This window comes from Triticum aestivum, chromosome 5A (assembly GCF_018294505.1).
Source record: "Triticum aestivum cultivar Chinese Spring chromosome 5A, IWGSC CS RefSeq v2.1, whole genome shotgun sequence".
Taxonomy (NCBI): Eukaryota; Viridiplantae; Streptophyta; class Magnoliopsida; order Poales; family Poaceae; genus Triticum; species Triticum aestivum.
In genome coordinates this window covers 537485803-537557891 of record NC_057806.1, presented here as the reverse complement: position 1 = coordinate 537557891, position 72089 = coordinate 537485803, and the positions used below count along the sequence as shown (strand labels likewise).

General features: G+C 43.3%; 5 protein-coding genes, 1 long non-coding RNA gene and 2 pseudogenes across 6 annotated transcripts; 2 read left to right on the top strand and 6 right to left on the bottom strand.

Moving 5' to 3' along the window:
• The first annotated feature begins 8501 nt into the window (after positions 1-8501).
• On the top strand, positions 8502-9229 carry LOC123107548 (probable E3 ubiquitin-protein ligase ATL44). The gene has a single exon (XM_044529522.1). It carries the CDS (start codon positions 8540-8542, stop codon positions 9164-9166), a length of 627 nt encoding a protein of 208 aa, XP_044385457.1. The 5' UTR covers positions 8502-8539; the 3' UTR covers positions 9167-9229.
• A 7206-nt stretch (positions 9230-16435) lies between these two features.
• Positions 16436-17698, top strand: LOC123107547 (putative RING-H2 finger protein ATL69). The gene has a single exon (XM_044529521.1). It carries the CDS (start codon positions 16534-16536, stop codon positions 17179-17181), a length of 648 nt encoding a protein of 215 aa, XP_044385456.1. The 5' UTR covers positions 16436-16533; the 3' UTR covers positions 17182-17698.
• Positions 17699-26690: 8992 nt separating this feature from the next.
• Positions 26691-34078, bottom strand: LOC123104591 (protein DETOXIFICATION 40-like; annotated as a pseudogene).
• A 5005-nt stretch (positions 34079-39083) lies between these two features.
• On the bottom strand, positions 39084-41269 carry LOC123101504 (protein DETOXIFICATION 40-like; annotated as a pseudogene).
• A 789-nt stretch (positions 41270-42058) lies between these two features.
• Positions 42059-43645, bottom strand: LOC123104590 (putative F-box protein At1g47790). Its single transcript, XM_044526464.1, has 2 exons — positions 43592-43645; positions 42059-43499 (listed from the first exon to the last, which is right to left on the bottom strand). Exon 2 carries the CDS (start codon positions 43488-43490, stop codon positions 42225-42227), a length of 1266 nt encoding a protein of 421 aa, XP_044382399.1. The 5' UTR covers positions 43491-43499; positions 43592-43645; the 3' UTR covers positions 42059-42224.
• Positions 43646-47708: 4063 nt separating this feature from the next.
• On the bottom strand, positions 47709-49388 carry LOC123107546 (uncharacterized). Its single transcript, XR_006451695.1, has 2 exons — positions 49293-49388; positions 47709-49207 (listed from the first exon to the last, which is right to left on the bottom strand). It is a non-coding gene; the product is annotated as an uncharacterized lncRNA (long non-coding RNA).
• A 4035-nt stretch (positions 49389-53423) lies between these two features.
• On the bottom strand, positions 53424-54917 carry LOC123107545 (F-box/kelch-repeat protein At3g23880-like). Its single transcript, XM_044529519.1, has 2 exons — positions 54823-54917; positions 53424-54726 (listed from the first exon to the last, which is right to left on the bottom strand). The coding sequence occupies exon 2, from the start codon at positions 54722-54724 to the stop codon at positions 53600-53602; it is 1125 nt and encodes a 374-aa protein (XP_044385454.1). The 5' UTR covers positions 54725-54726; positions 54823-54917; the 3' UTR covers positions 53424-53599.
• A 3460-nt stretch (positions 54918-58377) lies between these two features.
• Positions 58378-60256, bottom strand: LOC123107544 (F-box/kelch-repeat protein At3g23880). Its single transcript, XM_044529518.1, has 2 exons — positions 60115-60256; positions 58378-60018 (listed from the first exon to the last, which is right to left on the bottom strand). Exon 2 carries the CDS (start codon positions 60014-60016, stop codon positions 58766-58768), a length of 1251 nt encoding a protein of 416 aa, XP_044385453.1. The 5' UTR covers positions 60017-60018; positions 60115-60256; the 3' UTR covers positions 58378-58765.
• Between the last annotated feature and the right edge of the window lie 11833 nt (positions 60257-72089).

Genomic DNA, 72089 nt, shown 5'->3' with positions numbered 1-72089 from the left:
ACCACACCTGGAAACTTAGTATCTGTAGCAAAGTGTTTAGTAGCACAGTAATATGATAGTGGTGGTAGCAGCAACAAAAGTAAAGACAGCAAAAGTAATGTTTTTGGTATTTTGTAGTGATTGTAACAGTAGCAGCGGGAAAGTAAATAAGCGTAAACCAGTATATGGAAAACTCGTAGCACCGGATCAGTGATGGATAATTATGCCGGATGTGGTTCATCATGTAACAGTCATAACATAGGGTGACACAGAACTAGCTCCAATTCATCAAATGTAATGTAGGCATGTATTCCATATATAGTCGTACGTGCTTATGGAAAAGAACTTGCATGACATCTTTTGTCCTACCCTCCCGTGGCAGCGGGGTCCTATCAGAAACTAAGGGATATTAAGGCCTCCTTTTAATAGAGAACCGGAACAAAGCATTAGCACATAGTGAATACATGAACTTCTCAAACTATGGTCATCACCGGGAGTGGTCCCGATTATTGTCACTTCGGGGTTGCCGGATCATAACACATAGTAGGTGACTATAGACTTCCAAGATAGGATCAAGAACTCACATATGTTCATGAAAACATAATAGGTTCAGATCTGAAATCATCGCACTCGGGCCCTAGTGACAAGCATTAAGCATAGCAAAGTCATAGCAACATCAATCTCAGAACATAGTGGATACTAGGGATCAAACCCTAACAAAACTAACTCGATTACATGATAAATCTCATCCAACCCATCACCGTCCAGCAAGCCTACGATGGAATTACTCACGCACGGCGGTGAGCATCATGAAATTGGTGATGGAGGATGGTTGATGATGATGACGGCGACGAATCCCCCTCTCCAGAGCCCCGAACGGACTCCAGATCAGCCCTCCCGAGAGGTTTTAGGGCTTGGTGGCGGCTCCGTATCGTAAAACGTGATGATTTCTTCTCTTTGATTTTTTTCTCTCCGAAAGCACATATATAGAGTTGGAGTTGGCGTCGGAGGGCATCCAGGGGGCCCACGAGGTAGGGGGCGCGCCCTAGAGGGGGGCACCCCCCACCCTCGTGGACAGGGTGTGGGCCCCCTGGTCTTCATCTTTGGCGAGGATTTTTTATTATTTTTTCTAAGATGTTCCGTGGAGTTTCAGGTCATTCCAAGAATATTTGTTTTCCGCACATAAAACAACATCATGGCAATTCTGCTGAAAACAGCGTCAGTCCGGGTTAGTTCCATTCAAATCATACAAGTTAGAGTCCAAAACAAGGGTAAAAGTGTTTGGAAAAGTAGATACGATGGAGACGTATCAATGGCCACACGGGTGGTGGTCGCTGGCGGTTAGCAGTGCTAGGATGCGTCAGAGGGGTGGGCGTGTCGGGGTACATCACTTGCCCAATCTTGTATTGGCTGACGGTGGCGGCGTCCATGGACACCATATCCTTCACTAAGGCTCTGTGGCGGTGCCATTACTCCTTCGAGTTGCTCTGGGTGAAAACTCGATCTTTGGGATCGGATGGTGGCGGCTATCAATGGTCGTTCCCTTCTAGGAGGCACCATCTTGGAGTCCTTGTCCCGTCGTTTTCCATCTCACCTCTCCTCGGAGGCTTGGAGGTCTCCGTTGGCTCCAAGCGGTTCATCCTCGCGCATGTGTAGTGGCTTGGTAGTCGTTGGGGTGGTATAGCGGTGTTCGGCACCTTTGTATCTTGCCTTGGATGTGTGTGTTGTGTGTGGTGGTGGTGTGAGTTTGTATCATGTAGCTTGTGGATCGTTTCTTTATGTATAAAGTGGGGCGAAAGCCTTTTTGGATAATAGAGAATGAGCATATGTAAACAACATAGGTAAGTGCAAGGTATTTCGGACATCACTTTGCTCCTTAAGTCATCCACATTCAGATCACCATGAATTAAATACTATATAGAGAATTGTTGGGTTTTTTCGAAAGGAGGATAACCCCCGGCCTCCGCATCAGGACGATGCATGCAGCCATATATTATTAAAAGTGCAAAATCCAGCAGCCGAACACCATCGACCCGGAAATAAATTGAAAAACAAACCTTGAGGTCGTATACCTTGCGACAGTATCTCCCCCAAATAGCCACTAATCCCTATGATACAAGACACAACATAAACGAAAATACACAACTCACAGGCTACGCCTTCAAGAAGTTGGTAGCATCATAAAGTTTCCCAGCTTGTTCGGCATACTGATAAAGTTCAGTTCGCCATTTCTTAAGCTATGCAATGTTCGAAGATGGCAATACCAATAACTTGTTGGTAAGCATAACTATAATAAGAAACATGAATTGCAAGTGGGCATAATTGAGCAACTGTCAAAAATTTAGTGGGAGACTCACATATAGCTAGAACAAAGTTGAGAAGTGTAATTCGGCTCAATTTCTTTAGTGCAGCCAGGTAAAAAGCATTTGACACCGACACCGTGCAAATATTTCAAATGAGAACGGACAATCAAATAGCAACACTTCTATGCCATGCTCTGTTTCATACAAAAAATGGAAAGCAACTTCATGAACATATTGAATTTAAAACAATACTAATGTGCTTTGTTTGTTTCAGTTGCTTGTATTTTGAATTTTTGATAAACACAGCACAGAAGTTTGCATCTAGTTCCACCATCCTACATAAATACAAAGTGTATGTGTTACAAAAATGAAATTCTCTTTAGTTTAATATGCAAGTTAAAGAACTAAATATGTGGAAGCTTAGTTCTTCACCTGACTTGATTCCAGCGAACCTGCCATGTTCGTGATTGCCTACAATAGCGCAGAGGTGAAGCGCGCCACACTAGCTGTTGTTGCTTCGCCACTGCCTCCTGCGATCGTCACCTCCAAAGGGGCTCCTTGGCAAGGCTTTATGCGAGTCTAATCCTGATATTTGTATTACATTCAATGTTTCTAGACTGCATATAAATTTTTGAAAAGGGGCGCTTTATTACTTAAAAGGTTTAAACATTACACCCGGCCTCTGCATAACTAAGATGCACACAGCCAACAAAGTCCTCACACCAAGTCAAAATAAAAGAATAAGGTGATATACAAGGAAAATGAAATCTGTATAACGCCTAAACTGAAGGTGGACCAACCTACCACCCAGCGATAGCAGTTTACCTTTAACTGCTAAGTCTTTTTTGTAGTCTCTCCTCGACTTATTTCCATTCAGTATTTGTGAGTCTCTGACAATGTATCGGTATCCCCAAATAAGTGATCGGAAAGTAGCCCAACCTGCATCCAAATAGGTCAGCATACAGGTGGGCTCCGTCTTGAGCGTGGCCAAAACAAAACAATTCACTTTTATGGGAATTGATCTTAAGCCCTGAGAGTTGCTCGAATGCTGATAAAATTAATTTCAAATTTCTTGCTTTCTTGAGGTTATGATCCATAAAAAGAATTGTATCATCGGCATATTGAAGGATGGAGAGACCACCATCAACTAGATGATTCACCACCCCATCAATTTGGCCATCAACCTTGACACGCTCAATCATGACCACTAGCATATCTGCCACTATATTGAATAGCATGGGCAGTGCTGGGTCACCTTGTCGCAATCCTTTCTTCATTTGGAAATAGTTGCCAATGTCATCATTGACTTTAATGGCAACACTACCTCCAGTCACGAAGCTATGGATCATTGCACGCCACTCTGCAGAAAATCCTTTTATTCTGAGAGTCTGTTGAAGAAAAGACCACTTGACTTTGTCATAAGCTTTCTCAAAGTCGATTTTAAGAACTACCCCATTCAGTTTTTTCCGATGCAGTTTGTGGACTGTTTCATGAAGGACAACAACCCCATCTAGGATGTTTCTGTCTTGCATGAAAGCAGTTTGAGAAAGATAAACCACATGTTCAACAACCAAATGTAGCCTAATCGTCGCAACCTTAGTAAAGATTTTAAAACTGACATTAAGGAGGCAGATTGGCCGATACTGTTGTATCCTTCCAGCCTCATTAACCTTAGGTAATAAAATAATTTCACTGAAGTTTAAGAGAAACAACTCTAGTTGGCCCACGTGAAGGCAACCAAACAAGAGTAGGAGATCATGTTTGATGACATCCCAAAAGTTCTGGTAGAACTCAGCGGGGAAACCATCTGGACCCGGTGCCTCGTTGTGCTCCATTAGTAAAACCGCCTTTCTAACTTCCTCCTCAGAAAATGGAGTTGTTAGCAGGCTATTTTCCGCATCAGAAACTTGCGGATGTCATCTATTCGAGACTCATCCATCGAGAAGTTTCCTTCCTTAGGGGTTCCGGATAGATTTTTGCAATAATTAGTCATATAAGACTTAAGTTGCTCATGCCCTTCAATCGTGCCCTCCTCCTAATGTAGGGAATGATATGTTTCGTTCGGTGTCTGCCATTGGCGACTGCCATGTAAATAAAAGGTACAGAGGGGATCCCCCAAAATTAAGACTGATTTATCCTACAACGTTGGCCAAATCCAATGAATCATTGGAGTAGTTCGTGTCATGCATCTACTCTCTGTTCCTTCTTAGGCTGTAAAGAAGAAGAAGAATCGAATTGACTAGGGGGGATTTTTTGTACGGGTGGAGCGCTTGATCGTTGAATTTGCAAGAGCAGTTGAATCAGAGAGAGAGAGAGAGAGAGAGAGAGAGAGAGAGAGAGAGAGAGAGAGAGAGAGATGACACTCGTGAGGACTCAATCCTTGTCGACCGGAGGCGGCGACGGTCCTGCACCAAATCTGCAGTGGGTTGAGGTGCACCATCCGGTGATGATTGGGTGGTGGTTTACCGCTCCACACCGCCCTGTCTGCATGGCAAGATAAATAGGTTAGTGGGAATGAGCTATTTAGTTATTACAGATAAGTCCAAATTAGGCGTCAATCAAATTATTTTGTGATGCTCAATCAAACGATCTTCTAGTACTTTGTAAGTTCAAGACCTAAATAACGGAATGAAAACAGTCGTGAGATCCGCTTCTGGACCACCTACACAAGGAAAAAGAGAGAGTCCAATTCCACATGTCAATACTGGCAACAAGAAAATTTCTAGTAAAAGAAAAATCCAATGACTTTATAAGTTGCTAGGGTTCAAGTGAGTCATCCCCACGGAAGCAGTCTTAAATCGAGAAAGTGTCTTTGTCCATCAAAACATGTATTTGCTTTCCAACGACTATTCGTTCAGAAATTTCTAGAGCTTAGTCTCCTGACACCTATTTTGTTCGCCGATGTTTGCCATGTGAAAAATGGTAGGATTAGGTGCATGCATGCATATCGCAAGTGTCAACAAGCGAAGGTATTTTTTTCCATAAGGTAAACTCATTGGATTTATTCATTTGGTGAAAAAACCTATGGTGTTTTATTCTAGAAACCAAACAAGACCTATGAAAATATGCGGTAGAATCCTCAATATCCGATGAAATTCTTTTTGTTAAAAGATACTAGAGAGAAAGGCTCGATCAAATCTTTGAAAGCAGCAAAAGGAGAAAAATTTCGAAGCATGAATCTATCATGTGTAGAACAATTTGATTGAAAAACAAGGTTTTGTTGAAATGCTAATGGTGGTTTGTGCTTGAGGTCACAATTGGTATAACTAGCAAATCTCAGAAAGAGTAAATAGTATATACCTGATACCGGGAAGCGAAGCATGCTACTATACATGATTAAGAAGACCAGTGCAAACAAACAGTTGAAGATCAGGTTTATTCATTCGAAGAATCAGGTTGCAGATGGCTTCACTGAAGCATTGCCTACTAGAAGCTTTGAAGAGTTTCGGCGTAATCTCAGCTAGTAGCGTTGTGATTAAGGGGGAGTGTTGAATATCTTGTGTATCAAGTATAGGGAGCAGATAGAATATCTTTTCTTTTTAAGTTTTGTTTCATTTCTATCCATATCACCCTTGTAATTCTATTCGGCTGGCTATCTCCACCGAACCCTCCTGTAAACCTACGATTGCTACATCAGTCGCCACATTAGTAAATACCAGCGGGCTCTTGTGTATGAGGGTCTCACGCTTCATACAACTACCAATCCGACATTTGATTTGACCCATGATTGATGTTTGATCTCCTAGTATTTAATAAGTTCAAGACCTAAATAAAGGAATGAAAACAGTCACGGGATCTGCTTGTAGGCCAGCGAGACGAGTACAAAGAGAGAGAGTCTCATTCTACATGTCAATACTAGCGACAATGAAATTTTCTAGTAAAAGAAAAATCTGCCGAGTTTATAAGTTGGTGTGAGGGTTCGAGTCCCTCGCCCCCTTGGAAGCGAAAACAAAAATGAACTAGCTTTTCAATGACCATTTCGGTCCGTTGCGGGACTTAATTCCAATGACTCACACGCTTGGATATTGATAAGACTGTTCACAATTTCTTGAAGCTCGATCTCTGTGACGCACACACGGTTTTGCCCTCATGTTTAGCATGCCAAATTCGCTTGTAGCCGGATTCGCCATCGTATACGAACACCTACACAGCTTCAAGAAATTGCTTCGTCATGCTGTACGTCACGCTAGTACTACCAAAATACCATTCCCAAGGCCCAAGGCCCAAGGCCCAAGGCTTACGTAGCCCTCACATTCATTCCCTCGTGCGCCCTCCGCGGATATTTGAAACCAACATACGTCCTCCAGCTACGTGCACCCAAATGCCACTCCCAAGGCATGCGCGGCGCACGAACGAACGACGGTACTACTCGCGCGGTCTCGTACGCCTCCTCCCCACCGTCCCCGGGCACCACCGCACCGCGCTGGGACGCAAACTGACACGCACGCTCTAGCTGTGCGTGCGCCGCCGCCGTCTCCTGCCACACCCCGAACGCAGCTGGCCGCCGTTTCTGGTTGGGCGGCAGCGGCACGGACCGACGGGCGAGCCCACCCAGCGTCGCGCCGCACGGAGATGCACGTGGAGCGCTGTCTCTCACCACCGCACGGACCTATTCACGCACGCGTACGTACAGCTAGCCACCCCACACCCCCTGCAAATGAGTAAAGTCTGTTTTAAACCCTGAGGGTGAGGATGTAGAGCACGGCGCAAATGAACCCCGACATCTAAATCACTGAAATCCATACCCTGAAGTTTTCGATCCCGGTTGTAATCACCCTTCCATCTGTTTAGAACTGGATTTGCTGACGTGGCACCCTGGGATGGTGGGATTGCAAATTAAAGACATGCACGTAGGATGGGGCAGTGCATGGCCTCGAAGCCAGCCCACACCGCTGATCCAGCTACTCTCCGCCGCCATCGCTCCATGCGCTTCTCTCGACCGACACCACGCGCAGGTTCTCCGCGGAGGCGCGGACTACGGGCGCGCCGCTGTTCGCCGTTGGCCCCGCTGGCCGCCGTCGTTCGGCTTGGAGTGCGCTGCTGCTCACACCGGGTGACGACAGAAGGTGAGCTGCGTGCCCTGGACCAGAAACAACCTGCACCCCCGTGGAGATGGATGCTGCCGGCTTCCATCTACTGGTACTCACGGAGTAGTAGAATTGCTTGTCTTCTCCACGGCGTCCTGATCAGCCCCAAGACCAGCTTGCCCGGCACCTGCCGGTGCGCCGTTTTGCCCAGCACTTGCCGCCGGGCCGTCCTGCCCAGCCGCATGAGCCGCTCCACCGCATGGTACAGTGCCTACGTGCCCGACACCGGCTTTACCGCCAACCCCTGCTCCATCTACCAGCTCTAGGTACCTGAAAATTTTTGCTCCGACGCCGCTCCGCCGAACCCGATTGGTCCTCGAGGGCGGACGAGGACGGAACCTGGCTGCCAGAGCACGGCGAGGGCCTCCAGATCCAGATCCGCCGCGGTCGCGTGTTCCGCCGCCGGCCGTCGCGACGGCCTTGACTTGCTGGCCATCGCCGGCTTCTTCTCCTCCGCCGCCTTCCATGGATGCGGTTTGATGCACACCCTACCGGCTGCTTATATGGACCGGCTGCCATTAATCTCCGCATCACCAGCAATGGCATTGGATTGGATGATTGACTCTCTGTGATGTGGCATTGGATCGGGAGGGAGAGAGTTTGGGGGAGAGGAGGAAGACCGGCTTCGATTTGGGGGAGGACGAGAGGATTGGGTTGTCGCTCGGTGCGGTGACCTCGAGGCGTAGACCAGGAGGGTGAATGGAAAATTACCAGCGGGGGAGCCAGATGTACACTTATTTTGGGAAAAAAATTAGGAGCCAGACGTACGCTCTTTGGTGGACGGAGGGAGTAGAGGGCATGCGCTGGGTGCGGGAGCCTGCAGAGCAAGCTAGGCGACCATGAGACCCACCTGCTGCAGGTAGATGACTCACCTTGATCCCATCTGTTCTCTGGCCAGGTAGAAATCCCCCTGTTTGGATACAACCTAAAGGTAAAAAACGACCGGAATCAGGGAGGTCGGGGTATGGATTTCAGGGATTTAAAAGTCAGGATTCATTTGCGTCGTGCTCTACATTCTCATGATTCTAAATAAACTTCACTCCCTACCAATCACTTGCCATATATAAAAGCACGCGTCGGCCTCACACGCCTCCCCGCACCCAACCTGGTACTACTACTACTCCCGGCCTGCACTAGCCAGCCCGATCGCCAGTTACCACTACGATCGCCATGCAAAGACCTTGCGGCGGGTGCTGGGCCGCTCGCCGCCTGCTGACCGCGCCGGCGGCGGCCCCCTCGGCGGACCAGTCGATGGAGGCGCAGCAGGCGCACCTGGAGAGGGCGCTGAGCATCACCACCACCGTGCTCTTCGTCGCCAGCGTCTCCTATATCGCCCTCAGCACGCTCTACGCCTGCCTCCGCGCCGCCCGCCACGAAGACCCCGCCGGGGCCGACGCCGACGGCCCGGCGCCGCCGCGGGAGGCGACCAAGCGCGCGCTCGAGGGGATCCCCGTGCGGGTGGTCGTCCTGCTGGACCATCCGCGCGACGGCGGTTGCCCCGAGGCGGTCGTGGAGGACGAGGGGGTGGACGCCGACGCCTGCGCGGTGTGCCTGGCGGAGTACGCGGCCGGGGACGAGGTGCGCGTGCTCCCGGCGTGCCGCCACGGCTTCCACCGGGAGTGTGTCGACCGCTGGCTGCTCACGCGCGCGCCCACCTGCCCCGTCTGCCGCGCCCCGGTCGCCGCGCACCTCGACGGCGCCGACGCCAAGGAGGAGCTCTCCCCGCCCACGACCAGGCACGCCGGTCACTTTGGTGATTTCGCCGACTGGTCCCTTGGGCTCCCGGCGCCGATATGACGGAACCGTGAGCGTCCATCCAGTTGTGGATCGGAGATGGTAGCGACCAATCAGGAAGGTTCAGCTAGTCGTACCTAATCCGGTAGTGTGTCTAAATTAATTTTGATGCCTCAAACATTTGTTGATCGATGCCAGTTGTTATCCCCAGATTAATAACGATAGACCACATATATGAAATTTCAGATTTTTCATACTACCCGTCAGTCAATTTTGTTGTTGTGCCAAACAATGGCTTTCTTGCAAATACCCTTTTGAAGTGCCGGAGCTAGTAAAGGGGGATTGAATTGTGCTTGAAGAATGACACAAAACAAATCTTTTATATATATATATATATATATATATATATATATATATATATATATATATATACATACTAGCAAAAGGGCCCGTGCGTTGCAACGGGAGAAAAAAATTCATAATTTCAAATGGTCATGATCACATTTCGTTGCATCACCGAGATACAATATCTCTCTCAATTTCTCGAAATCATGAACATCTTGAAATTATTAACAATTTGTTAAACTCATGCACATATTTGAAATCGCAAACAACATACTATTACAAATTTCTGAACATTTTCTACAATCAAGAACATTTTTTCAATTTATGAATATTTTTTGCTATTTACAAACATTTTTTAGAAATTGTGAACATTTTTAAGCAATTTTCCTGAACTGGCAAACATTCTATAATCGATGAAAATATTTAGAAATTGGGTGGAATAGTTATTGAATTTGACGAACTTTTTTTGATTTAGCGAACATTTTTGGAAATGCCCGTGCCTTGCAACGGAAAAAAACTATCAAGTTATACATGTGTGGTAGATATAAAAAAGTATGAATCAAATTCACAAAGTATATACAAATCATGTCATGATGCGATAAGACACTTTTAAAATGTAATTTCAAAAACGAACAATATGATGCTCATCAAGACTTGATTTTTTAAGGCGTCACAACAAAATATTTTGTGGCTGAGCAAACTGCATTGACGGACCCTGCCTGAGCTATACTGATAAATAAAGTGTCTCGTCTGGACTTAGCGTAGCGGTGTTTACCATAACCACTATTGTGATATGAAAATAAGCATAACTGTGTATGGAAGCAAAATAGACATTTAGTCATTTTAATATAGCTTACAAAAACAAACCCTTAGAAAGTTATGTCAATTTTGTTGGGTTCAACGTTGTACAAAACACGGAAACCCTTTTTTACCCAACGCGAAGGACTAAATAAAATCATAAAACGAGCTATATAGATCTCCTAATAAAACCTTTATGGAACCTACAATTAGTTTTGTTCATTATTTACGGATGTGTTTTAATTTTTGTGAACATTTTCTAAAAGCTGATGGACATGATTTTTAAATTCCTGAATATGCTTTGAATATTGGCTCATTTAAAAAAATCATGAACATTTTTTATTTCATGAAATCATTAGAAATCGTGATTTGTTTATAATTTGTGAGCAATTTTTTAAGTCATGAACATTTTTTGATTTTTAGAATATTTTTTAAATTCACAAACAGTTTACCATTTTCCTACTTTTTTTCAGAACTCGCAATTGTTTGATATTTTGGAAATCCGAAATTAATTTTGAGATAAAAAACCAAAACAGAAAAAATAAAAAAAAAATAGGGGGCGCCATCAATCCGAAATTTATTTTTAGGGAAAAAACAAAATAGAAATAAAAAAAAATATAGAAAACAGGGGGCGCCACGACCCGCACATGGGCTGGCCCATTACTGCGCTTGGTAAAAAGAAAGAGAAAAAGCGTGAAACCAGGGATCGAACCCTGGTCTCCTGTGTGGAGCATCGTTGCCTCAACCATCGCGCTGCTCATGCATTGGTGCTATTATATCGTATCCACCTTTAATAACAGAACCCTGGAGCGATATTAGAAATTAAAAACGAATCGTTTTTGCCACTTACGGGTGGCATTGGTGGGTAATTATTGCCAACTTCAAGGGCATTTTTAATGACGGACGGGCAGAAGCACTATTTGCTTTATTAGTAGGTAAAGATAAAGATGTATATATATATGTATATATATATATATATATATATATATATATATATATACGGCTGCGCTATTGTAAGCGTGCGCGTATTCTTTCTTACCCTGCGCTCCGGCCGCTTTTAATTAGGCGCGCGGGTCACGTGGAGAAGGCCACTCTCCACCGCAAAAATATTTGAGGGTAATGTCATGTACAAAAGAAAGTAACACATTTAATTCTATTACCATGTGGTTGTCCGTTACGTCCTAATTCTGGGGTCACTATTCATTGCCAGTAATATATGTAGTATAGATGGTAATGGGCCTTGGTTTTTTACCAGTCAGTGAGACATCGATGGTTTCATCTCTAAACATAGTAGTAAAACATTGCCGAGACATGTAGTAACATATTACTAAATGCTCTGTAGATAGGTTGTACTTTCGTTACTAGCAACCATCTGTGGACAGTCAATGCAAGTAATGTTGTTACTATTCCGTGCAGACTCAGTACAAGTTGGTTGGGCTACCATGAGGTAGGTAGTAATGACATTACTACATATTTTTACCTTTGTTACTATCGATTTAAGGAGGTATGCAGTAATGGCGTTACTAGATTTTTTTCTCTGTTACCAACGATTTTTTTCTCTGTTACCAACGATTTACTGTTAGATTAGATAGTAATGACATTACTATATTTTCGCCCTTCGTTACTATCGATCTACCACATGGATGTAGTAATGGAATTACCATGTTACGATCAGTTACCGCATCGACCAGGATGGTTGGCTTAGACTAGTTAGAGGAAGGGTCGGTTAGTGGTGCGCTTCACAGTGGTCGGAGCGTACGTTTACTTACAATGCGCTCAGGCTTAGTTTAGCGTGTCTATACATATATATATATATATATATATATATATATATATATATATATATATATATATATATATATATATATATATATATATATATATATATATGAAACATGTTGCATGGATCATGTGTAACCGGACCGAAAAAGAAGGATTGTTGTTTTCCATACCATGGATCCCACAACGACGCGTCGTGTTCCACTATCATAGCCATAACGGCACAATAGCCCGCCTTCTAATAAGGAAGTTTAAGATGATGAGCTAAAGTCCATTTTTGTTGTCTACCACCAAAAGAGGAAAACTAATAAGTACCCCCTCCGGTCCTTTTTAGTTCGCATATAAGATTTGACTGAAGTCAAGCCTCGTAAAGTTTGACCAACTTTGTAGAAAAAAGTGTCAACACTCACAATCTGAAATTAATACCACTAGATTTGTCATGACTTAAAGTTTCATATTATATAACTTTAGCATTGCAGATGTTGATATTTTTTTATATAAATACGGTCAAACTTTATGAAGTTTGACTTCAGAAAATTCTAATATGCAGAGTAAAAAGGACCGGGGGGAGTACTTGATTGTTTTCTCTTTGGAGTCACTGCTAAAATGTGACAAACTAGAAGTAGCCAATTTTGCGGGCATGCTTGACCCACAATACCTAATGGAACTTGGTAACCATGCATTCATTTGTGTCCATTTTGATGTTGTTCCCAAGAATTGACCACCCGCAACAATCCTCTCGAGGTGCAAGGTCAAAAGGTAACGCGTAACCTAACCGAAAATAAGGATTGTAGTTTTCCATACCACCGCACACAACGCATGTCAGGTTCCACTATCATACTTGTCTGTTTTCTCTTTGGAGTCACTGCTACAATGTGACAAAGCAGAAGTAGACGAGATATACAAAATTTCAGATTTTTAGTAGTCTCAACCAATTTTGTGGGTATGCTTGATCCACAATACCTAATGCGATTTGGTAATAATGCATTCATTTGTGTCCATTTTGATGTTATTCCCAAGAATTGCTCACCCTGCAAAAATCCGCTCGACAAAAGAGATTGAATTGTGTGTTATAAAAGTATACAAAACAATCGGGCAACATATTAGATCACATGTAACTGAACCAGAAAATAAGGACAATAGTTTTTCATACCACCGCACAACGCACGTCGGGTTCCACGATCATAGCGATAACAGAACAATAGTTCGCCTTCCCACTAGGAAGTTCCAATGCACAATGCATGGATCGCACAACGCGCATCGTGTTCCACTTTCATAGCGATAACGGAACAACAGTCTGCCTTCTAATAAGGAAGTTTAAAATGAGCTAAAGCTCATTTTGGTTGTCTACCACCAAAAGAGGAAAGCTAATAAGTACTTGATTGTTTTCTCTTTGGAGTCACTGCTAGAATGTGACAAACTAGAAGTAGCCAATTTTGTGGGCATGCTTTATCCACAATACCAAATGGAACATGGTAACAACGCATTCATTTGTGTCCATTTTCATGTTGTTCCCAAGAATTGACCACCTGCAAAAAACCTCTCGAGATGCAAGGTCAAAAGGGATTGAATTGTGCATTAGATAATTATACAAAACAATCGGGCAACGTGTTGCATAAATCATGTGTAACGGAACCGAAAATAAGGATTGTAGTTTTTCATACCACCGCACAACGCGCGTCGGGTTCCACTATCATAGCGATAAAGGAATGATAGGTCACCTTCCCATTAGGAAGTTTCAGCTAAGCTAAAGCATATTTTTCTGGTCTACCACTAAAAGAGGACGTCGAATGAGTACTTGTCTGTTTTCACTTTGGTGGTTTCGCCGCCTGGTCCCTTGGGCTCCCGTCGCCGATATGACGAAACCGTGAGCGTCCATCAGCTTGTGGATCAGAGATGGTAGCGACCAATCAGGAAGGTCCAGCTAGTTGTAATCCGACTGGTAGTGTATCTAAATTAATTTCACAAACATGTGTTGATCGATGCCAGTTGTTATCCCCAGATTAATAACGATGGACCACATAGATGAAAATTTGGATTTTTTTAATACTGTCCATATATAAGTCAAATTTTGTGGCCATGCATGATCTACAAAATGCATGAGGAATGGACTTCTATCTACGTCGTTTGTGTCCATTTTGATGTTGTTGTGACAAACAATGGCTTTCTTGCAAATACCCTTTTGAAGCGCCGGAGCTATTAATTAAAGGGGGATTGAATTGTTCTTGAAGAATGACACAAAACAAATCTTGATCATGTATAACCGGACCAAAAAACAAGGATTGTTGTTTTCATACCATGGATCGCACAAGGCGTGTCGTGTTCCACTATCATAGCGATAACGGAACAATAATCCGCCTTCTAATAAGGAAGTTTAAGATGAGCTAAGGCCCATTTTTATTCTCTACCACCAAAAGAGGAAAGCTAATAAGTACTTGATTATTTTCTCTTTGGAGTTATACTGCTAAGATGTGACAAACTAGAAGGGCATGCACAATGGTTGATAAGATAGTCTTATGTTAAGTCTTGCATGTAATTTAGAGATGACAAAAAAACATGTCTACAATGAGTCATCTCTTAGCCTTATCTTCAATAACTAGCTATTTCTAAGAACGTGGTGAGACATATTGTGCTAAGAGATCACCTCTTGTCTTCTCTTAAATAAGAGAAGAAAAATCTTTTTTATGATTTCTCTCTCCTTCACCTCATCATTTATTCTACGTGGCATGCTTAAGATAGAACAATTGTACATGCTCGAAGTAGCCAATTTTGCGCGCATGCTTGATCCACAATACCTAATGAAACTTGGTAACCATGCATTCATTTGTGTCCATGTTGACTTTGTTCCCAAGAATTGACCACCCGCAACAATCGTCTCGAGGTGCAAGGTCAAAAGGGATTGACCTGTGCATTAAACAATCATACAAGACCCCCCACAAAAAAATTATACAAAACAATCGGGCAACGTGTTGCATAGATCATGTGTAACGGAACCGAAAATAAGGATTGTAGTTTTTCGTACCACCGTACAATGCGTGTCAGGTTCCACTATCATAGCGATAAAGGAACATAGGTCAGCTTCCAATTAGGAAGTTTCAGCTGAGCTAAAGCTTATTTTTTGTCTACCACCAAAAGAGGACGTCGAATGAGTACTTATTTGTTTTCTTTTTGGAGTCACTACTACCATGTGACAAAGCAGTACCCATAAAAAAACATGTGACAAAGCAGAAGCAGACCAGATGTACAAAATTTTAGATTTTTTAATAGTCTCAACCAATTTTGTGGGCATGCTTGATCCACAAGACCTAATGGAACTTGGTAACAATAAGGAAATGGAGATATACATGAGTTCTTTTTCTTAAGTATGAATCTACTCCTGCCTACCACACCCTTCATTATCCCCCCGGCGGCCACCCACGTGTTTCACACTTTTTCCTTTGCAATATTACCCATCCCACCACACCATCATCTTTCCCATGCACACACTAGAGTGCTTACCTCGCTTGCTCCGCCATGGTCGACAACCCTCGCTCCCCTGCGTGTATCTCCAGCCGATGCCTTCTTCGAAGCAACATTGCTGCTGGAGGCTGGCCGACGCGATGATGTTGCAAAGCGGGGCTCATCATGGCCGACCACCTTCGTCCCCCCGCATGTATCTCTAGCCGATGCAGCGATGCCCATTGCGAAGCAATGCTGTTCCTAGAGTCCGGCTGGCGTGACAATGATGCAAAGAGGGGCTCGTCGGCGCTAGGCCGGCTGTCGCGCGACTGCAGGGACACTGGTAGTAGATTGTGATGTTGATGTTGTGACCACAACATCGGTGGTGTTGCGACCGCAATGCCGATGATATGGTGTGCCATGATGTTACAGAGAGACCGATTAGAGGGGGGAGGGGTTCATGGCAGCAGGGCAATAGCTATAAATTGTCGTGGCGGTCGGCGGGTGCCACACTCCACGCAACTCTGTCGGGGATGAAGACCAATACAATTTGGGGATTTGTTGCGCTTGCAACATGTGCCTTGTTGCAAAGCTAACACGACACAACCAAGCGAGGGCAACATGCCTCATGTTGCAAATGAGCGGTTGGCTGTCATGTTGCGAACGCACGGTTGGCTGATCAGTTTGCTGTTCGCGTGCAGATCCAATGGTTCTAGAGGCAGCCGATTCGATGTGAGCTTCAGCCGGCCGATACGTAGGGTCTATTATTACGTGTGGAAAGGAGTTAGCCCGGTTGAAAATTGCCACGCTCTAGCTGTGCGCGCGGCACCGCCTCAATTGCAGCCGGCTGGCTGGATCGATCGACCCACCGTTGAGCGGCAGAAACGGACGGGCAGACACAGGCCCCGGCGCGTCGCGCCGCGCGGAGAAGCGGGGCGGCTACGCTATGAAGCTTCCCTCCACCTTCCGTTTCTCTCGCCCGGATGCCCGCGTGCTAGCTACCACCCCCGCCTTAAAACCACAGGTCGAGCTCACACACCTTCACGCACAACCTAGAACTCCAGTTCACCATGCAGCAACCACGCGGTGGCTGCTGGGCCGCTCGCCGCCTCCTGGCCGCGCCGGCGTCCCCGCCGGATCCCGCCCATCCGATGGACGCGCAGCCGATGGCGCGCCTGGAGACGGTGTTCAGCGGCACCACCATCGTGCTCTTCGTCACCACCGTCTCCTACGTCATCTTCAGTGCAGTCTACGCCTGCATCCGCGCCGCCCGCTACGACGCCCGCCAACAAGGACTCGGATGGGTCGACGGCGACGGCCTGGGGGCGGCGGCGCCGCGGGAGGAGACCAAGCGCGCGCTCGAGGCGATACCCGTGCGGGTGGTCGTCCTGCAGCAGCAGCGGCCGCACGATGCCATCGGAGGCAAGGAGGAGGAGGAGGAGAAGAAGGACCCCGACGCGGACGCTGGCGACTGCGCGGTGTGCCTGGCGGAGTACGCGGCCGGGGACGAGGTGCGGGTGCTCCCGGCGTGCCGCCACGGGTTCCACCGGGAGTGTGTCGACCGCTGGCTGCTCACGCGCGCGCCCACCTGCCCTGTCTGCCGCGCCACGGTCGGTGCGCACGTCGAGGGCGCCGACGCCAAGGAGGACTACGCGGCCGGACACGGCGGTGGCATTGGTTTCGCCGCCGGGTCCCATGCGCTTCCGGAGCCGGTGTGACCGATCGACAGTGAGTGTGGATCGGCAGATGGCGGTCACGGTTCACTATAGCTATAGTTTAGCTGAACTTTGATGTCTGAAACAGGTTGTTGCTTTCAGTGATCACCCAGCTTATAATAACTAATAAGACAGCGCCTTTGCTATTTGCAAGTTGCTTGAAATTCAGTGGTGCGTATGTAGATTTTCCAGTGAAGAAGATGAGGGCAATGCCGTAATGGCACACCCGGACCTCCGTGGCCGAGACGGGGAGTCTTGTCCGGACCTCGCCTTGGACGGAGACGACACAACTGTCCATGGCGTTGCCCGGCGAGGACGAGGGTTCTACAGCAAAGGGGATTGACCCGTGAAAGATGCAAAACAATCGAGCAATTTGATCATATATCATGTGTAACCGAACCGAAAATAAGGATTGCGGTTTCATATCATTATAGCGGTAGGGTTCCACTATCGTAAAGATAACGGACAATAGTCCGCCTTCTAATCAGGAAGGTTTACTTGAGGTAAACCTTTCTTTGTTATGTACCACCAGAAAAGGAGGGCACCGAATGAAGGGGTACATTTGTAATCTTTATCTTGGAGGAGGGCTGCCGCACTATCTTATTTCGATCTTATTTGATGAAAGTCCAAGCCATTTGCGTCATGCTCTTCCAACTGTCATCGTGCTTCACCGTGGCAAGCTCTCAAGCAACTATGGTGTCGTTAGCAGTCCATGGCAATGTCGTCAGGTCGAAAATTGTAGGAGCATAAAAAGAATGAAGAAAATATTCCTGGCAAAATATTTGAGAGTAAGCAAGCAAACTATCCATGCAAGTTTCCTTGAGTAAGGAAGCAAACTATCCGTGCAAGTTTCCTTCTTAGCCAAGCAACTTCCCATAAAAAAGCAGGGTTAACATGTAAGTTTTTCCTTATCGACATACCTTAAAACTATTGTGGTTGTTGATAAATTTGATATTTTTTTGCGTAAAGTTCTACCTGCGTGAGTGTATTGCCAGAAAAGACCACCTCCGAATAGAACTGCCAAAAAACTACCGTGGCGGTCCTATTGCCAGAGACCGCAGGTTCCATATCACAGGATTTTCCGAGTGGCAGATCGATGGAACCACACGGTGTGCACCATGTGAACTGTTGTGTTGGAACGAGTGGTCCAAATTGGGTTGTCATACATTTGGGTTTATTTTGTGTAACATACGCAAGGATATAGTGAAATTTTATAGTCAACTAGGGAGGAACAAGGCCGACTCGATCTGGAGCCAACATGAGACTATACAGAGAAGTGTTGCATGCCAGTGAGCAGCAGCGGGTCGTCTTGTGTTTTCAAGGCGGTGCGGTCTGGATCCATGTACAAGAACACGTGGTGCTATACGTTCCATTACGGCGACCCGCCACGCGTGAAATCTTGTCATATGGAAACTGCAGCCACGGGCTACGGCGGCAAGCCTTACCCCATCTGCTGAGGTGGCTAGAGTAACACATGTTGCTTGTTAGATCTGTCGGTGTAGTAGTTTTGGCAACTCTATTCATGGGTGGTCTTTTCTGGCAATATGTTCATGCATATGGTCCTTTACGCAAAAAAATTGATGCATTTTCCTACAAACTTAGTCAAACTTTGCACCATTTCACTTCAGTCAAAATATATATGCTTTCTTTGGGGAAACAGAGGGAGTAGCATCTTCTCTCGCATGGTTCAATACAATGATCACATGAGTTGCCTAACATGATTGTGATCTGTTCATTGTAATTTGCAGTGAATCATTGTTATATATGATGAATTACTACTTTATGATCATATTATACATGTTGATTTTCATGCCATATAGATGCATATTGCTCTTCATTTATTTGTCTAATCATTGGTTAGGCTAGTTGAAAGATCAATAGAGCGAGGGATGTCAAAGTCAAGTCTACCTCACTAAGGACCAAAATATAATTGAGCCATTTTTTGATGAGTGCGTGGTGATGCGAATGATTATTATGGATGTCGGTCTATAGACTTATAGACACATTACAACAGTGCCTATAGTTTGTCATGAATTCTCTCATTGTTCAGTGCACGTACCTATTCCTATATTTATAAGTCACTCTTACTTGGAGAGCAACAACAACAACAACAAGTTTAATTTTACATGCACTTTTATTATCCGTAATTACTTATTTTGAAAATACAAAAAAAAAACTTTTGGCCACACTCATAACTTGTTGCAACTAGCAAATAAGTTTTGGCCACACTCATAACTCATTGGCGGACACAGTCAGGTTCTTGATCCGTGTTGCAGAATTGATGACCGAGGCTATTGTTCTCAACTAAGGGAAACTTGTGTGATAGCTACAAAAACTTACACTTGGGGGACCAAAAACTTGTATTCCCATACATTGGTGTAAGATAGCACCTCCCAACCCAGGTATCTTGTAGATAAAGTTTGAGAAGTCAATAAGGTTGTTGACCAAGATGTCAAGCAAACTTTGAAGCAAGATTGCTTATGAGCTAAGAACTGGGTGGGTATATATACATAACCTTCCATCTAGAGAGTTTTAGATAGTAGGCTGTGAAGTATCTCATTTTCTTTTGTACAATGGTCCGCGAAAGATTGATAAAGAAAGAACTCATAAGCTTCTCTCCCTAGATATTGTGTTCATTGTTCTTCTGCTTGACTGAATTATGTCATTGGTAAGTGCGATCGAATGACCCCTGTGTCTCCCCAAGTTTCACAACACATTATCATCACGAATTTCTCTAAGGGAATAGTATGTCAATTTGTCCTCTTCTTGGCTTACATTGTTCTTCTTTGTTGGTGAATCAAGAGCACCAGGTCTTTGCGAGGGCATGCTCAACTAGATACTGAAGCATCTGGTAAAAAAATAGATCATGGAATATTTATGTGTTCTAGATCATAGACTTGAGCACACTAGGATATTTTTGGTGCTTGTTTGTTTCATATAAGGCAAATAGATAATGAAGCAGACGCACGTCATGCCCCTTTATTTATATAAAGTAAATATATATTCAGTGATAATACATGAAATGTCAGGGATCACATCAAAATAAAATTTTAAGCTTACCATGGATAGCAACAACTACCTCACATGGGATATGTATGCTAAGATTCTCTTACATCACGATCCCTCACCCAGACTACCAACCAGCCTAAAACTAGGACAATTGGCCCTTTTGTTTCTAAAAATGTGAAATCTTTGCTTTTCTTGAGACACCACTTGAACTCAGACCCGAAGATGTACCCAATCTATGGAAATCCCTGAAGGGTTGCTACGAACATCAAAGGCTAGTCATGCTTACACAAGCACGGAATGAATGGATAAACCTACACTTCCAATACTTCAAGTCTGTGACATCATAAAACTCAGCCATGAACAAGGTTGTCTCTCAATTAAAATTGTGTAATGGGAAAGTTACCCATGCTGATACTATAGACAAGACCGTATGTTCGTATCTTCCTTCCATCCCACAAATATGGTATTGCGAGAGCATTACATGCATCCTCTAAGAAAAAGAGCAATACGTGTATATGGATCATGCCAACTATTATGAGTTTATGTCTGTCATATTGGTTGTAGGGAAGAAAAATGTACTTCTGAAGAATCATAGTGCTTGTCCCAGGCGTACCATGCTATGCTTAGAGTAAATTCCATCATTTGAAATACTGAAAGTTCCATTGGTCGCAGAAAGGACAATGGGCAATGCTAAGGGAGATAAAAGAATATGGGTAGTTCATTCAAAAAAAAGAGTAAAACAAAAGAGGTAGATGAAAATTCAAGAAGGCATATACAAAGTGTTGAACCATGTAATAAACAATATGGTTGTTTTAGGTGTGGAAATGATGAGCATTGGCCTCACAACTGTTCAACACCTAGGCATTTGCTTACATATAGTCAACTAGAAGAGGAAAAGCACAAAACAAGAAGCATGGATGACAATTTGCTACAAAGCATGATGCTCTTCTAGACAATGAGAAATATGATGACATGCTTGGTGATGACAAGTCTCGTACTGTTGATTTTAAGCTAGATTACGTGACCTTCCAGATGATCTTGATAATACCCCATATCAATGTTGATCCCCATGGAGACCTGCATCAATCCATTAGTTATTTAATCAGATACAATTTATTTCCTACATGAGTTGCATCATTACATTGTAGCTTTACTATCTTGTTGGGCCTCGAAGTGCATTTGTATGTAGGATATTGTCTTCGCCTTTCTCCCTTTTTGGTAGTAGTTTTGTGTTTCTAATACTCACATTATTTGATCCGACAAACAAGAACTAATTGAGATGCTAAGGACTTGTAAGATGTCCCTTGCCAGCTCCATACTTCGGATGGTTCAATAAATCTAGGGTCTCTAGGGAAAAAAGTCATAGTACTACAAGGGTCGAATCCGGCTTGAGGTAACCAATAGACTAATAGAAAGAAGATCCTATGCCTGCATGAATTAATATTCCATTCATCATAACAACAATCATGCATGCACGAGCACGACCATGCCCGCCGCGGCGACGAACGTGCCGTGCCGTGCCGAGTGTATCGCGGTGCACCGCCAGCGCCAGCGCCAGCCGCCAGGTGTGAGCTCCCTCCCTCGCAGCCTGTTGATCTGTTGTTCCCTGCGCTCGCGTTGGACCATGGCACAGCTCGGGTTTCGGTTGATCCAGATGTTTATAATGAATGGGCAGATTGGGAAAAAAGAACAAGTATTTTAGAAAATATAGAATATTCTAAAAATGTTTATAATGCCATGCGCGCGGCGGCGGCACATGCATGCATGATCTGGATTGAGCCGCGGCGCCGGCCTCTCCTCTCGATCATGGAGAAGAACAACGATCTACTCCACATGGATTCCCCTACAAAATTCTACGTACGTTCTACGTGACAGAATCCCTTCAAACTAAACGCAAACTCGACTCGATCTATACGTGAATTGCTAACCGTGGTGTGTGGACATACACGAGCATGGCTGGCTCGCGTGCTGCTCCGGCCGGTCAGCTCCCAGCCCCAGCCACGCAAGCTTCTGGTCGAGTCAGAAGGGGCATGGAGTCTATCGCTTCTGGTAAGCAGCATCAGCATGCCAGGCCCAGAATCGCTTTTGCAGTTTTGCGTCTTGGAGTTGGAGAGGGAGAACGAATCTCTCTCGCACGCGACATACACCAGCATGGCCGGCTACGGCTACGCAGACTACACATGCACGCACGCGAACCGGCACCGCGACGTGCGCCCGTTAGACCGAACGGGGCCGCCCGACAAGAATGCCATCCCTGCCGCCGTTGCAACGTTGAAATCACGCGCAAAGTTAAACCCGATTTAAACTACTTTCTTACCGACGAAATTTGATTATACTACTACTAGTAGGAATTTATTTTTGGGATAAATGAGGTTAACCGTCAAGGATTCAGTGACGCAATGAAGATGTTAGGGAAAACAAGTAGTATTTTAGACAATGTTTCCGAAAAAAACTATGCTACTCCCACCGATCCATATTAATTGACACACATTTAGTACATACAAAGTTGTACTAAGTGCGCGTCAATTAATTTGGATTGGAGGGAGTAGTATAATTTTTTTTTGCCAAATAAATTGTTTAAGATAACTTGAAATCCATGGATTCTCAAGGTTATGTTGTACAATGTTAAAATCCGAATAGTCATTCCCCTAAAATATATCCGAATAGTCACTGTTCACTTTCCATTCTTTCTATAGATTTACCCTTATTCTCACAGGAATATTTTTTCCTTACATCTAGCCTACGTTGTAAGGGATTACTGGATGTGTGAAACCAACATGACATTAACAAAAATCACTTTGAGTTGAGCAGTGGCAGAATTTAAAAGCAATCTTTGATAATTATACGAAACCATACGAATGCACCAAGTTAAATTTTGCAAATATCGAGAAACTTCGATAATTATATTGACCTTCTCCACACTCGCTTACAAAAGGCCGACTCGATCTGGAGCCAACATGAGACTATACAGAGAAGTGTTGCATGCCAGTGAGCAGCAGCGGGTCGTCTTGTGTTTTCAAGGCGGTGCGGTCTGGATCCATGTACAAGAACACGTGGTGCTATACGTTCCATTACGGCGACCCGCCACGCGTGAAATCTTGTCATATGGAAACTGCAGCCACGGGCTACGGCGGCAAGCCTTACCCCATCTGCTGAGGTGGCTAGAGTAACACATGTTGCTTGTTAGATCTGTCGGTGTAGTAGTTTTGGCAACTCTATTCATGGGTGGTCTTTTCTGGCAATATGTTCATGCATATGGTCCTTTACGCAAAAAAATTGATGCATTTTCCTACAAACTTAGTCAAACTTTGCACCATTTCACTTCAGACAAAATATATATGCCTTCTTTGGGGAAACAGAGGGAGTAGCATCTTCTCTCGCATGGTTCAATACAATGATCACATGAGTTGCCTAACATGATTGTGATCTGTTCATTGTAATTTGCAGTGAATCGTTGTTATATATGATGAATTACTACTTTATGATCATATTATACATGTTGATTTTCATGCCATATAGATGCATATTGCTCTTCATTTATTTGTCTAATCATTGGTTAGGTTAGTTGAAAGATCAATAGAGCGAGGGATGTCAAAGTCAAGTCTACCTCACTAAGGACCAATATATAATTGAGCCATTTTTTGATGAGTGAGTGGTGATGCGAATGATTATTATGGATGTCGGTCTATAGACTTATAGACACATTACAACATTGCCTATAGTTTGTCATGAATTCTCTCATTGTTCAGTGCACGTACCTATTCCTATATTTATAAGTCACTCTTACTTGGAGAGCAACAACAACAACAACAACAAGTTTAATTTTACATGCACTTTTATTATCCGTAATTACTTATTTTGAAAATACAAAAAAAAACTATTGGCCACACTCATAACTTGTTGCAACTAGCAAATAAGTTTTGGCCACACTCATAACTCATTGGGGGACACAGTCAGGTTCTTGATCAGTGTTGCAGAATTGATGACCGAGGCTATTGTTCTCAACTAAGGGAAACTTGTGTGATAGCTACAAAAACTTACACTTGGGCGACCAAAAACTTGTATTCCCATACATTGGTGTAAGATAGCACCTCCCAACCCAGGTATCTTGTAGATAAAGTTTGAGAAGTCAATAAGGTTGTTGACCAAGATGTCAAGCAAACTTTGAAGCAAGATTGCTTATGAGCTAAGAACTGGGTGGGTATATATACATAACCTTCCATCTAGAGAATTTTAGATAGTAGGCTGTGAAGTATCTCATTTTCTTTTGTACAATGGTCCGCGAAAGATTGATAAAGAAAGAACTCATAAGCTTCTCTCCCTAGATATTGTGTTCATTGTTCTTCTGCTTGACTGAATTATGTCATTGGTAAGTGCGATCGAATGACCCCTGTGTCTCCCCAAGTTTCACAACACATTATCATCACGAATTTCTCTAAGGGAATAGTATGTCAATTTGTCCTCTTCTTGGCTTACATTGTTCTTCTTTGTTGGTGAATCAAGAGCACCAGGTCTTTGCGAGGGCATGCTCAACTAGATACTGAAGCATCTGGTAAAAAAAATAGATCATGGAATATTTATGTGTTCTAGATCATACACTTGAGCACACTAGGATATTTTTGGTGCTTGTTTGTTTCATATAAGGCAAATAGATAATGAAGCAGACGCACGTCATGCCCCTTTATTTATATAAAGTAAATATATATTCAGTGATAATACATGAAATGTCAGGGATCACATCAAAATAAAATTTTAAGCTTACCATGGATAGCAACAACTACCTCACATGGGATATGTATGCTAAGATTCTCTTACATCACGATCCCTCACCCAGACTACCAACCAGCCTAAAACTAGGACAATTGGCCCTTTTGTTTCTAAAAATGTGAAATCTTTGCTTTTCTTGAGACACCACTTGAACTCAGACCCGAAGATGTACCCAATCTATGGAAATCCCTGAAGGGTTGCTACGAACATCAAAGGCTAGTCATGCTTACACAAGCACGGAATGAATGGATAAACCTGCACTTCCAATACTTCAAGTCTGTGACATCATAAAACTCAGCCATGAACAAGGTTGTCTCTCAATTAAAATTGTGTAATGGGAAAGTTACCCATGCTGATACTATAGACAAGACCGTATGTTCGTATCTTCCTTCCATCCCACAAATATGGTATTGCGAGAGCATTACATGCATCCTCTAAGAAAAAGAGCAATACGTGTATATGGATCATGCCAACTATTATGAGTTTATGTCTGTCATATTGGTTGTAGGGAAGAAAAATGTACTTCTGAAGAATCATAGTGCTTGTCCCAGGCGTACCATGCTATGCTTAGAGTAAATTCCATCATTTGAAATACTGAAAGTTCCATTGGTCGCAGAAAGGACAATGGGCAATGCTAAGGGAGATAAAAGAATATGGGTAGTTCATTCAAAAAAAAGAGTAAAACAAAAGAGGTAGATGAAAATTCAAGAAGGCATATACAAAGTGTTGAACCATGTAATAAACAATATGGTTGTTTTAGGTGTGGAAATGATGAGCATTGGCCTCACAACTGTTCAACACCTAGGCATTTGCTTACATATAGTCAACTAGAAGAGGAAAAGCACAAAACAAGAAGCATGGATGACAATTTGCTACAAAGCATGATGCTCTTCTAGACAATGAGAAATATGATGACATGCTTGGTGATGACAAGTCTCGTACTGTTGATTTTAAGCTAGATTACGTGACCTTCCAGATGATCTTGATAATACCCCATATCAATGTTGATCCCCATGGAGACCTGCATCAATCCATTAGTTATTTAATCAGATACAATTTATTTCCTACATGAGTTGCACCATTACATTGTAGCTTTACTATCTTGTTGGGCCTCGAAGTGCATTTGTATGTAGGATATTGTCTTCGCCTTTCTCCCTTTTTGGTAGCAGTTTTGTGTTTCTAATACTCACATTATTTGATCCGACAAACAAGAACTAATTGAGATGCTAAGGACTTGTAAGATGTCCCTTGCCAGCTCCATACTTCGGATGGTTCAATAAATCTAGGGTCTCTAGGGAAAAAAGTCATAGTACTACAAGGGTCGAATCCGGCTTGAGGTAACCAATAGACTAATAGAAAGAAGATCCTATGCCTGCATGAATTAATATTCCATTCATCATAACAACAACATATTGACTAATTTAACTCATAACAAAACATCCACCGGAAGAATTGCATAGATAATCATAATCATGTTCAACACCTATCTTGACATTGAAGCACATATGAAATATGTGACAACATAGATACTACTGTAAACACATAGCCAAGGGGTGATCTTGATGACAAATACAATGAGTCCCCCTCCGATAGGGTGTCAGCAATTTGTCTTATGGTTTCCTCTCTGTCTCGCGGTCATCCCTCTGACAACGTATTTTACACATTTCAGGGAGATCGACTTGCTAACGAACCCTGTCTCTGTTGATTATGTAGACAAGTCAACCATAGGATGTTTGTCATTCTTGTCCTGCCAATAGAGGTGTATTGCCTTCCCACCTCTGCAATCTTTTCATAGCATCAGCTACCTGCAATCATATGAGAAGGCAATATGTTTCTCTTAGTTAACTAGGTAACTATCTATAGTGCTAGATGATAATGGCATGCCCTTGACAAGGAACATAATGTGACTATGGCGTATTAGTATTCTAGGGATGTTTAACTTTGCAGTGTGTAATTTAATAATTAATTTTCTCTTAATGTTGGTTCAGATTTGTATCCATTCATTGTGGCTTTGTAGGTCGTGATGTCTATTACGATTGAGGGGAATCCCATGTTTACCTCTTTGTTCCAGTCTGTCCTCAAGGTAACCCACACTAGGATCACAGTCGGCATCAATGTACCTCCAATCATACCACTCCATATGCCCTACATTTTGTGTCATCCACTTTGTTATAAGTAAGAAATGCATGATTGATCAAGCTAAAGTTATCTAGAACCATGCATAGGTGCCTTACCACTGCACCGAGGTCGAAGTAGAAGCCAAGGAGGAAGCCAAGGGGGATGCCCACGGCATAGTAGTAGCCGATGTTGACATAGGCGACAAACGCTTGCCAACCACAGCCCACGGCTACCCCTGCTTATATCATCTACATCATTGTGTGCCCACAATAAATGAATCAAAATCTTTGGTTGCTTTTGTCTAAAGCTGAGAGCTCTTTAGCTTAAAGCTGAAGGGTGACAAAAGGCTTGTGTTTAGTGTCTAAAAGCATGTTTGGAAAAGTTGTGAATTTCGTGAGGCCATTGGTATTTAGCTTAAGTGAGGGCTACATACTACTCCCTCCGTCCCATGTTAGTTGTCGTGGAAATGGATGTATCTAGACGTTGTTTTAGTGCTAGATACATCCGTTTGCTCGACAACTAAAATGGGATGCATGAAGGGAGTAGTAAATTACCAGTGAGCATAATACAACCCCCAAACAGCCACAAACCTTGGACCATTTCTCTCTCTTTCTGTTCTAGTATACCTGATAGTACTGGTTGGATGCCATTGAGGATTATGGTGAGTGCCAGGAGTGGGGTCATCTTGGACACGGCTACTGCCACATTTTCGCCGTCGGTGTAAATGTAGCTGATGTAATCACTACAGAGCAGGATGACTACCGAGATTATAACTGATAGGACGAACGACAACATTGTCACCACCACAACTGAGAATGCCGCTGACTTGGGGTTGCCCGCACCAAGCTCATTGCTCACCCTCACACTGCATTGCTCGTTAAACATGTAAGAATCTAGTTTATTTCAACTGCTACAAACTGATGCAAGTGAAAACTATAGAATGACAACTTATTTACCTGGTTGCTGCGTAGAATCCAAGTGGAATCATGAGCACCCATTCAGAAATGGTCATGCTGCGAACACACACAAACACAACAGAATGATTAATTGGGTCATCATCTGATTCTGAACAATGGCAGCAATCAATTTATGTACAGTTATTAAAGAGAAGTTTAACTAAAATCAATTACCAAACAGCGAGCGATGCGAGAACCATTTCGGGGTCCTTGAGGAGGCCAGCAATGAGCACCAGTATCTGGAAGTACCAAGTCTCCAGGTAGAGCATGACAGCAGAGGCAAGGGACAGCTTCAAAAATTCAGGCAGATCGGAGAATGCCTACAGGGAGAATCCAGTCCACGTGAGGCGGCATCGGCTGCTTGTGATGATGTAGACGAACTGCCCGATGACGATGATCCACCAGCTGGTGCTGAGCATGAACGAGGCGCCCAGAAGCCCCAGCCCAAACTGGTAGACGACGAGGTAGCTGAGGACGAGGTGGACGACGAGCGTGGCTGCCGAGATGTAGGCGCTCGGCGCTATAATGCTCTGCGCCTGCAAGAATTTCTGGATCGGGAAGTTGGCGGCGTAGGCGAAGATCTGCGGGATGAGGCCGTGCACGTAGATGGCCGCGGCGCGTGCGATCTCAGGGGACTCGCCGAGGAGGATGAGGATGGGGCGGGAGAACACGTAGAGGACGGTGATAGGGACGCCGGTGGCCATGAGCAGCACGGTGGAGCGTTGCATGTAGATGCCCAGCATGTCCAACTTGTTTGCGCCGTACGCCTGCCCGCACAGCATCTCCACCGCGCTCCCCATGCCAAGCTGCAAACCATTGCAGAGTTATCAACAGGTATTTTGCAACGGAATGTATCCGGCGCACCCACACTTATGGTGCTATCGCTGCACCGGATGCTATAGAATGTTTAAAAAAACTAAAAACAAATTTAGCATATTGACACAACATTGATCGCTGCATGTTCTCACACAATTTCGTCTCAAAATTTAAAATATTTCTTGAGATATAAAAATGACAAATTTGACATAATATGATAATGGGTAAAATCTAAAGCCCAACTATGTTATGTACTACCTCTCTCTCTCAGTTTACAGGGCGTGTGCGTGCCCCTAGGTCGTCAATTTGACCAACCTAATACAAGTCATATATTACAAAAAATATACCAATATAAACTTCAGATGTTTTATTTTTAAATCGTATAATTTTTGTGTTATATAGCTTATATTAAGGTGATAAAATTGGCAACCTAGGTATACGCGTAGGACTTGTAAACTGAAACGGAGGTAGTACTATTCAGTGTCAAATTTATCATTTTTTGCTTTCCTAGCTATGTTTTGAATTTTGACTTCAAATTTTCTGACAGCCTACACTGATGTAGCATGAGTGTACTAATTTTTTTCAGAATATTTTGAACAATTAAAAATGTGCAACATTTGTTTGGTGCACCGACGCACATATATTCTCCCATTTTGCCCCCCCCCCCCCTAATCTGTCTCCCTCAGTCTTTGAGTTAAAAACCAAGAGATCTTTTGGGGTTTGCGGTACTGTTGTTTGTTTAGTAGAGGCAGCCACGGTCGTCTAGAAATTGGAAGTGTTATAAGCCGGTTATAAGATATGTCAGATCAGATTTTTGTCTAGTTGGAGGAAAGAGCAGAGGAGAGAGAAGAAAAATGGGTTGTAGATTTACCGACGGCTTTAACACGTGCCCCGGCACCATTTTTGTGGGAGAAATATGGGCCACATATTATCAGCACAGCAATTAGGTATGACTAACTATTATATGAGTGGGCTATTAGGTTAGTTATAAATGGCTTGACAACTTTATATAGCCCGTTGTTGGCTATACTATTAAACTTGCTCTCAACGACATTTCTTGCACTTCAGAAATCGGCAAGATTCAAGCACTTTACTACATGTGGGTTATTGTAGATTTTATCCTAAACCGTTTCTGTAAAATGTTTTATTTGAATATTAATTAAAATAGTACATACATGATGGTCTGATATGTCTCAGAACTAGTTGGCTGGCCAAGTAAAACTAGCATATATTCTACTAAATGCAGCGATACTTTGGTTTGTTCCTATTGACAATTATGTTGACTACTCCATTCCAAAATGTTTACCCCAAATAAATTCCTCCATTCCAAATGATATAACGTACACGTTTTTTATGATATAACAGTGACCAATATGGTTTGGGTAACTATACATGGACTAGTTCATATAAAAATGATTGTAGATATATTTTCCAAGGGACAAAAAGTACACGTATTTTTTAAAATGTTTTTTTTTGCGGGCATATTTTTTAAAATGTGTGAACATTTTTTAGCAAGGGACGACCATTTTTTGGTATGTACATTTTCTTACAACGGGAAGAACATTTTTGTTGGGGAAACAAAACAGTACTTTGTGATCGTGCAGGTAGCTTCCTGCAGGATATGTCGACATTGATTATAACATGCCTAGGTGAAAAAAAAAACTTTGGGTTGAATAGGGAAGTTCTGTAATACGAGATCTTAACTCAAAATAAATCTCTACATCAGACTACTAATTGGAAGTCAAAACTGAAAATTTTATAATGTGATATTTGAACATAAAACAGTTTCTAACATCAAAATCCTGTGTGGAAGTCAGATTTGTAGTAGAATTTCGAAGTAGCGGGAATTTACCACTAATTATTGTCTACTCCTCCGCTGATAAATATAAGATGTCCTAACTTTTTTATGAATCCGGATGTATATAAACATGTTGTAGTGTGTCACTTCACTCATTTCAGTATATATGTAGTCCATATTAAAATATTCACAACATCTTATATTTGTTAACGGAGGGAGTACTATAAAGTTTGGTAGTAGTTCCCTGTAGGATATCCAGCCATTGATCTTTCTTAGTCATTAGCATCCCAGATTTGATGAACTTTTGAACTGTCCATCCGCAAAGTACTAAATATGATTAATTTAGGACGCCGATAACTGGCACACATGTGGCATATACGACATGTACCCACATACCGTGTGTGGTGTGAGCAGGAGCAGCCCACACGGGCTGGGCGCGGCTACTTCGTGCCACACGCCCAACAAGTACTACTCATCTCCATCCCGTGCTTGTGGCATGAAGCAAAAATGCCCGCACGTCCTGACGCAGCTACGTTAGGTACCCCGCGGGATGACGACTTAGTTGCCAGCCTGGTTGGCAGATGTAGTTATCCGGAATGGCAAGTGTAGTTGTAAAAGCATGGCAACTCTATCTGTTTTGGTTAACTATAGTTGCCATGTCTAATTTATGGTAGTTGCTGCGTGTAATCAAACCGTAGTTGTCGTGTGTGATTAACTACTTGCCACATCTGGTCAAAACAGTAGTTGTCATGTGTGTTTACCTAGTTGCCACGTGTGGTCCAACCATAGTTGCCATGTATTGTTAATCACAGTTGCCATGTGTGTTTATCTGGTTGCCACGTATGCGCAACTGCAGTTGTCGTGTAGCAAGGAATCACAGTTGCAATATGTGTGTACCGAGTTGCCATGTTCGCGTAACTGCAGTTGCCATGTAGCAAAGAATCACAGTTGCCATGTGTGTGTACCGAGTTGCCATGTTCGCGTAACTGCAATTGCCATCCACAAGGTAGTAGTGTCGTGTGGGCGAAAAGCAGTTCACTCACACGCGCATGACCTAGTTGGTGACTGTGTGAGCGAAAAGTAGTTCGCCCACACAATGCAGCTGGCAAACAGCGTGGTGCGGGCGTGTGGGCAAACTTTTCAACGCCCACACACCAGCCCCGTCCTACGTGGCACACCAAATCCACCTTTTTCGTGTCAAGATTCGTGCAAAAGACAGTGAACGACGATCCAGGCGTGTTGGCGAGTTGGGTAATGCCCACACGTGTGGGCGTTAGTGTTTTCGTTAATTTATTTGAACTGCAGTGGGTCCTTTTTTTGTGAGCTGTTGATTTCGGTTTGTGCTTAATTTTTAATTAGAAAATACCCCGCACGTTGTTGTGGGAATTGGTTAATGAAAATTTTGGGTTGATAACATGGGAGCCAAATTTGAGATACGTATGACTTATTATTTAATTATGTATAATTGTAACAACATTTATTGAATATAAGTAGTAGAATATAATTGAATGAAAAATATTTTTCCAATCATAATTGAATGTTATAATAGAGTATCAATGTAGTTTAACTCTGTCGAAAGCATTTATGTATCCATGCATCTGACACGTTTGCCAGATACAGTTGGTAGTAGTATAGCGTTGTATTTATTATTTTATATGGAGAGCGGACTTTGTGAGTTTGTGGATGACACGGCCACAAATGATTCTGAGTATCTCGCCGCAAACACTTCAACGGGGAAGGGGGACAGCCCGTGATGTCAGAGCAGTGCGCTGGGGGCATGCAGCCGTAATGAGCTGAGTGCAAACTGTTGCCATGGCACCGGGTCCAACAAAATTGATTGTGTGTAGTCACTGTAAAAAAAATAGGATGACGTGTACTAGTAGCAACTCGATAAAATGTTAAGGCTAGCTGGCTAGTTGGCTCAACATAAGATTTTCTTTACTCCCAAATTTTAGCACGGCTGTTGTGATTAGCCACTGTTTAGCACGGCTGTTGTGGTTCCACTCGGGGCCTGAAGAGATTGTAAAACTCTGTGACGTCCTTGTTCCTCAATTAAATAAATCTACCTCTTTTAGAAAAATGACTACTACTTCACATGTGTTGTGACCCAATTAAATCCCCCACAAAAATATTTGTACTGGATTTGACAAACTGACAACTCTATCGAGGTGTCCAGTCAAGCTAAATTGAATTTGCATTTGTGAATGCATGGCACCTTGTGAATGGTACAACTTGTAATGTAATTTGCATGGCGCCCACGGTTTCAATAGGGAATAGGTGCTCCCAAGGGGCTCACACAATAACCACCAGCTGACAATGACATCAAAATTTGTAAGGACGCCGCAATCACGTGCCAAACAACTCCACTCTTTTCTCGAAACAAGTAATGTCTCTAGCAACACCATAACACGATATACGAAACAAAAAGACCACCAGAACATAACTAAAACTAAAGTAAAACACATAAAACGAAAACAAAACAACCGGCCACAATAACCTGCTAAAGAAAAATGATTATCCCATGAGTAAGAATGGCGCAACGAAGCGTGCATAGCCTCCAGTATCTTCTATTCCTAAATAGCTACAACCGCTACATTTTTCTTCCTAGACATGCAACCATGCCACATAAGCAAATCATACATGCAAGTCATAAATTACATATTTTTGCATTACTCTATGAATGCAGCGCCGCCACATCATATGTTCATGCATGTTACTCATAAGTCAACTTTTGCATTTGATTATGTATTGACGTTACCTATGTAGTTCACCCTTCGCACTTTAGGTAGAAATGACATTCTTTTAATTATAATTCATTTTTATACCCTTTGTATTTTCTTTTAAGCTTACATTTGCTTTTACATTAGTTTAGATGTTTTTTAGCAATTTTTATGCATTTCTTTTAGCAAGGTTCTCATAGCAACGCGTGGATCATCATCTAGTACAATCAATACTCTAAGCTATACGAAGCAATCAAAACAATACATGTCATTAGCCCCCTCCCCCCTTGTTCCGAATCTTTTAGTACTACCAGCCGTCGATGTGGATCAGACACGCATTTCTCTTTCTTTTTTTTTTGTCCCTTTTAAATGCGTGTCAAGGAGTTCAACTGAATCGCAGTTCATATGCAGCCGAGTTCCAAATATCCGAATCCCTATGCACACCTACGTGACTATTCGCAGAACCTCTATTTCTAAAAAGTAAAAAACTTGACTATTCACAGAAGTTGGAATGGAAGAAAGAACGTACCATGAGGCCGTAGGCGAAGAACTGGATGCCGGTGTTGCCGAGGGAAACGGCGGCGAGCTCGCGTGCCGAGATGGTCGGAGAAGATCCGCGTCGACATGGACATGAGGTAGTTGATCATGTACACCAGCACGGCGGGCGCCGCCAGGGGAACCAGCATCCGCATCTCCACCATCGTCGCCGCGCAGATCCGATGCACCCACGGCACCGACTCGTCGTTCAGGATGCTCTCAAGCTGCTTGCCCGCTCCATGCCCGCCGGCCGTCGGCTGCAGGGGTGTCAGCAGCGGGCTCTGTAGCTTGCTGTCCGCCGCCTCGCTGGCGCCGCCCATGGCGCGCACCATGCGTGGCTGAGAACGAAGACGCAGAGGAGCCCAGCGCTTGTGTGGGGGGTTTTATGAAGCTGCAACGGCCACCAGGGAGAAAATAGTACTCCCTCTGTAAACTAATATAAAAGTGTTTAGATCATTACTTTAGTATTCTAAACGCTCTTATATTAGTTTATGGGGGGAGTAATTTAGTTATTGTTGTGTCTGCTAGCTTTTGTGACCACTACTCTATATCTTTTCCATGCATCAGTTCAGATGCATCTTTATGCTTTGCATGTATCAATTATTAAAAAATGTGTAACATCCTAAAACGCTATTGCTATTGCCTAGAAATAAGAATTAGAATCAAGTTTGTATTTGTTCTGCGAAGAAATGCAATTCTACCGTGCATAGGATATATACTATGCAAGCCTCACCATCCAGCTTGTTGGAGATTCATGCAACATGTTATGTACTCCCTCCATAAAGACATAGAGATCACTACAGAGGGGAGTATTTGTTTTATGTCTTGTAATTCTATGACATCACATCAATCTGACAACATTTTTCATGGACAACTTTTGCCGGAGATTATATACACTATGCTTGGAAAATACTCAGGTGCTCCCGTGTGCTCTCCTTGCTGAATTTTTTTAAAGAACGATAACCCCAGCCATTGCATGCACACAATAATATATTATCAATAAGATAAAATTCATTAGCCGAATAAGTTCGATCCGGAAAAGAAAATCCGAGGACGTATGCCTCATAACAGTAACTCCTCCAAGCAAACACTAACCCTATGAAAAAAGACAGAAACAAAAGAAAAATACCGGAAGTACCTTTCTACACCCAGGAGCAAATGCTCCTGGTATGAATAGTAAAATTAAAAAACTAGAAAAAATGTTCAAAAAATTCTGAAATTTTTTTGTGACATACTTTCACAAATGTTTGATGTGCATGCAAAATTTCATTGCGAAATCACATTGGTGGAAGGTGTGCCAAAAAAAACAAAATCAGAGCTCCAAAATGCTTTTGTAAGTAACATTTTCAGAGCATTGATTTTGTTTTTTACCACGCCTTCCATCAATGTGATTTTGCGATGAAATTTTGTAGGCACAACAAACATTTGTGAAAGTATGGCACAAAAAAATTTCAGATTTTTTTGAATTGTTTTTGAATTTATTTGATTTTACTGTTCACACCAGGAGCATTTGCTCCTGGGTGTAGAAACTCCACGTCCGAAAAATACACAACTCCTAGGCTAAGCCTTCACGAAGAAAATGTCGCACATGCGCCAATGATGACGAGTCCAACCATATCTTGGTCTCGGATTTTCATTCCCAAAGTCGAGTTTCGATCCACCACATTCAGCGAGAACATTACACAGCCGCAGGTCGGCAAGATCTTGTGTTTCTATCGGATTGCACAAACTTGTCGTTGAAGCCTTCTCTACCATCATCACTTGTCCAGCTACATATGCCTTAATAGATGGATACCTCTAGAGAAGATACCGGTAGACATAGACGCCCTTGCTGCCTCACCTCTCGTCACCGTCACACCACCTTCAATCCACAGCAACAGGCATGATTTGTCGTCTCTATAGGAGCCACCGCGTGTAACACATGCCGGCAGCAGGCATGACTTGGCGCCTCACAGCAAAGCTCGTTGGGCTATGTATGTATTAAATATGTATGTTTCAGTTAGGATCTTGCATCCACCTCTGTATTGCTGCAATGATTCGAGGAAGCTTGGCCCATCACCTCTGTAATATTCTGTTCTGCCTTGTACGAGCGGCCAACATCCAACAACCAACGCCTAACAATAATCATTGATCCGCACCTGAACCGAATGTACAACAAGCGCCTACACTGTTCTTCTCCACGCCACATCTTCAGCATTTCATTCACCCCGGCGCGCACTGAGTATTGCCTCGGCTACAACCTCCCTCGGTGAGGTCCATCTTCCTCCCACTCCTCTGCTTTGGCTACTGTATGGGACATGGCCATGGCTATATTGATGTGGTGCTCGTCTGGTTGATGCTATATGCCCTACTCATGCATCGCTTCCTACTTGAGCTCTGTAGTTGTGGATCCATGCCATTTTAGGATTTGCAAGCTGTTGTTCATGTTTAGTTGCTATCATAGGAGCTCATGTGATGCTCTGGTTTACATGTGGATGCCCTGGTCCTATAGCTATGCGCCTGGATTTGCTAGATTGATCAGTGGCGTTCGTGCTAGGGCGATGATGATTAATCGTGGCTGAAATAAGTGTGCCTTTGAGCAATCGTGGCACCTGTGTGTATCAGGTTGGATCCTCCCTCTTGTCTCTAGAATCCTTCTTGATCCTGTGATACTTGTTGTTGTCCTTGGATGGTCATTCTTGTTGAGTGATAATCAGGGCAGCTCCATTGTATGAACTGATTGATCTGGTGATAAGAGATGACGGGGGTAGGTTATATGATCGAGGAAAGGTGAATCTGAGCCCGCTATGCAATAAAACTGTAGCTACCTCCCCTAATGTGTGTAGTATTGGAGGCAAAAGAGAACTTTTCATGTCTTGCTACTTTAAAATTCCAAAAAGGTTCATTCTTCATTTGCTGGTTACTTAACCATGATTTTTTTTGCTTTGGTTCTGGTTGAGATACTAAAGATTGTTTATATATGAAAATTGTAGACACTTGTAGTTTTGTATGCCTCAACTGTAGCTTAGGATCCAGTGCTGTAATGCTTTGCCTAATTAAAAATAACTCTAATCAATAATAGTGATTCTTTCCTTCTGATTTGAACTGAGAGAGGGCCACTGATTCTTGATCTTAAGGTGACCCCATTTTTCTATGCCTCATGCACATGCTGCTCTATGTTCCCTTTTAAAGGTTCTTGCTTCCATTTTGGGTTGGTTTTCTGCTCTTTATGTTCCCTTTTAGCGTTTCTTTCCGCTGTTGCTGCATTCCCTTTTTTGCATACTACATGCTCTTTTTGTATCTCATTCTGCATGTGACATAACTAACTAATACATCTTCTATCGGTATTCACATTGAGATGAAAGGTTATATCTGATATCATCTAGCTCAAGTAGGAACTTTCTGCTCCAATGTTTGCTATGAAAGGTTATAACTAATACATCTTCGATCAGTATTCACATTTCCTTGCCTGGTATATTTCAGTGCCTTGTGAAATGAATCGTTTATGTGTATGAAAGTTTTTAGAATATCAGAAAAATGTTTAGTTTTAGTGTCTAGTTCACTGCCAATTCTCTTACTGCTTTTGTCGTGACCATGCAAATCAATTATCCTGTGGATTGACTATTGCTTACCTTGCATTGGTTTATTTTGCTATTTGTGGCCTATAGTAAACTCATCTATCATGGATGGTTACTTTGATTTTTTAGATGTAAACAGTTTCTCAAACCTTCCTACTAACTTGACCATTATTTGCTTAATTACAACATTTGGACCGGCACCCTCGCACTAAGGCGCCCAGCCGGCTCGCCGCAAGTACAGCTACGCCGCCGCCTCCCCGGGGGGCTGCAAGGTGAAGTGGACAGCCGAGGAGAACCCGCACGATGGGGCCGGGCTCTCAAGTGGGAGGCGGAGCTTGCCTCCCCCAACGACGACCGCTTCGATCGCAAGTGGAAGTGGGAGCCCAAGTCCAAGCCAGGTGCCGCCGGAAAGGCCAAGACCAAGCTCGAGGAAGCCAGTGAGGATGACAAGAATAAGCCGGAGAGGAAGTGAACGTAGATCGAGGAGGTCCTCGCCGGCTACGACGCCATCTTCAAGGTACTCAGTACAAAAGATGAACTTTTTGTGAGGGTTTCCAGTATATTTCCGACAGGTTATAGTAGTTTAAAGATTGCAGTGGAATTTCAGTAGAATGCTAAGTCAACTTACTTAAAGTTTGTATACTGCCAAGTTAATTTACTCCATTCTTAAATGAATGCTGCCAAGTTCCACAGATGCATGACTAAATTTAAGAGAAAGACTGCAGTAGCTTAAAATGGAACTTCACTGTTTTGAGATTGCAGTGGATTTTGACTTGGTGCTGTACTGAAACTTGTCTTGTTAGATTGTTAACTTGCTGATGCTTTCTTGATTGTGTTAATTTTGTGGAGTATTGTATTTCATGCTTAGTGCTGCACCAAGATTAGTATCTTGAACCACTCCAGTATTGCTTGAACTACTCCAGGAGATCATGTTAATTCTATTAATTCTATAGAGTAGTTTCAGTAATTTTACAGCAGCAGTACTCTTGCCTGCATATCCTTTTGTAAAAAAATTATTTTATCCTTTCCTCTACAGGATGATGACTATCTAATGGTGATTCCATATTCCCACATTTTTTGCCTTCATGTTGCAAGCTCTAAAGCTGCCCCTGCAATTTACTATCACAAGACATGTCCGGGCAGCAAGTCTCCTGTGGCGGTTACATTTAAGATGGTTTGCTTGTTCCAACCTCGATATCTGCCTTTATATTCTTGTTGTTGTCTTTGGAGTGGAAGGTACCACCTGGTGGTATGTTGCTATTTTCACTTTGTTCTGAACAAGGCATGTATAGACTTCAGATTTTAATTCCTATCTCTCTGTCGTAAAAAGTAATATATTGGTTCTGTGTTTTGTCTCTGGTCGAATGAAAGCACCGACCTTGATTTTATCTTATAACCTGATGTTCATCTTCAGTCCCATTATGTTTTGCTTCTAACACAATTGGTTGTCTACACATGTTATTCCTGTGCTCTTACCGACAAGTTGTTTCATACTTTGTCTAAACGTTTTGACCGGCACCGTCGCGCCAAGGCGCGAACCCGATCTAGTAGATACTACTACTGTAAACCCGTAGCCATGGGGGTGAACTACTGCACCCCACCGAGAAGGAGCTTGGAGGTAATCTTGATGACAAAGACAATGGGTCCTCCCTCCGATAGGGTGCATGGAAGCAATTTATCTTTTGGTTTTGTCTGTCTCACGGACATCCCTCTGACAACGCATTTTACACATTTCAGGGAGATTGACTTGCTAACGAACCCCGTCTATGTTGATCATATAGACGAGTCAACCATAGGATGTTTGTCATTCCTGCTCTGACGATAGAGGTGTCTTGTCTTCCCACCTCTGCAATCTTTTCATCGCTTTGGACACCTGCAATCATATGAGAAGGGAACTAGGTAACTATCAATAGTGCTAGAGGATAATGACATGCCCTTGACAAAGAACATAATGTGAGTATGGTGTATTGGTTTTTTGGGGTGTTTAACTTTGCAATGTGTAACTTCACAATTAATTTTGTCTTAATGTTGGTTCAGATTTGTATCCCTAGAATATCATGGTCTTCAAGCCACTCTGTCTAGCTAGAGCTTACAGAAACTCATTGCGGTCTTGTAGGTCATGGTGTCTATTACGATCAAGAGGAATCCCATGTTTACCTCTTTGTTCTAGTCTGTCCTCAAGGTAACCCAGACTAGGATCACAGTCGGCATCAATGTACCTCCAATCATACCACTCCATATGCCTTACATTTTGTGTCACCCACTTTGTTATATGTAAAAAAAAATGCATGGTTGATCAAACTAAAGTTATCCGGAACCATGCACCTATGCCTTACCACTGCACCGAGGACGAAGTAGAAGCCGAGGAGGAGGAAGCCAAGGGGGGGATGCCCACAGCATAGTAGCAGCCGATGTTGACGTAGGCGACAAACGGTGGCCAACCATAGCCCATGGCTTCCCCTGCTTATAACATCTACATCACTGTTTTCGTCCACAATAAATGAATCAAATTCTTTGGTTGCGTTTGTCTAAACCTGAACGCTCCTTAGCTCAAAGCTGAAGGCTGACAAAAGGCTTATGTTCTGTGTCTAAGGGCTTATTTGGAATAGTAGTGAGGACTAAATACTACTCCTAGTAAATTACCGGTGAGCATGCAAAAAATACAACCCCCAAACAGCCACAAACACTAGACCATTTCTCTTACTGTTCTAGTATACCTGATAGCACCGGTTGGATGCCATTGAGGATTATGGTGAGTGCCAGGAGTGGGGTCAGCTTGGACACGGCCACTGCCACATGTTCGCCGCCGGTGTAAATGTAGCTGATGTAGTCATTGAAGAGCTGGATGACTACCGAGATTATAACTGATAGGACAAACGACAACATCGTGACCACCACGACTGATAACGCCGCTGATTTGGGGTTGCCCGCACCAAGCTCATTGCTCACCCTGACACTGCATTGCTCGTTAAACATGTACGAATCTAGTTTATTTCACCTGCTGCAAATTGATGCAAATGAAAGCTTCAGAAGTGGCAACTTTACCTGGTTGTGGTGTAGAATCCAAGTGGAATCATAAGCACCCATTCTGAAATGGTCATGCTACAAACACACACAAACACAACAGAATTCAAGCAGTAGTTATCATCATCTGAACAAAAGAGGCAAGTAAGCCAAGTTTCACTAAAATCAGCTACCAAACAGCGAGCGATGCGAGAGCCAGTTCGGGGTCCTTGAGGAGGCCGGCAATGAGCACGAGCATCTGGAAGTACCATGTCTCGAGGCAGAGCATGACAGCAGAGGCAAGGGACAGCTTTAAAAATTCAGGCAGACCCGATAATGCCTGCAGGGAGAATCCAGTCCACGTGACGATGTAGACGAATTGCGCGATGATGATGATCCACCAGCTGATGCTGAGCAGGAGCAAAGCGCCCAGAAGCCCCAGCCCCAGCTTGTAGACGACGAGGTAGCTGAGGACAAGGTGGACAACGAGCGTGGCCTGCCCAGATGTAGGCGCTGGGCGCTATCATGCTCTGGCCTGCAAGAATTTCTGGATCAGGAAGTTGGCGGCGTGCAGGATGAGGCCGTACATGTAGATGGCCGCGGCGCCAGCGATTTCGGAGGACTCGCCGAGGAGGATGGGATCGGGCGAGAGAACAGGTAGAGGAAGGTGAGTGGCACGCCGGTGGCCATGAGCAGCACGGTTGAAGGTTGCATGTAGATGCCCAGCATATCCAACTTGTTGGCGCCGTAGGCCTGCCCGCACAGCGTCTCCACCGCGCTCCCCATGCCGAGCTGCAAACCGTTGCAGAGTTATCAAGGAGTGTTCTGTAGCCACAAAAGGATGCGGGTTTGTTAGAAAATAAACCGCGACGGGTGTGTGTCCGTGGTCACCAGTGTGTGTGTGTGTGTCCGGACGCCGGTGCGTGACCACGGTATTGTTCAGTCCAAGTCGAGACGGGTTTGAGGCCAGGCTTGCCATCATCATGCATGACTCCAAAATAGCTTAGCTTATCTGTTTGCCGCAGAGGAGCTCCCTGGCATCCTCTGCATTTTACATGGAAGCAATGAAGAAGAGAGCCTGTAAATCACCATAGCCAGAGATTGCCTGAACCACTTCTCAATTATTCACTCGGTATGAGCCGCCCACAGAAGCAGTGTCCTGGGTTCCCAAGCTAAGAGTAGTGAAAAGATTCATCACGAGTTCGCAAGATTTTTGTCCGTTCAAAACTTGAGCGGGCTACAAGCACAAAATACAGTAAAAAGAAATGGTGACAACTGAAAGCAGCCACAAGGCAGAAGAAAAACAGAGAAACAAAAAATGTAACTCAGTGACACCAATGTACACCAGGTAGCATTGAACATTCCAGGAGAACATAAATGTGCTAGCAAATGATTATCTGTTCCAAGAAAGCAACAAATTATGCATCCTGTACCGAACCCACATGTTGCACTGGGAGCAGCATATTATAGTTTGAAACACCGCATTCAAAAGCTTGTTTATTACGAACTGGCCATAGGTATCTAGTAACTCATTGACCAAACTCCTGAAATTGCCATACTAAATGGAACGAACAAAAAATGAAAAAATTGCAAACCTTCTCACGCAAAATGTATTGGAGATTAACATAATATACTTTGAAGGCACAAAGGTACTTTTTCAAAGATGCATGCATCAGAACATTATCTCACTAATTGTTCACATTTAGAACATAAGGTGAACAGCCAGTACGATGTATCATTCCTGACCTCATCAGTGACAGCTACGCTATAAACTCAGCACGCTTCCTGTGTAAATGCAAATTGATCTGGGATCTCTCAGTTCTAGTGCATCAGCATAAGTGTCATTTCTTGGATCATAACTTTGCAGGAATCCCTCTCCTTGCTCTCCACCACTTAATATACCTTCCAGACAATCCATCCCACTGAAGAAAATTCTCCCATCATCTAACATGAGAAAAGGATACCAAAAAAGCCTAGCAACATGTGAAGGCAAGCTGTATTTCTTGACCCAGATACCTTTCTCAAAATCTGTCAAAAACCACAAGTCCATAGATACCTTATGAATATTATGAACCAGAACTAAGCAGCCGTTCAACTCAGCCAATGATAACTGGAGCTCAAGCTGTGAGTAACTGTATTTCTTGTTCTCTTGCACAAACCTCTTGACCTGTTCTGGACCAGGTAGAACACCCCACTCCTCCGCCTCGAGGTTGAATGAAGCTATGCTACCAGGCTCAATGGTTATAACCCCGGTTTCAAAGTATGTGTAGTGAAAATCCATCAAGAAGTACACCACCCCATCGACGACCACGCATCTCATCTGACGACCGGTACAGATACGGGGCGGAGGGTCCTGCTTCCTCCTCCAGCTTCCATGGTTGGTGTCATCAAAGGTGATAACCTCACATACCTGCCGGTCACGAATGCTACAGATGCGGAGCGCCTTGTACTCTCTGGTAGAGGAGACCTTCCCAAAAGCGCACCACTCGACATGGCAGCCCCATTTTCTTCCCTGTACCTCCAGCTCATGCTCCAATTCCTTTGAGTGGCCCATCGGTAAGTCGAGAGTAGCTCCAGTGACCGGGTTCAGCACGCAGAAGGTCCTAGAGTACACATTCCAGTGGAAGCACACGAGGTCTAGCCGGCTGCGCACAACACAGATGCTATCATGCTCCTCCTTGCTTGAGCTCCGGTGAACGGCATCGCCCGACTCGTTCACCATAACAATCTCATACCCGGTGACTGGAATCCGCCTCACGACGTTGCCCGACAGATCCGAAATCGCAACGCCGTTGACCTCACTGTCGTCGCGGTAGGCAATGGCGAGGAGCGGGGGCGCCGTGCGGTGGGTGGACTTGTGAGCCGCGACGAAGGGCGGATCGGAGGTGAGGGCGTGCCAGGCCGGGCAGACGGCGCGGAGGCGGCAGAGCTCCTTGGCCGGGATGCGGAGGAGGACCTCGTACAGCGCGTCCTCGGGCAGGTCGCCGGAGAAGGAGGCGGCGGGGCGCGGCCGCGGCTCCGAAGACGACATCGCCGTCGGCTGTGGGAAGTAGATGCCGTCGGTTAGCAGTCGACGGCGCCAAATCGACGACAGAATCAGATGGGGCTGTGCCGAGGAGGAGTTGGCCTTACCGAGAGCGCCGGCGGTGAGCAGCTGGGCGGCCGGGCGTCGCCGTAGAGGAGAAAGCGGCCGGCGGTCAGTCAGTGGTCAAGGGTTTGCGGATTGGGACTCTCCCGAAGTACCAATCAGTTGGGCTGGACAAAATGGGCCTCTCGCTTTCTCATTGACACAAAGAATTCTTAGCGGGTGCTCGGCCTGTGCTGCGTGGGGTGCGGCCCAATTGCCTCGCCGCGTCCGTAATTCCCCTCGCTCAGGTAACCGTTTTATTTTGTCTCAAAAAAAAGGTAACCGTTTTATTTTCCAGATTTGAAAAAAATCGTGAAATTCAAACAACCTGATTTGTTAGAAAATTTTTATGAATTTTAAAAATGTTCACTAATTCATAAAACCTTCATGAATTTGAAAAAAAAAGTTAATAAACTAAAATAATGTACATGGATTTGAAATGTTTTCTTCAATTTGAAAAAAGTTCATGATACTGAAAAATGTTCATGAATTTTACAAATATTCCAGAATATAAAAGATATGGTTAATTTAAAAATATTCATAAATTTTAAAAAATGATCACAACATTTAAAAACACGTTGATTTGAAAAAAATGTTCTAAATTTAAACCAGCAAATAAAAATACAGGACAAGGAAAGGAAAAACAAAATCAGAATAAAACCAATGTATACATGGGCTGGCTCACTATCTCCCGCGTGGAAGTTTTGTATGAGTAACATAGTATTCCCCGCAGCGACTAGGGAACAAGATTTTCCTACTGCCAAGCTTCGTTTTTTTGGAAAAAGGGCATATATTAATATAGAAAAATATACCAATTGCACTCGACCTTTGCGCCGATACAACGTCAATAATGAGCTTTTTTCATGCACACAGCCGCATTATTAAAAGAAAAGAAAAAACCTAGATTGTAAATTGCCCTTTTGTAATAGCCATTATGAAGCAAGCAAAGCTGATGCATCATTACTGTTGTTTCAATCTTTTTTATTTTTACCTGGATGGAATCTATATTGGTTCACAGTTTCTTTTTTGTTTTTTTGGTATTTTTTGTCTAATCTTGCTATATTTTCCTTGAAAATATGTAACTAATGAGGCTTCATCGCCATTGGGAAGTTGAAGTAACTAATGAGGCTTCATCGCCATTCACCTTTTATAGATACCCTTTGACCTTGTCCCAAGCATTATTCATTTGATTGGTATCAATTGACTACAACCTACATGGGGTCTAGATTTGGTCCCTCAACTCCAAAACCGGACAACTTGCACCCCGAATTTCTATGGACTTGTGGAGGGTTTAGGGTTAGGGTTTAAGAATTGAGGGATGAAAAGTATCCTTGGTCACAGTTTTGGAGTTCACGGATATAAAAAATTTACAGGAATATGAATGAGCACCGGTCAAAACCGGGGTGAGTCAACACCAAAAGCCGGTCAAAGCCGAGTCCAGGGACGAACCTTGTCCGGTTTCGGTAGTTGGGGGTGCAAGTTGTCCGGTTTTGAAGTTGATGGACCAAATCTAGACTTCATCAAGAGTTGAGGGACGAAAAGTATACTTTTCTCTATTATGAACCATAACTAAGCAGCCGTCCAACTCAGCCAATGATATCTGGAGTTTGAGTTTTGGGTAACCGTCGTAAACCTGGTTCTCTTGCACAAACCTGTGCACCGGCTCTGGCCCCTGTCGAACACCCATCCAATCCTCTGTCTCGAGGTTGAACGCAGCTATGCTACCAGGTCCAGTGGTTTTCATGCGAGTTCTGAAGTATGCGTAGTGAAAATCCATCAAGAAGTACACCACCCCATCGACGACCACAGATCCCGTCCTGCATCTGGATGAGATATAGCATGGAGGGGCCTGCTTTCTCCTCCAGCTTCCATGGTTGGTGTCATCAAAGGTGATAACCTCACATACCTGCCGCTGCCAGTAGTCACCGGTTCTAGAGACGCGGAGGACCTTGTACTCTCTGGTAGAGGAGACTTGCCCAATAGCGCACGACTTGGAGCAGCCCGTTGGCAGGTCGATAGTGGCTCCGGTGGCCGGGTTCAGCACCCACAAGGCCTCAGAGTAATCTTCCCAGCTGAAATAGACGAGGTCTAGCCGCGCGCTCAAAACAATGAGGCTATCCTCCTTGCTTGTGAACCGGCCAATGGCATCGCCCGTGATTTTCATAACAAACGTGTACCCGGCGCTTGGAATCCTCTTCACGACGTTGCCCGACAAATCCGAAATCGCGACGCCGCTGACCCTGGTTCATTTTTTTCATGAACATTTGTTGTCATTTTTTTCTCTATACTTATGAATTTTGAGTTTTCACTTTTTTCTCTCTATTTTATAAATTCACTATATAAATTATATTGGGTAGGCATTTTAAACAGTATTCAAGAATAATTATTTTAATTTTTAATAAGTGTCCACATACTTTGAAAATGTTCATGTAATTTACGAAATACTTCATTATTTGGAATTTTTCATATTTTTTAACAAACATGCATGATAAATATTTACAAAAACACAAGGAAAAGTTTTTAATAATGGATGAGGTTTTTTAAATATTCAATGAACTTTTCTCAAATACACGAGGAACAGTTCTAAATACACGAGGAACGGTTTTAAAATAAATGATGGATATTTTAATAGATATTTGTTGTTGTTTACATCCTTTTTATTTTATAACCTGCCGGAAATCTATATTGGTTCATTGTTTCTTAATATTTTTTAATTTTGCCAACCTTGCTATCTTCTCCTTGAGAAAATGTCACAAAAATATCAGTTCATTGCAAGGAGCTTTTCATGGGTTTTGGATCGACATGTTAAGATTCCAGGGTCAACCTATTACTCCCTCTAATCCTAATTATTGACGCAACCTCTGTACAATATCCATTTTACATTGTATAGAGGTCATGTAAATTAATTCGGATCAGAGGGACTACTATTTTAACTTCTATACATCCAGACCAACGAGCAGGATGGAATATAATGAATGTGAAGACATTAGATGACTTTCGAGGTAAGCATTGACGTTGTAGTCACAAGATCAAGTGCGTGCAATTTGGATCAGCCTCAAGCCTACACATACCAAGTCAACAACTGTTGCTTGACTGTGGAATGGAAGTCATGATTGGGAAGTTGAAGTAACTAATGAACTGCGGGTAAGCCGTCGATTGTCCTATATGTTAATCGTCATTCACCTTTCATAGATACCCTTTGACCTTGTACCAAGCACTATACATCTGATTGGCATCAATTGACTACAACCTACATGGCATCTAATAAGATGCAAGGATTTCCAGCTTCCATTCACCAGGAGGCCAACCATTCTCGCCCAGATAGATTATAAATTTGAAGATACAAGATAGAGCGAGTTTTTCAGAAATTGATTGGTAATTTAAGGTACCAAAAGCTAGATTAGAATCAACCACCTTGTTCGTTGACGAAAAGAGTTATAGAAGGCATTAATTCTATTGGATGTTAAAGATAAATTTTATGTGAGAAGTGCCTTACACGTGCATGTCTACTAGTATACCAAAAGAAACCCTGGTTCTTAGAAAATTTCAGAGTTTCTGTATATGTTCTGAACTTCATCCAAAATAAAATAAAACAGAGAACGTGTTCTAAAAGGCATCCACGTGAGCACAGATCTAAAAATGGAAGAGAATCCTAGTCACAATACCAAAATCCATAACACCCAATTTTCCAACTAGTACCAGACACAAAAGACCAAAATACCCCGTGCGGTAAGTACACTCTTTGTACAGTAAGCCTTGATCTTCAGAGTTGGGGTTCTGAGTTCTCTCTTCATCGCAGAAAAGCTCCTTGCCATCATTTCCATTTTACATGGAAGCAGCAGAGAAGAGAGCTTGTAAATTACCACAACCAGCAATTACGGGACTTCTTTTCAAATATTCACTCGATATGTGTTACCCACAGATCAGCAAATAGATTCATCATGAGTTCGTTAATTTTGTGTCCCTTCAAAACTGAAGCAGAAGATGAACTACAAGCACAAAAATCAGTAAAAGAATGGTGACAAAAGAAAGTCGCCAAGAGATTGAAGGATAACAGTGAAGCAGAATATGTGACTCAGTGACACCAATGACACCAGGGTAAAGAGCATGATCGGTTTGGCGTCAAAGGGTAAAGAGCAGCGTATTATATTTTGAAACACCACATTGAAAAGCTTGTTCGTTACAAACTGGTCATTGACCAAACTCCTGAAATTGCCATACAAAACGGGACAAACAAAAAACTGCAAATCTTCTCATGCAAAATGTACCGGAGATAAACATAATAAACTTTCAAGGCACAAAAGTACTTTTTTATTGCCATGCATCAGTACAATGCCTCACTAATTGTTCCCATGCACAACATAAGGTAAACATCCAGCATTATTCAACTCATCACTGACAGCTACTCTATAAACTCAGCAGGCTTCCTGTGTAAATGCCAATGGATTGGGAACCTCTCAGTTTTAGTGCATAACCATAAGTGTCGTTTCTTGGATCATAACTTAGCAGAAATCCCTCTCCTTGCTCTCCATCACTAAGTAAACCTTGTAGACCATCCACCCCACTGAAGAAAATCGTCCCATCATCTAACATCAGAAAAGGATACCTATAAAGCCTAGAAACATGTGAAGGCATGTTGTATTTCTTAACCCAGATACTTTTCTCAGAATCTGACAAAAACCACAAGTCCATAGATTTGTGAAGAATATTATGAAACAGAACTAAGCAGCCGTTCAACTCAGCCAATGATAACTGGAGGTCAAGTTCTGCGTAACTGTAATCATCGTTCTCTTGCACAAACATCTGCACCTGTTCTGGACCAGGTAGAACACCCCACTCCTCTGTCTCAAGGTTGAACGACGCTATGCTACCAGGCTCAGTGATTAAAACCCCGGGGTATTACAGTATGTGGGGTAAAAATCCATCAAGAAGTAGATCACCGCATCAAGTCTCATCTGGCGACGGGCACAGATATGGGACGGAGGGTCCTGCTTTCTCCTCCAGCATCCATGGTTGGTGTCATCGAAGGTGATAACCTCACTTACCTGCCGGTCATCAATGCTAGAGACACGGAGCGCCTTGTACTCTCTGGTAGAGGAGACATGCCCAAAAGCACAGGACTCAAAATGGCAGAGCCTTTTCCCCTCTAGCTCATGCTCCAATTCCTCTGAGAAGCCCAACGGCAAGGCGATAGTAGCTCCAGTGGCCGGGTTGAGCACCCAGAAGGCCCGAGAGCAGACAACCCAGCTCAAACAGATGAGGTCCAGCCGCGTGCGCACAACACGGATGCTGTCGAACATCAGATCAGATTTGTACTTGGTATTCGGAATCCGCTTCACCACGTTGCCCGACAGATCCAAAATCTCGACAACGTTGTGATTACCGTCGTCTCCGTAGGCCACGGCGAGGAGCGGGGGCTACTTGTGGTGGCGGGACTTGTGCGCCGCGACGAAGAACGGGTTGGAGGTGAGCGCGCGCCAGGCCGGGCAGACGGCGCGGAGGCGGCAGAGCTCCTTGGCCGGGATGCGGAGGAGGACCTCGTACAGCGCATCCGCGGGCAGGTCGCCGGAGAAGGAGGCGGCAGGAAGCGGGCGCAGCTCCGAAGACGACATCGCCGTCTGCTGTGGTAAGTAGATGCCGTCGGTGAGCAAGCGAGGGTGCCAAATCTACGGCGGATTCAGATGGGGGAGGAGGAGTTGGCCTTACCGAGAGCGCTGGCGGTGAGCAGCCGGGCGGCCGAGCGGAGGGGAAAGCGGCCGTCCGTCAGTGGCCGCCGCAGTGGTCGAGGGTTTGGAGAATAATTCATGTAAACTAAAAAGTGCTTGCATGGTTTTTTAATACACGATGAACATTTTTCAGATACACAAAAAAAAACTTCTTATAAAATAGTACATGACAAACATTTTTAAATACCATATAGACTTATTTGAAACACATGATAAATACTCCCTCCGTCCCATAATATAAGACGTTTTTTGACACTACACTAGTGTCAAACAACGTCTTACATTATGGGACAGAGTGAGTACTTTTTAAAATATATGATGAAATTTTTTAACACACATTGAAAAAAAAATTAAAATACATGGCAACAATCTAAATAATGAAGCATAGTTTTTAAACTAGACAAATCCCCAACGCATTGCTGCAGAAAATTAAGGATAAAAATGTAAACGAAATTGTATATCAAAATTTAAATAATAATCATGAAGTTGTTCCTCATGAAATAATATATGAGAATATGCACAAACAAAGAGCACATAGATAGAATTTCATAGTTTATCGGCACATAAATTTCACAATATACATGTTGTTAGTTAAATTGTAGTATATAGTCATGAATTTGTCACATAGTGTCCATCTAGTATGTAAGTCAAATTCAGTATTAGTGTAAACAATGACCTCAAAATATCTTACTACCAAATTTGGAAACATGACTTGAGACAGCATACGTTTAAATTGCTATGGGTTGTTTTTGTATGTAATATAGGATACATAAAACTTGGGCAAATGTGATCAAATTCTGAAATTAAAATAGTGCAAATGACTTTGTTTTCAATTTAAAATCCATAAAACCGATTTGGTTGGAAAAAAAATCCAATCACGCAGTTTGATTGTTTTTGCAGTCAACAACATACAAAGATGAATGCCGGGGGATAAAGCATACACACTATTGTCCTGGTGTATCTTCGTATATTTGTGGACTAGATGAAGAAATGTTTGACCGTCAGATATTTTGAATACTGAAACAATAAGAATCAGAAGGAAATAAAAAATTTAAAATAGAAAATGAAATGCAGAAAAGAAAAAGGAAAGAAAACGAAAAAAGAAAAAAAGAGAAAACTAGAAGAAAAACACTAAAATCGGGTGAAACACTGTTTCCATGTAAAATCACATGGAAAACATGCGTGTGAAAAAATAAACCTGGGAAAAACCCGCCCCTGCCCTCTCCTACCAGGATGGCACACATCGTGGCGCTTTTTAAGCAACCGACCTGTATACTCTCTCCGTTTCATAATATAAGACGTTTTTGCAAGCTATTGTAGCTTGCAAAAATGTCTTATATTATGGACGGAGGAAGTATAGGTAATAAGTCGGTTAGAAACTTCTGTCTCCCTCTTCCTATATATTGACTCTGAGTAAGGTAGAACATGTGGTGGAAGGGGGCACGTACATGTGTAGTGATAGGTCTACATCTTATTTGTTTCTCCCTAGCTAATAAAGGAGCATTTGGATGGACACATAGTTTCTAATCTTGAGCTCAAATGCTCCTAAATGAATCCATAGTTTCTATCTTGAGCTCAAATGCTCCTAAATGAACAGTAAATTAAAAAAACTTTTAGAAAAAAATTGTGACAAACTTGAAGGAATATTTGGAGTTCATGCAAAAATTCATCACGAAATCACATTGGTGGAAGGCGTGGTAAAAAAAACAAAATCGGCGCTCTAAAAATGTTATTTTCAAACGCATTTTGGAGCTTTGATTTTGCTTTTCTTGCCACTAGTTCCACCAATGTGATTTCGTGATGAAACTTTGCATGAACGTCAAGCATTCCTTAAAGTTTGGCGCAAAAAGAAATCATAGATTTTTGTCTATTTATTTTGATTTTACTGTTCACACTAGGAGCATTTGAGCTCGAGATTAGGAAGATACTTTCCATTTGGATTGAGATCCATTGCTTTCTCTGACCATGTTCTTCTCCCCTGAGTCACTGTTGAGAGCAATGAGGTGAAAGGAGGAATTTTGAATGGTGGTAGCTCCTATGCCAATGCTTCCATGCCAGATCCATGGCGTTATGCGGCCTCGGTTGTCGGCACCCTCATCTCCTCTTTCTCTACTCTTTGCTACAGATCAAGATGATGTTGCAATACTGCCGCTTTCATTTTTTTCTATTAAACTGCAGGAAATCTATAGTGGGTCACATTTATCCGTTTATTGTATTTTCTGTCTAATCTTGCTATGTTTTCCTAGAGAAAATGTCACAAAAATATTAGTTCATTGCAAGAACTTTCCAAGGGTTTCGGATCAACATGCTAAGATTCCGGGGTTAAGTTGATAATGCTTTTACTTTTGTAAATCCACTCCAAAGGGTACAATGGAATATAATGAATATGAAGACATTAGATGACTTTCGAGGTAGCATTGATGTTGTTGTGACTTGTGAAGATAAGAATATCAGATGCGTGGGCGTTTCTCCAAAAAAAAAAAAATGGGCGTTCTGCATTCATCAAGTGATTTGGATCGGACTCAAGCCTATACATATGAGGTCAAGAACTTCTGTTTGACTGAGGAATGGAAGACAAATAAATGGTGTAGCATGACTGGGAAGTTAAAGTAACTAATGAGCTTCAGGAAAACCATCGATTATCATACATGTTCATCGTCATTTACCATTATAGATACCCTTAACCGTGTACCGAGCATTATACATTTGATTGGCATCAATGGACACCAACCTACATGTGACCCAATAGGATGCAAGGTTTTTCAGCCTCCACTTAGCGGGAGGCCACCAATAACCCATGATTCGGCCAAAGTTTCATTTTGATGGAGTAGGCATTTGCAGATGCAAGATAAATCAAGTTTTTTAGTAGTTGATTAGTGGGAGCGCATTCAGCGGGGTGGACTAAAATGCATTAACCAAAAGCAAACTGGTTCTTCAAAATTTTCCGAGTTTCTTCAGTACAGAATGTTCTGGGTTTCATACAGAAAATACAAGATAGAGAACATGTTCTACATGCCATCCACATAACAGCAGATACATGTTCTAAAGCAAGTATTTTAGAAGTTAATTGATGATTTTAGGCACTAAAAGCTTGATTAGAGTCAACAATTAGATGCTAAAGATAAATTTTATGTGAGAGGTCTTGTCACTGGTTCTCAGAAATTTTCCATGTTTCTTCAGTACTGAATATATGTTCTGAGTTTCATCGAGAAAAAGGACAAGAAACCATGTTCTAAAAGGCATCCACATAAATGCAGATCTAAAACTGGAAGACCAAAATCAGCAAAATCCAAGTATCCAACTAGCGTCCAGCGTGCGCGCGCGCACACACACACAAAAACTCTCTCTGTACAGTAAGCGCGCTCTTTGTACAATAAGCATTGATCTTCAGAGTTAGGTCATACTCCCTCCGTAAAGAAATATAAGAGTGTGTCGCAGAAGAGCTCCCTGCCACCCTCTGGATTTTACATCGAAGCAGTGGAAAAGAGAACCTATAAATTAACACGGCCAGAGATTGCATGAACTTCTTTTCAAATATTCATGCAGTATGAGCAGCCCACAGATCAGTGTCCTGGATTCCTTAGCTAAGAGCAGCAAATAGATCAATCATGAGTTCGTAAAAAAAAATCCCTTCACAACTGGAGCCGGCTACAAGCACAAAATTCAGTAAAAGACCGTGACAAGAAAACAGCCTCAAGACAGAAGAATAACATTGAAACAAAAGATGTGACTCAGCGTGACACCAACGTACACCAGGCAGTATTGAACATTCATCGACAACATAAATGTGAGACAATCATTATCTGTTCGAAGAAAGGAACAGATTATGCATTCATGTACTCATATGTTGCATTAGGAGCAGCATATTATATTTTGAAACACCGCATTCCGAAGCTTGTTTATCACAAACTGACTATAGCTATATAGCAACTTATTGACCAAACTCCTGAAAATGCCATACACAATGGCAAATCTTCTCATGCAAAACGTTACCGCAGATTGCGATAATAAACTTTAATTGGAAGGCACAAAAGTACTTTTTCATCGATGCATGCATCAGTACACTGTCTCACTAATTGTTCACATTACGACATAAGGTAAACAGCCAGTACGATGAATTATTCACCTCATTAGCGACAGCTACTCTATAAACTCAGCAGGCTTCCTGTGTAAATGCCAATTGAACTGGGGTCTCTCAGTTTTAGTTCATCAGTACATATGCCATTCCTTGGAGATCATAACATGGCAGAAATCCCTCTCCTTGCTCTCCACCACTTAATATACCTTCTAGGCCTTCCATCCCACTGAAGAAAATTCTCTCATAGTGTCATCTAACATGAGAAAAGGATACCAAAAAAGCCTAGCAACATGTGAAGGCAAGCTGTATTTCTTGACCCAGATACCTTTCTCAAAATCTGTCAAAAACCACAAGTCCATAGATACGTTATGAATATTATGAACCATAACTAAGCAAGGGTTCAACTCAGCCAATGATAACCCTTGTTCAATTTCGAAGACACTGTATTCCCCGTTCTCTTGCACAAACCTCTGCAGCTGCTCTGGACCATGTAGAACACCCATCCACTCCTCAGTGTCAAGGTTGAACGAAGCTACGCTACCAGGTTCAATTGTAAAAACCTCAGTTTCATAATAGGAGGAGCAAAATTCCATCAGGAAGTACACCACCCCATCGACGACCGCACATCTCATCTTGTGACTGGTACAGATATAGGACGGAGGGTACTGCTTTCTCCTCCAGCTTCCATGGTTGGTGTCAACAAAGGTGATAACCTCACATACCTTCCGGTCATCAACTGTAGAGATGCGGAGCGCTTTGTACTCCCTGATAGAGGAGACCTGCCCAAAAGCAAACGACTCATCTCGGCAGTCCCATTCCTTTATTCCCTTCACCTCTAGCTCATGCGCAATTTCCTCGGAGAAGCCCATTGGCAAGTCGATGGTAGCTCCGGTGGCTGGGTTCAGCACCCAGAAGGACCCAGACAGGGCATTCCTGTTGAAACAGACGAGGTCTAGCCTCGTGCGCACAACACCGATCTTGTCATTCTTGCCTGTGAACCGGCCAATGGCATCACCCGACTCGTTCACCAAAACAAGCTCATACTCAGTGCCCGGAATCCGCTTGACGACGTTGCCCGACAGATCCGAAATCGCGACGCCACTGACCCCACTGTCGTCGCGGTAGCCCATGGCGAGGAGCGGGGGAGCCGTGTGGTGGCGGGACGTGTGAGCCGTGACGAAGGGCGGGTCGGAGGTGAGGGAGCGCCAGGAGGGGCAGACAGCCCGGAGGCGGCAGAGCTCCTTGGCCGGGATGCGGAGGAGGACCTCGTACAGCACGTCCGCGGGCAGGTCACCGGAGCTGGAGATGGTTGGGCGCGGCCTCGAGGGCGACATCGCTGCGGTAAATAGACGGCGTGAGCAAGCGAGGGAGCCAAATTGACGATGGATTCAGATGGGGTTGCGTGCCGAGGAGACGGAGGAGTTGGTCTTACCAAGAGCGCTGGCGGTGGGCAGGCAATCGCCGGAGACGAGAATGCCGGAGGGGAAAGTGGCCGCCGCACTGGTCGAGGGTTTCGGCCTTTGGACAACAAGGAAGAAATGACAATGTAAGTGTCATTTCTTGGGTCATAACAATGCAGAAATCCCTCCCTATATATGCCCACGGAAACTATGATGATAATACACTTCACTGAAGAAGATCCTCCCATCATCTAACATCAGAAAAGGATTGATAGAAGGGCTAGCAATTTGTGAAGGCATGCTGTATTTCTTAACCCATATACCTTTCTCAAAATCTGTTAAAAACCACAAGTTGATGGATATGTTATAAATATTATGAACCATAACTAAGCAGCTGTTCAAGTCAGCTAATGATAACTGGAGATCAAGTTTTATGTAGCTGTAATGCTCGTTCTCTTGTACAAAACTCTGCACCTTTCTGGACCACGTAGAACACCCCACTCCTCCTCTCGAGGTTGAACGAAGCTATGCTACCAGGTTCAATCGTAACTAGATCGTTGATGGCGTGCGTTGCCGCACCCGTCTATTTTAAATGTTACTCCCTCCGTTCCTAAATATTTGTCTTTCTAGAGATTTTAACAAGTGACTACATACGAAGCAAAATGAGTGAACCTACACTCTAAAATATGTCTACATACATCCGTATATTGTAACCATTTGAAATGTCTAGAAAGACAAATATTTGGGAACGGAGGGAGTATATTATATTATTACAAATTTGCGTAAAAACATGAAGTCCAGTTCTAGGAAGAATGAAGTAAAAACCTGGAGTTCAAATTCCTGTAGAAATTTGGGATATAGGGCTAAGTTAGAAACTTAGAATGAACTAAAAATAATCAATGCACTTATGCAATAATATAGAAAAATGCACAAAACTACAAAACAAAACTGCCCAAGAGGGGGAGTAAATCTATAGTAGCTCAAATCGGAAGTGCAATACAAGGGAAGAAGGAAACAAAGACCTGACAAAGAATGAGCTAGGGATACCCGAAAATCATATTGCGCCAACGAAGTTGTAAGTATTTCTCCTTGCACTATAGAAAGTACCAAATTGATTCGAGGATCCATGTCTCAAATTCATGGCACCTACAAAGGCTGAATTGAAATTTAAAATACATATAGCTAACTGATGGGCATTGGCTCGCACTAAACGGAAACAACCAAAACAGTTGAATGAAAATAAAACTACCTAAGAGAAGCAAATGTTGCTATCCTCATTCTGAGTCAATTGCAGTCCGTGTTTCTTGTGAAACATGCATTTTATCTTATAAAAAACACACACTGTTAGCCTAACGATATTCATTTGTTGATCTATCTTCCAATGCATTGATACAAAACTAGTCGAAAAAATACTTCTTTTTAGTGACAAAAACTATATGGTCTAGCATCTCAAGGAAAAAAAGCAACATTAAGGGAAAATGCAAATATGGAGGAGCAGAAGAAAGTGAATCAGTGGGTAGACACGAAGAATTAAAAGCTGTAGAAATAAGGATGGGTCCAAAAAAAGAGAAACACCATGCGTCTAGCTTCAATAATGTGGAAAGAACAATTGTTATAATGTTATTTACAACCCATCTCACATCAAAGTTATCTGTCCAGATGTAAATAATCATGTCTTGAACAACAACTGTACAGCTTAATTATGGACTTAAAATTAAGCAAATTTGAATTAGAAAGTCAAAAGCAAATTCCAAGTAATTGTTCCATCAAATATACAATTTAGAATTGAACTATTCTCTTTTGTAACTGCTCTTCACTCTGTTTCTGCAAAAACAAGGAACTGCCATTGTACTGATTTTATTATTATATCAGTGCATCAATTATGTTCACTGCATTCTTCTTAGATGCTCACTCTCTGCAGATATGTCCATTTGTACAAAGAAATTAATGACACCAAAGAATAGACAGTAACATTAGAGATTCACTGCAGACTCATGTATCTTGATTCTTGAGACACAAATGAGGTAAGTATTTGAAAAAATCTTAACATTGTAGGTATCCAAGAAAATTAAAACAAAGCATAGCAGGTAAAAATTGTGAGCGAACAACATTTTGTACATAACAGCAGCATAACTAAGCCAAGCTAATATGGTAACTGGAATAACAGAAACAAACCTCTAGTTTCATCAAGTCCATACACAGAACTACAAACAGTAAAAAATTCTGCAAATGCCAGTAATCATTTCAAACCACACAAACTGATCTGCTGCTACATATTTATTTCATTCTAGCTATATTATATTTGTAAACAGAAATGGTACAAAGCCCTGCTATGTTCGAGCCTTCCAGGAAGAAATTTGACAAAGCAAACAACTTTGGCATGCTCATACGAGAAGAGAGAATTAATGCATCAAACATGCACTAACTGGATAGCAGATGGTACAAAGGTAAAGAGATTAAACTTGCTTGGAACAAAATGTGAAAAGTAAAAGTATCTTCTATTGGAGAATAGTAGTACTTTGAATGACAATTGAAAGAACCAAAAACAGAAGTCCATGGAACATCTCCCAAGTCCAAACAGATTTTCTCTTGAACTGCTTTTTGAAAGCCCCTCGCATAGTCACTGTGATGATCTAATCACTACAATAGTTGCCATATGGACTATCACTCCTACAGTGTAGCAAAACTACCGACATGGAAACACAAAAAACTGAGCATTGTAATCAAAGTTGAATATTTATCTTTACTCTCTAGCACAAAACAATATGTATGTCAATATAGGGCATGTAGAGAAAGTGAATTGTACTATAGTCTGTAGTAGATATAGTTGAACACAATACAGGGTGAAATGATAAGGAACTTCTGTGCATGTTAGCTCTCTCTATATATTGCCCAACTTCAAACTGACAACCATCAAAGGCAATATCTTTTGGTTCCCTCCCTTATAGAGTTAATTTACAACTATAGACGATTATCTTATCAAGTAACCTGCAGTACAAAAAAGTTATTTAAGAGATTTAGCATATCGCGAACTTCATGGTCTATTCTATGCGAGTGAGTGGCAACAACTCAGGTCTTGTATCTTGTTAAACGCAGATTGACCAGTAGCCTTTCTAAATTGGAAGGGATACAGTCTCATTCTTTCCATGATGACTACATAATCTGGATATGTTACCTGAGCGCAAACCAAACGTGTCGGAAGTGCTTCCTAGAAATATTCCGAGTTTCTTCCGCACTTAATATATGCTCCAAGTTTCATAAAACAAATAAATAGGGAGATACTAGAGAACAACTTCTATATAGCATCCACACAAGTGCAGGTCTAAAATTGGAAGAGACTCCCGCACTCACAAGAGCAATATCCGTACAGTAAGCTTTGATAATCCCATTTTACATGGAAGTAGCGGAGAAGCAAGCTTTCAAATTACCAGAGCCAGAGATTACACTTACTCATTTCAAATATTCATTCAATATGAGCTGCCTCCAGATCAGTGTCCTGGGTTCGTAGCTAAGAACAGAAAATCTATTCATTGTGAATTTGTCAATTTTTGCCACTTCAAAATTGGAGCGGATTACAAGCACAAAATCCAGCAAAAGAATGGAGACAAAAGAAAGCAAGCCTCAAGACAGAAGATTAACAGTCAAACAATATCTGTGATTGACTGACACCAATGCGTTAAGGAACCTTTTTTTAAGAGAATTCTCAAGGAACCTTAATGCCATACTACAACTTGCAGCTTTATAATTTGGTATGATAACATGAGGCATCATACTCTATCAACGTCCTTAGTTCTAATAAAATTCCAACATACAAAGAAGACTGCAAATCTTCTCATGCAAAATATATCAGAGATTAACATAATATACTTTGAAGGCAAAGTACTTTTCCATTGATGCATGCATCAGTACATTGTCTCACTAATTGTTGACATTACCCAGCCAGTTGCATCATTCACCTCATCATTGACAGCTACTCTATAAACTCAGCAGGCTTCCTGTGTAAATGCCAATGGATTGGGAACCTTTCAGTTTTAGTGCGTCGGAGTCATTTCTTGGATCATAACTAAGCAGAAATCCCCCTCCTGGCTCTCCACTACTAAGGAAACCTTGCAGATAATCCTTCCCGCTGAAGTAAATTCTCCCATCATCTAATACCAGAAGAGGGTATAGACGAGGCCTAGCAACATGTGAAGGCATGATGTATTTCTTGACCCACATACCTTTCTCGGAATCTGCCAAAAACCACAAGTTCATAGATACCTTATGGATATCATGAACCATAACTAAGCAATCATTCAACTCAGCCACTGATAACTCAAGTCCAAGTTGTATGTAATGGTAATTCTCGTTGTCTTGCACAAAACTCTGCACCTGTTCTGGACCACGTAGAACACTCCACTCCTCCGTCTCGAGGTTGAAGGAAGCTACGCTACCAGGTTCAATGGTAACACCCCCAGTTTCAAAATAAGAGGAACAAAAATCCATCAGGAAGTACACCACACCATCGATGACCGCATGTCTCATATTGCGACTGGTACAGATATGGGAGGGAGGGTCCTGCTTTCTCCTCCAGCTTCCATGGTTGGTGCCATCAAAGGTGATAACTTCACATACCTGCCGGTCATCAATTCTAAAGACTCGGAGCGCCTTGTACTCTCTGGTAGAGGAGACCTGCCCAAAAGCACACGACTCGACTTGGCAACACCACTTGTCTATTCCCTCCACCTCTAGCTCATGTTCCAATTCCTCCGAGCGGCCCGTCGGCAAGTCGATGGTAGCTCCAGTGGCCGGGTTCAGCACCGAGAAGGCCTGAGGGTAATCAATCCAGTTGAAACAGACGAGGTCTAACCGCGTGCGCACAACACAGATGCTATCGTTCTTGCTTGTGAACCGGCCAATGGGATCACCGGACTTGTTCACCCCAACAATCTCATACCCGGTGCTTGGAATCCGCTTCACGACGTTGCCCGACAAATCCGAAATCGCAACGCCGCTAACTCCACTGCCGTCGCGGTAGCCCATGGCGAGGAGCGGGGGCGCAGTACGGTGGCGGGACTTGTGCGCCGCGACGAAGAGCGGGTCGGAGGTGAGGGCGCGCCAGGCGGGGCAGACAGCGCGGAGGCGGCAGAGGTCCTTGGCCGGGATGCGGAGAAGGACCTCGTACAGCGCGTCCGCGGGCAGGTCACCGGAGCTGGAGATGGTTGGGCGCGGCCTCGAGGGCGACATCGCTGCGGTAAATAGACGGCGTGAGCAAGCGAGGGAGCCAAATTGACGATGGATTCAGATGGGGTTGCGTGCCGAGGAGACGGAGGAGTTGGTCTTACCGAGAGCGCTGACGGCGGGCAGGCAATCGCCGGAGACGAGAAGGACGGAGGGGAAAGTGGCCGCCGCACTGGTCGAGGGTTTCGGCCTTTGGACAGCAAGGAAGAAGGGTACCGACTCCCGACCGAACTCAACCAAAATGGGCCTCAGCCTTCACTGCCTTTTGCGACCTGAGAAGTTATGGCCCAACGCTTGGTTGTGTTCGCGTTTTCTTTCTCTTCTTTTTGCGACCCAAGAATTCTTGGCTGATGCTGCGTCTCTTGCTGCAGCAGCTGCCAAGCTCAACTTGACCTAAGCCACCGTCTTCACTCTTCTTTAAAATATTCGGATAACTAGCATTGATCTTGTATTCAAAAAGAAAGTTTGGACCCCTTTGCACATAGTTTACGCCACAAAAGCCATGCTAAACGCTGGTTTAAAGGAGAATACCGAGGAAGATGGAAAGAAAAACTGTATCAAATTCAAAAAGGAAAAACATGCACAAATTTGTATTTACGAATATGTTGATGTGGCCTTTAATCCAGCCGTGGCAGGAAATGAGGCATTATTTGGAGTGCTCCTAAAAATGAATATTCTAATCATTCGATTTTCAGTCAAGCGGCAGTCCGAATATTTATTATATTTTGCAGCAGAAGCTATGGGTTTACTGTTAAGAAAAAACTTAGGGTTTAAGCATACCCTCTATTCCTCCGCCTTATCGGTGTGCCGCTGTCTTCCTTCCTCTCGCGATCAGGATGCCCCCCTCCCCCTCCCGACGCCCTCTCCCCCCGCCATCACCGGTGTGCGTCACCCGGCAAGGCCCAGGCGCCCCCTGCTTTTCCCCTCTCGAAGGTGCTAGGGAAACCCTAGGACATATCCGGGCAGCAGCGTCGTCGTCGTCGCATTCCTTCTTGAAGTTGTTGCTTGATACGCGGCATTTCGGAGTACTAGGAGTGTGGTGGGACAACTCCGGAGGGCGCAATGGTGGTTGGTCATCCGTGTTTCGTTGAGTTGCCGTTGTTGGCATTAGTTTCTCTTTTCTTTTGGGCTTGATGTGTTGTTTGCCCCAGCAGGTGTTCCGTGTGGTTGCTAGGGGTAAGCCTGTTTCGAGAGAGGATGGGGCCCACTTATACTGCTAAATCTAGAGTCGATAAGCTTTCAAGTTTAAACTAACCTGTTTCCAAATAGAGTCCAGGTGCGATTAACAACTAGAATATAATTCACCTTTAATTGAACACTACTAGACACATGTTAGTTGTGCGCTAACGACTAATTATGTAGAGTCAGGGATGTATTTTGACCATCAACCTAGTTCCCTTCTAATTAATTGTTCCCACGTAATATTTCCAATATATGTATATTGTATTCCAATATTAGTCGACCAGCCTCATCAAGCAAACCCTTAAGTATATAATCCAGCAAGAATTAATTCCAGCATTGATATTACAATGTCGACTAGCTTATAGACATTAATTCCATCAATAAGCAACTCCATCTATCAAAGATAATAATTCCGTGCTTACACAGAGCATGTTTGCACAAAGAGGTTCATGAATAATTAACAAGCAATATTTGGATATAGTTGAAGGGCACAAATTCGTACATTTACTTCTCACTGCTTCGGCTATCAAGGCCTTGGGTTCGAACTCAATTTCCTTCTTTTCTTGTTGCAGGACATTGGTTGATGCTGTTGAAGCAAGGAATTTACTTGAAAATCCACGACATTGGAGGATCATACCTCTACTTGCAGATTTCTTCAATATTGCTTCACGCCACAACTCTTTCAAAGGTCACACACATTCCCGGGATCAAGAATCTCCTTGCCCACTCTCTAGCCAAGAAGGCTTTCTTATGCAGATCTTCCTGTAGTAGCTCTTTCCTTTGCAGTAGAGCCTCCTGTGAGAATAGCTGGAAGCGCGTGCGTTATGCAGGGGCGCGTTGCATGTTATAAAGGCCTAGGCCGGCGGCTTATAAGTAGTTAGGATTAGGTTAAGTGTGGATTGATCTCCAAGCTAACTATATGATCATATCTCAACAACCTAACCTATCCTAACAATATACAACACATGTACACCACGCCCTAAGCTAACCACGGTTCATAACAACACCGTGACATACATTACAATGTTTAACACTCCCCCTCAATCACAACTGTCTAAGTTGAGATTGCATCTAAAAACCTCCAGCTGCCGCAGTGATAGTGGCTTAGTGAAGCCATCCGCTACTTGATCACCAGTAGGAACAAACCGAATATTCAGAAGCTTGTTTGCAACCTGTTCACGAACAAAATGATAATCAATTTCGATGTGCTTTGTCCTAGCATGAAAAACAGGGTTGGCAGAGAGATAGGTAGCACCAAGATTGTCACACCAAAGTGACGCTGCAGGTGGTTGACGAATGCCCAATTCTGTCAGCAGATTTTGTACCCAAATGATCTCAGCAGTGGTATTTGCTAAGGCCTTATACTCAGTTTCAGTACTCGACCTGGACACGGTAGCTTGCTTGCGTGCACTCCAAGAAATCAAGTTACCACCAGAAAAGACTGCAAAGCCCCCAGTGGACCTTCGATCATCAGGACACCCTGCCCAGTCTGCATCTGAAAAGGCACTACACTACTAGGGAAAACCTTATACACAGAATCTTAGTAGCAGCGCGGCATAAAAACAGGCGATGCTGCTAAGTAGTAGCAGCGCGGCTACGGAAAGCTCGCTACTGGTGCAAACTTAGCAGTAGCGCGTGACGCTTAAACCGCGCTGCTACAAAAATCCACCGACAGTACACAACGACATAAGTTTACTAGTAGCGCGGCACCAGGGAGCGCGCTGCTGCTAATGCCATAGTAGCAGCGCGCTTTTTTGTCACCTCACTGCTGCTAATTTTGAAATTGTGCACAGGGTTGGCCCGTTTAGCAGTAGCGCGTGACAGGAAAGCGCGCTGTTGCTACGCTCTTAGCAGCAATGCACTTTCTCTCCCGCGCTACTGCTAAGACGCAACACCCACCACCTTTTCCACCTCCCCTCCCCATCTCCTCTCCTCCCTTTCCCCTACCTCCCACATCCTCCCTCTCTCACTCTTCTTCTTCCTCAATACTTCTCCCCCCATTACTCTCCCTCTTCTACCTACCTTTCTCTCTCTTCATTACTCCTAGCTATAACTACACCACCTCCATTAATTCATCTCCTTTCTCTTTTTCCTCCCCCCTCCACTAGTTGAAATTGTCTCCTCCCAAATTAGCTAGCTAGGTAGATGTAGCATTTAGTTAAGTGACCTATTTGCCCCCTAACTAGATCTTTCTTTGTCAAGAAGAGCTTTGTGCACTTTTGACCTCCCTACATCATCATCTCCACCGTGTGCTCGATCTTGAGATAGAGGTGTGATTAATATTTCATGCTTTTGCAAAATGGAAATATATGTTCCTATTTTGTATACACACTTAATTAGCCATTATTATGCATGGGTCCAATGATGTAATATATATATATGTTCCTATTTTGTATACACACTTAGCCATTATTATGCAAGGGTCCAATGATGTAATATATATGTTCCTATTATGCTGAGGAAAAGAAAAAAGGGAAACTGGTTATAGCAGTAGCGCTTTCGTGAAAAAGAGCTACAGCTAGTCAAGGTAGCAGTAGCGGTTTCTGCAGAAAATCGCTATAGCTGCTCGTAATAGTAGTAGCGCGTTTCGTGTAAACGCGCTACTGCTACGTCTACTTAACCCAAAATTCTCCCTCTCCCTGCTTCATCCCGCCTCTTTTCCCCCAAATCCCCACTCTCTCTTCCCCGGCCCCGTCGCACCGCCGCGCCCGCCCCCGACCCCGACCCCGCCGCGCCCGACCCCGGCGCGCTCGCCCCCGACCCCGCCGCCCCCGACCCAGGCGCGCTCGCCCCCGACCCGTCGGCCCTCGCCTCCCTCCTCTGCTTCCTCCCCTCCCAACCTCGGCCGTCGTCGGGCCTGCCTCCTCGCCCTGCACCCTCTGTAAACCACCCCTCTCTCTCTCTCTCTCTGCTAGCTAGGGTTAATTTACTTAGGTTTTAGTTATGTTAATTAGGTTATCTATTTAGTTATGAATTTAGATAGGTTTCAAAATTTGCTGAATTTATATGCAAATTTGAACTGGACATGTGATATGTGGATATGTCATGTTTTGGTAAATGATCCGAGTTGCCTATGTTACGCCGGAATGTTGATTCATTTCCGTTCCGGTGAATTTCAGGCGCTCGATATGTCCATTTTTTAGCAAAGGTCATGCCAAAATTTCCCGTGAATAAAGGCATGATTTGTGCTACATAGTTGGCATATCGAGTGCTGGCACATAGATTTCTTTTTTATCTCATTTATCATTTATTCATACCTTTAGAAATAAATGAGGACACTTAATCATAGGAAACATGTCGAACAACGAAGAAACTGGGCCTTCTGACCAAGATGCAGACGAGATGGATTATGAGGGTGAACAAGACTACCTCGACTTTTTGACTGCTAAGCAAGGTTTGCAGGTCCGCCTCGATGATGGTACTGACGCCGACACCGACACCGACGGTGCCGGCACCGATGGCGGTGCCAAGACCGGTGGGGAAGGTACCGCCGGGGAAGATACCGGCGCCGATGCCGGTACCGAAAAGAGGCATAAGAAGCAGAGGATACGAAAACCTAACAAACTAGGGATTGGATGACTTGTGATCACAAAGATGGCACCTGGCAAGTTTGAGCCGTTAGAGCCGGAAGAACCTCGCAAGTGCTATGGGAACCAAGTAGGATGCATCCTACGGGAATGCGCGAGCATCAATGACGATGACTTAAGGAGTAAAGAACATTTGACGCAGTTGCTCCTAACGAAGTTGCACAAGAGATTCAAGTTCCCCGATCAGGATGATAACATAGAACAACCGTGGGATGACCCGAAGATGAAAAAGATTAACAATCACGCCATGGGCATGTTCAGCAATGATTTGGCCTCCTGGAAATCGAGGGTGAAACGAGCTATTGAGGCTGAGGAACCCCTGTCCAAGATTCTGGAGGAAAATCCAACACTTATGAAAGAGGAGTTCGAAAAGTTCAAGGACACTTGCGCTACCGAGGACGCCAAGGCTAAGGCTGCGAAATTCAAGAGCCTTCAGCAAAGGAACACGGGGAAGCATCGCCTTGGAAGCCATGGCTACCTCGGTAAAAGGCCCATATGGGATAAGGAGGACGCGGAACGTGAAGCCGCGGGTCTCCCAGACCCCTTCGCGAAGTTCACCAACCCCTTGGAGCATGACTTCATCAGGGCCCGCTACAAGTGGGACAAGGAAAAAAAGGTTTTTTACACGGACAAGATCACGAGGAAATTGATTAGACTACTGGAGAAGCAACACCAGCTTGCAGCCGAAAACCCTACTTCTCCGATGAGGCCCAAGTGGGACACCCCTCTCAACCGGGCCTTGAACGAACTTAAGGGACTCCCTTTGGGCCAGCGGCCGCAATATGGTCGTGTGCACGGCGCTGGAGATGGCGCCACGTGGAAGGTGTTTTACAACGAGGGCCCGGAGGCCAAGAAGCAGAAAAAGAAGTTTAGTCAGGCGGACATCGACGCGAAGGTGAAGCTTGCGGTCGAGAAAAAAGCAGCTGAGGACGCGAAAAAAGCAGCCGGGGATAAATATGAGTTGCTACAGCAGGCAGTCAATGCAGCTGTAACTGCCTGCAGAAATGATTTTGCTACTAACTTGGTTCCAGTTATCATCAACTGGACGAAGGAAAATCCAGACAAGACGGTACATGATTTCTCGTTGCCCAGTTTCGTCGGGAGCAACTCCATGAACAACAACACCATCGCACCATCACTTGCTCACGCAACTGGGCCTCCTCTCGCAGCCGATTCCGCTCATAGCAGCCCGTCCTCAGTCTCTGGCGCTCTTGGTGGGCCTTCATCTTTGGTTGAGCTCGACGCCGTCACGGTAATTACATGTCGCACCAACATATATATATATATATATAATATAATATAATATAATATTCCATTTTTGTTGCCTTTCGGATGTTTTACGCCACAGACATATGTGTTTGCAGGCGAAAGAAACCCCGTACACCATACTCTACTTGATCAAAGGCCAGAAGGTGGACGTGGGAAAGGGGATGATAATGGACCCCTTGCAACCCATGTTCCACAACCAGCCGATCCCTGCTGGGCACTTCAGGGTTAGCTTGTCCACTACAAGAAATATGTCAACTTATGACCACCACTATTGGTCACTGAATGGTCACAAATTTCCATTTATGACCTTTTTGTGACCAAAAACATAAGGTCAAAAGCTGGCCGTCATAAACTGACTATAGCGACCTTTCTTCTGGAATGGTCGTAGACGTTTATGACCAAAATACGTCTACTATGGCGTTTTGGTCACTAGCAACCTCCCCAGGCCACGTAGGCATCCAACGTGGCAATCTGACGTGGCACAAGATTCAGCCCGGTCCAATTCGGTTTTCTACATGGGCCTACCCCAACAATTCGGTCTTTTTAATATTTATTTTTTCTGTTAATTTTCGCTAGCTACATAGGCCTAGCCCAACAATTTAGCATTTTTATTTTCTGGGCCGTGGCCTTTTTGCAAACCATTTCATTAAGCCTATTTTTCTGGTTTTTCTAAAATACACAATGTTCTGATTCACTATAGTTTGGGCCATAGCCTTTTTAGAGCCCAAATATTATTTTGTCAAGTAGAACATTTGGTCTTTTTCATTCACAGATTTCAATTTACACATTTGAACAACAAAATAATAAATCTCTCAATTAACTGATTAAATCTAGAAATCATCCAGTCAAATACTCACAAGAGCACATACACGTTTTCACGTCCAACAAGTGCACATACAATCAAAAACAGATAAACAAGCACCAAAACTTGGTGGCAACATCAACTAAAACTATGGCACGCATCTCCAAGCTTCTTCTGATCTTCTATCACAGCAGCAGCAGCCTCGACGACATTAGATCCTGATCCAGATAAGCTATTAGTGAAATACACTGGAAGTAAATAATATTCTTTCAAGAGGCTAAAATTTATACATACATGCCCAAATGCCCCAATTCAGTAAACACTAAGCATGGCATAACAAAACTTCCAACAACTTGAATGCAACAGATTAACCTGATGTTGTTCTACAATAGTAATCTATACATACCTGCATGGTACATTGGTACAAAGTTTAGGTAATGAAATGAACATCACTATAACACTAACCTAAAAAAATTCCTATTCTACTACCACGACCATCCATTCAACTAACAATACTAGTAAGTGCACAGAGACTAACATCACAAGGCAGGAGACAATTATGACAATTTTGGCAAGTTGGAGAAATCGTTTAATCAGTTTTGGTATACTTAGGTTATGAGCCAAAATAGATCAAGCAAAAAAAGCAGTAACTGGTGATGCATGAGCATGGATATGGTACAAAATTGAGCATATTAACGTTAAGATTTGGGCCTTCCAACTTTACTGGTCATACATACATATACAGAATTGAGCATGAATCATTGGTCTTAGTTGTATATGAGACTAGTTGGGCTCTGTATTCTAAGCTCCAAGCAGGTTACAGAAGAAATTGAAGATGAACCGTATATAACAGACTAAAAAATCAAATAGAAACCCAAAAATTAAATACGAGTATAACATGAAGGATTACAACAGGTTCAATTCAATCAATTTCTAAAGCATTGAATCAGTAGCATAAGCATGCAACAACAACATAAGAATTTAATCAACAGCAGCGCGAGTATAAGCATTTAATTAGCAGCAACAACACAAGCAGCACCACCACCAGCACAAGTGCACACCTATTCAAGCTAGTAGCAGTCTAGCAGGCTAGCAGCAGAAGCATTCAGACAACTAGAGAAGCACAGTACAGCAGCAAAAGCATTGAAAGAGCAGCAAAGCAGGTTTGAACTGTCACATGCATATCTTATAAACTTAGGCAAGTGTTCTCAGGTTATCCTTAACATCATGCATTAACTTGGGTAATTAGCATCAAACAATACATATCAGTACAAGGCTAGGCAAGATAATAAAGACTTGGGAAAAGATAGCAGAGTTATAAAAAATGATATGTGCCCTTAAAGAGAGGGCAGTGTCAAGTGCGGCCATAGACATAGGCATTAGCCGCACCCACGACCCTTGGACACTCTCACAACCGAAGAGGAGGTCCCTTGCGTATAGTCTCCTTCGAGTCTACGAGAGAAAGAACAAGGTGAAGGTCAGTACGCATCAAGGATGCTGCTATTTTGGGTCAATCTAAGTCAAGGGCATAAGAGAATTTATTCAAAAAATAAAATAACATGTGAACATCTTGCACAAACTATCATCATTTATAAAAAATACAAAACAAATATGCATACGAAGGTGAAATATTACAAAGAAAGCACTCATCAGGTAGCAGAACAGGAGAATTAGTTAACACTATACATTGCAACTTCAGCAACTACAGAAAGGAAAAAAACATGGCACATCCATTCTCCAAGCATCCAGTGTATTATCAGAATGACGAAACTTTCATAACAAACAGAAAAGCATATGTGGTGGTAAGATGATCGACATACTGAATCTTTTATGGCGAGTTTGGCGAGTACTAGTTAAGCAAACAAACATAAAGAAGGACTAAAAGAATAAACCTTTGTAACAAAGTAACTAGAATTAGCACCAACTGCAAGATGACATGTGGTGCAGCAACTAATTATAGCTAAATGGGTTGTCCAAATACATAGATTATCATTAGATGGATGAAACCAACAAGATCCGATCATACAAATATTCCAGGGTATCTGACTTTGTTATCCAGAAATATCGCATGAGTGTAGTGCACACCAGGATAAATTGCAAGACGGAAACACTGGGAGCAAGCAACTGATGTAGTAATAAGCTTTCATGGAATTTTATTTTATGTCATGCTAAATGCAGCAGGCATGCATAACTTGATTCACAAGGCTGCACGCAACATACACAGTGAACTCTCATGAACAAACACACCACAGCTTTAAAAACAAAATTTCAAGCATCACAGTGCACCATACGAATCAACAATGAAACACTATAGTTCATCAATATCACTAGGCCCAACTAGTGTGTGGTGGGATATCGAACCATTTCGAATTTTTTTCAGTGGATTCCATACAGCAAGGGGGATTTTCCACAACTAGCTCTCAAGAACAAACACACCACAGCTTAAAAGGAAATTTCCAGCCTCACAGTGCACCATACGAATCAGTGGTGTGTACACAAAATATATACAGGTTCATCCAAAAACTAAACCAACCCCTACTGTGCTCACTAAACACCAGCACCCAGGCCCAACTTTGTAGCGATGATTACATAGACGCACTGCTAAACTAACGCGACATGTAAACCAGATCCACGCATCGAGAGCTAGCAGAGGAGGTCGGGACAGCTGCCAGAACCCCACATGAACAAAGCAAGGGTAATCCATCTAGAAAATGGCGCGTTTCTGGAACAGAAGCCCGGCGAGCGACGGCGAGAGCGAGAGCGAGCAAGCTAGGGGTCTCACCTTGAGGCCGATGTAGCGGTCGCTGTGCACCCTCTTGAAGTGCTTCACCCCCTTCTTCACGATCGCCTTCTTCAGCAAAGGCACCGCCATCTGCACAGCGCACGGAGGAAACTCAGTAACAGGAAGGCACGAAGGACCGGCGGCCGGCGATGGTGTATCCCTCGACGGATCTGCATCCACAAGGCGAAGTGAGAGAGGGGGTCAGCTACATCCTACCCGTGCGGATCGATCAGATCGGAGGGAAAAAACAAGCGGGGACGAGGGGCACCTACCCGTGCTGGTCCGCCATCGCGGCCTTGTCGGGGACGAGGGAGAGTTGGGGAGGCGTCCGGGCAACTTGGAGGGGTAGAGTCCAGCAGCAACCATCGAGGATGTGGCTGTCTCTAGCGTGGACGAGAGGCCGTGACGAAGGGGGAAGTCGGCGAGATGCAGAGCCCGGAGGAGCATCGGACGGTGAAGGAGCCGCGGCGGAGCGTGGCGTCAAGTGCTCGGAACGGAGCCGCCGTCGCGCTCCGGCCGCGGTCGTCGGAGACGCCGCAGAGCAGCCATGGAGACGAGGCTGCGGTGCCGGCCATGGACTCTAGAGAGAAGGAGGAGGGCGGCGCTACCGAGCGCGAGGGTGGATCGGCGGCGGGTGGGTGGGGGTGGCGGCGGGGCATGCCTCGATCGGATCTAGGGGATCGAGGGGAGAGGGAGAGGCCGAGAGGGTGGATCGGGAGTGGGTGGGTGGGTGGGTGGCGGCGGCGGGGATCGAGGAGGGTGGGTGGGTGGGTTAGGGTTTTTGTTACTCGGGAGAGGCTCCACCGTTGGATGGATGCACGATAGACGGCTCATATTGCGTCCAATTTGATGATCCGCGTGAAGGTGGTTCCTCGCGTCTCATTGGCCGGTTGTCTCGCTTTTGAATCTCAAAAAATTGGACTCAAATCTCTGATTTTTTTTAAAACATAACAATGGCATAGTTTGTCAAAATAATCTCGTATTTGCATTAGTGTGCATCTTGAAATGGCAAACAATGTTGCCAAATAGATCTTTAATTTTTATTGCACAAAAAAATCTTTTTCTATTTTCCGAGTGCATAAATGATTTTTTTGTGAAGAACCTACCAAATGTTTGTTCCAAAATAGCACCACTCCATTTTTTTCTAAAATAGTAGACCACATTTTATATAAAATTGACCAAATAGTTGCATGACAAAAGCTTTTGATCCACCTCTCGTGAAAAAACAATTTCCATTTTTTGAGTGCCCAAAATGAGATTTTTTGTGAAGGACCTACCATATATTTGTTGCAAAATTGTACCAAATCAATTTTATAAAATACTAGTACATATTTAATTCACAACTGACCAAATGGTTGGGTGTAAAAAGATTTGATCCACCTCTAGTGAAAAAGACAAATTTCCGCCGATTCAGCCGGAAGTGGGTCAAATTTGAACTGTAGCTGCCTTGTAGTTTGCTCTTTATTTTTTCCAAAAATCATTTCTAGGTACATAAGTATCTATTTAATCAGAGAAACACCAAAAAAATTCCAAGATTCAACCACTAGCTAGGAACAGTCATTCCCGCCGTTTTGACTGCATTTTGAAATAGGCATAATTTTTTTAAAAAAAATCAAAAAATTGGGAAACCTTCCCATTGTGTCATTATATGTGGCCAAGTTCCCAGGAAAAATAACAAACTTGTAATACGGCAATTATTTTAAAAAAGTGTTCTCAGAAACGAGCTATCATGTATGGAGATCAATGGCTTTCAAGCCAAATGATCAATCTTATGGCCACATTCATGGCATAGTTTGTTCAAATGATCTCATATTGTGCACAAGGGTGCATATTGGAATGGCAAACAATGTTGCCTAAGAAAGTTTTCATTTTCTTTGTACGAAAAAACCATTTTTCATTTTTCGAGTGCCCAAAAGGAGGTTTTTTTGTGAAGGACCTCCCAAATAATTGTTGCAAAATTGGACCAAATCATTTTTATAAAATACTAGGCCATATTTAATGCAAAATTGACCAAATGGTTGGGTGCAAAAAGTTTTGATCCACCTCTCGTGAAAAAGACAAATTTTCGCCGATTCAGTTGGAAGCGGGTCAAATTTGAACTGCAGCTGCCTCATAGTTTGCTCTTTATTTTTTCCAAAAATCATTTCTAGGTACATAAGTATCTTTTTAATCAGAGAAACGCCAACAAAATTCCAAGATTCAACCACTAGCTAGGAACGGTCATTCCCGCCGTTTTGACCGCATTTTGAAACGGGCATAAAAAATTCAAAACAAATCAAAAAATTGGGAAACCTTCGCATTGTGTCATCATATGTGGCCAAGTTCCTAGGAAAAATAACAAACTTGTAATACGGCAATTATTATAAAAAAGTGTTCTCAGAAACGAGCTATCATGTGTGGAGATCAATGGCTTTCAAGCCAAATGATCAATCTTATGGCCACATTCATGGCATAGTT

What these genes read in the sequence shown, in the direction of transcription:
- LOC123107548 (XM_044529522.1), top strand. Translation starts at nt 8,540, where the DNA reads ATGCAAAGACCTTGCGGCGGGTGCTGGGCCGCTCGCCGCCTGCTGACC.
- LOC123107547 (XM_044529521.1), top strand. Translation starts at nt 16,534, where the DNA reads ATGCAGCAACCACGCGGTGGCTGCTGGGCCGCTCGCCGCCTCCTGGCC.
- LOC123104590 (XM_044526464.1), bottom strand. Translation starts at nt 43,490, where the DNA reads ATGTCGTCTTCGGAGCCGCGGCCGCGCCCCGCCGCCTCCTTCTCCGGC.
- LOC123107545 (XM_044529519.1), bottom strand. Translation starts at nt 54,724, where the DNA reads ATGTCGCCCTCGAGGCCGCGCCCAACCATCTCCAGCTCCGGTGACCTG.
- LOC123107544 (XM_044529518.1), bottom strand. Translation starts at nt 60,016, where the DNA reads ATGTCGCCCTCGAGGCCGCGCCCAACCATCTCCAGCTCCGGTGACCTG.